The sequence below is a fragment of the Necator americanus genome, chromosome V, assembly GCF_031761385.1.
Source record: "Necator americanus strain Aroian chromosome V, whole genome shotgun sequence".
Taxonomy (NCBI): Eukaryota; Metazoa; Nematoda; class Chromadorea; order Rhabditida; family Ancylostomatidae; genus Necator; species Necator americanus.
The window spans coordinates 2,040,058-2,112,146 of record NC_087375.1 but is presented as its reverse complement, the minus strand read 5'-3'; the positions used below and the strand labels follow the sequence as shown (position 1 = coordinate 2,112,146).

The following is a 72,089-nucleotide window of genomic DNA, read 5'->3' as shown; positions in this document are numbered from 1 at the left end:
ATTATCACCAAAACGAACTTTACCTTGTGATGGAACAAATTTTTCGGCCACATATCGAAGTGTTTCACGTAGACGCGTATCCGTTTCTATTCCATATTTATAGCTCGAGATCGAGAAGCATAGAACAAAATAAACAATGAATCTAATGAAAAAGGACTTTATTAAGATCATGCAGCCACATTCATGCACTATTACAAGAAAAAAAAACGGTGAAAAACTATAGAAAGCAAAAAAGAAATGAGGTCCATGGAGTTTTTCAGATACTGTAAAGGGAATTTTGTGCACGTCCACATCGACGACACGTCGAATCTTCATGTAACAACACGTTTTATGCTGGCTGCATAGTAGGGTCAGAACGACATGGAGCACGTACGCAATTGCGTACGTGACTTCTCGCGAGGCGGCACGATAGGGCGCAGCGGTTAGGAGCGCACTGGAACCTTTGCCGGCACCATCCAACGCTGCAGTTTGCGACGATCCCATTGCTACCTCCACTGCGCCGTTTCAAGCGCGTACGTAAATGCACCGTGGTTCATGTCGTTTCGATCCGAGTATACATACGTCTCCGATACAAGGTTCACATTTACACTAACTGTGGTGAAAAAACTAGAATCCTTGAAAGTTTATGTGAAATAAATTGTAACAAAATTATATTTACAATTACCTCAGAATAGTACAAGTATTTTAGCACTATCTATCAATTTCATACTTGATTGATATGTAAACGAAGACAGAAAGAGAACCATTAACAATTTTAAGAGATTAACATCCATGATGATAACATGTACAGATATATTTCTAATCAAACACTAAATAGAGGATTTTTGCACAGAATCAGATGATGGACATATCAATTAACTTACAGTAATTGTAATTGTATTGTATTGTATTTTATGGTACAGGAATGTAAGTGGTTGATATCGACATCTTTGACTTATTGATTATACAGTATTCTTTTCTAAGCTAGTCAAAATGAAAATACATTTTGTAGTCATAAGATAAATTGAACATAACACAAGATTCAAATAGAGAAAGTGTTTGTTGTTCAGCTTTGTTTAAGCGCAGTATACCAAAAAAATCGATTATGTTCGATTTTCTCGTGGACAATATAGGATTCGAGGTTTAGGTCACGAATACAAGCGTTTTCAATCTCAATTCCTCCTTATTAGTCTAAAAAACGGCGTGAGAAACTTCTACGGCACTTTTTTACGCGACACTTTAGTACGCGCGTTGCGTCTGTGAGCTCGTTTCCCATGCCTTACCTCAGCACGAATAGGGGGAATTGAGCGTGAACTTGCTCGTAATCGTAATCTACTTCCCGAACTCTATATTTTCCATGAGCGATCACAACAATTCCTTGTTAATTTACCAATATACTGTCTTTAAATAAATTCAATTACAACGTATTTAGCAAATTCCAGAGAAAACATAGAAATATGACCAGAATACTCGAAGCAATGAGGGGAATGTACGCCACAATTAATGGAGAAAATGAACGGGATACTCATTAGTAATTATCATACAATAACTACCTACAATAAGCATGGATAAGTGCTGGACACATTGTACTTAGTGTGGGTAGCGTTAGAAAGAGCGGTAAATATGAATATACCTGTAAATTATACGTTACCCTGGTGGATTACAGTACTCTCCAGCAGAGTGGGAATAAATGGCAAATCTACATCTGCACTCAAAACGTCATGAGCTTAATGATCCCATAATACCCGCTGTTATTACATCGCTGTGTGTGTGTGTGTGTGTGTGGATCTTTCCTAGGTGTCCTTATCACAATTCGGATAACATTCGCCAACATCGGGCATGACGATGTAAGTCAAGAATTTCGCTTCGGGCGGATACGTGTTGCCAGAATATTTCTCAAAATTAGCCAGTTCTCGCCTGTAAAATAGAGCTGGTTTTGGTGATGGATCTCAAGAAAAAAAATCTCAAAAAATCTACAACAAGACTCTGGATCTCAAAAACTATCCATTACTTGATGACAGAATTATTGACGTGTTTCGTTGGGATCCATTCCCAACCGGACACTCCTTCACCACATTTGTTGGGATCAAGATTTTGTTTGAATGGACTCTCCCATCCCTGCTCCCCCACATTTTGAAGTTTCCATCCATGAAGCATGAAGTCGGCATCACACCATCTAAAAGAAAAAAAAAGATGAAGACCTATTAACTATTGCACCTAAAAACGAACACGTTTTCGAATTCATGAAGAAAAAAACTCACTTATCTGTCGTTATGAATCCATCCCGGACCCAACCGTGTGCTCGTCGGTAAATTCTCAGCTTCCCTGGCCATAGTCTTGTTGCTCCCAAAGCTTGCTTCACGCAAGATACGTAAGCCATGTACGTCTCGTATCCGGTCGCATTATGCCAGATTCTATCGCAATTTGTCGTTTCTTGCGACGCGTCTGGGATCACTGTTTTCAGGATGAGAAGCTGCAATAAAAATTACTTGAAGAGTATCAAAAAATATCATTTTGTCTTTATTCCCATACATTCATCGTAATCGACTTCATAGCAATTGTATTGACTTGACTTCAACGCCTCCAAAAATATTTTAATGAAGTATTTCGCTTTTTTTTTGGGAATATGGGGTTTTGATCCATGTGAGGTTTTCCAAATTTTCAAAAAATCTCTTAAATAGGGAGAGATATTGGTGGGAATTTTGTCTTTTCGTTTTAGATCCAGTCGATTAATCTTTCTGTATTTTTCTTTCTGTAACTTTTTTTTTGTATTTGCGTTGTATTTAAATACTGTTGAATATCTCATCTTACAACCGGTTGGAGCTTCTTCTCGCGTAGTTTCTAGGTGAAAAAAAGTGGAAAGTTTGATGTTTCATCCAGAAAAGTTTCATAATTTTGCTAAAAGGACCAGAAACTAAGATAGAGCTATGATTATCCTTTTTGGAAATATTTCAGGAGCTTTGTTCATTGGCCATTTAAATGAAAAAGAGTGAAGAATTGATTTCTAATTCTTGATTAACACCTAAAGAAAAATTTGAGAGATTTTTCTTCCTGTAACTATCCTTGAAATAGACATTAAACATTACTCTACCGCCCTAAATTTTCTGGAAGCAGCAGAACTTAAAGATCTATGAAGGATTGGTTCAATAAAACCTTTGTATGAAAAGAAATGTAACCTGTAGGACGCCGTTATCCGCACCGTTCCAGTTCTGAGGTTGAGTGAATTCCCAATCTCCCCATGTTTTCAGGAAATTTATTCCAAACTCGGTGTTTCTCACCTTGAAAAGTCAACAAATTATATTTAGCACAGATTTTTAGCACCTCATGTTAATCCTCACCAAGTAGTTTCCGCTTGCAATCTCCCAGTTGAAAAATCGTTCATAAAAAATCAAATCGACTCGATCATCAATCCATTCTTCAACACAATGATTCGGGTTTACAACACCTTTTAAAAATGGTAATTAGTATGTTTCTATAAAAACAAATCTTTGTTAAAATAACAAATAAACGCGATATGTAAAATTCGAATTATTCATTGATTTTTGAGAGGATTTTTTCCCATTATTTCTAAATGGCAAGCGTAAACTTTTTTTACTATGGTATCTCTCCGGAAAAATATCACTGAAAGATTTCGATTGATCCATCACTTTTTTCTTGAAAGAAAATGTCTGATCTATGTACATATTTAGCACTAGAACAATCATTTTCTTAAAATTTGGAAAAAAAAGATCACAATGTAGGTCGATAATGAATGACTAGCGAGTTGAAGGCTGTGGATGAAAAGAGAACAGTCCGCTCATCCTTCCAATATCGCTTGGAATTTTAGAAACGGGAATATTTCCCTTAAAATCCCAGCCACATGAAGGAGTTTGAAGTATAATATTAGAAGCACAAGATTATTCTCAATTTTAGTATTATGTATATATACATATTAGTATTAATATATATATACATATACATACATGTATTATTATGGTAGTTTTAATATTTTAATATTGTAACCTATAGTTCTGCAATCCTCCCAACCACTGACCTATTTGATTTGTTTTTTTTTTCCAATTCAAGATCTTAGAACTTTACAATAAACTATAATAGATATTTAACACGTATATTTGTTTACATACTGGCGTACACACCACTTACAAAATTTTGCAACTGCTTATATTTATTTATATATTTGCTTAAGTATGTATTTTTGAAAAGATACCTGTATCTGCATCCAGGACCAACATCCAATCTGTATCGGGCAAGTAGGCAGAGGCGGCACAATGCTTTTTGAAGAATAGCTGCAATATAACGGAACAATAAAACACGTCGAATAATCTGTCTAAGATGCAGAGGATGAACGAAATGTCCATGGAAAATTATTCCTGGGTAGTTTTTCTTCCAAAAAATTACATTAACATTTGGGAATTTCTTCTGCAACTGGAAATTAAGATTTCAGAGCGGCGCATGTTGGCTATTGTTTACATTATTCTAAATGAAAACAAAGTAAACACGTCGAATAATCTGTCTAAGATGCAGAGGATGAACGAAATGTCCATGGAAAATTATTCCTGGGTAGTTTTTCTTCCAAAAAATTACATTAACATTTGGGAATTTCTTCTGCAACTGGAAATTAAGATTTCAGAGCGGCGCATGTTGGCTATTGTTTACATTATTCTAAATGAAAACAAAGTAAACACGTCGAATAATCTGTCTAAGATGCAGAGGATGAACGAAATGTCCATGGAAAATTATTCCTGGGTAGTTTTTCTTCCAAAAAATTACATTAACATTTGGGAATTTTTTCTGCAACTGGAAATTAAGATTTCAGAGCGCCGCATGTTGGCTATTGTTTACATTATTCTAAATGAAAACAAAGTAAACACGTCGAATAATCTCTCCAAGATGCAGAGGATAAACGAAGTACACATGGAAAATCATTCCTGAGTAGTTTTTTTTCCAAGAAATTACATTAACATCTTTAGCGGGAAATTTTCTGGACAATCCTTCAGCAGAAAATACAATGTGTTCAAATTTTCACACAATTCTTGATACGAGAAAAGCGTGAACCACAATACGTTTGGAAGTTTGGCGTTACCCGGACTTTCAGACTTCGATCAAGCAAATTACGGCAAAAGATTTTTCCATGGACTCTAAGTTGTTTTTCATGAAATCCCAAAGTTTCAGGCCTTTACAAAACGGAACACATGAAAATAAAATACTAACCTGCTGATTTTTGGAGCATTTTTCTTTAACTCGAGCATCTTCGTTTAAATCTATCATCATAACCGTGTAATTCACTCCTTTCAGATAGCACTCAAGTGATTGTTGAGCGACACGATAGTGGCTAAAAGAGTGAAAGTAATATCCTAGAAGTACCAATCGAAACAGAATTTTGCCGCCATGGTTTCGAATGGTACACCTTTCTTGTAGTTAGAAAATTTTTCCTCCTGCCTATAGCTCCAAATATACTACTGAGATAGATTTCAACGTCAATTCTGTTCAGCGAAAAATTCATCGAGGGGACGTTTTTAGTCAATATGGACTGTTAATTAATATAATACTATGCTGAGGTCAAAAGCAGCAGTATAATGGAAGTAAAGGATGAAGAATAAGATGTCTGGTATTTTCGGATGCGCCTATGCGTTCACCTCAAATCAGAATAAGGAGCCTAAGGAACTCGTAAGCTATAGAACAACTTTCAGGGGCTAACTGATGTGTCAAGTCTGTGTTTTAATTCTCTTAGACGAGTCTGGTGCCAATCTATCTTCCCGGAGGTGTCAAAGAATTCGTTGGCACAAGGGAGGTTTCGAACCATAGATCGTGCAACCAAAGCTCTTACAAACTCCGCTATACCCAACCGAATAAAATCTAAGTGACAATTATACAAGTGCCTTAATTTTCGCAAACGATGTCATACTCATAGAGGCCTCAGATCAATAAGAAGTAAACATCAATAAGAATGTTCAACATTGAGAAAAAACATGAAATAATCTCAGTCATTCCTTGAGACCGATGGATGTCTCAGATTGTCCTGTCCTAGATTAAAGGCATAACCCTCACGAATCTAAGGTGGTACGGATTTCAGGTGGAGTATTCGTATACGGGATCGGAGATTATGGAGAGAGGGGTGATTCCGTCCATTTCTTCCCAATTGCCGTAAAAAACGGCCAGGAAGATGCGGCTCGTGCACAAGGCTGGCACGCTCCAATCGAACTCGCTGTGGAAAATAGCGCGCCGGAACGCCCGAAGACGTATCTTCCGGGCGGTTTTTTACGGTACTTAGGAAGAACCTTCACCCTTCTTTCCATAATCCTCATCTATTAAACTCTTCTTCCACTGCACTCTTCTACTTGCACTTACGTACATACTTCACGACTTCCAATACGGCTAACCATGGGTGCTATGCTACATCAGAATAAAATGCCTATTTTATTTCTATTTGGTCTTCCTTACATCTTTAGCAGCTTTGACCATAGCTTAATCATGTTCTGAGGCAAACTCAAACAAAAAAAAAAGAAGTCAAAACCGATTTCAAGTAGATACTAAGGAAAAATCATGCGTAAAAGTGGGTACAAAAACTGAAAATGTGAAATTCTTCGGAAAGAAGAAGCTAAATGGCAGTTTCTTCCTTTGATACGCATCAGTAAACTCCACAAGAAGTGTTTGTCAGAGTTGATGCTGACATTGAAACATTGTGAGACTCAGAAATATCCCTATTAATTCACTCTAGGAATTTAATGGTAAGAGAACCTCTTGAAATTTACAGCAACCCTTTTCCTACTCAATCACGTGTGAGGTTTTGATGACGTTTGAATCAGGAGTACGATTATTAGGAAAATATGGATGATAACCCAGTGCACGCATGGTTTGTACCAGAGCAAGTATAATATAGTATATTATACTTGTTTATACTTTTACTATATTGCAATGTTAATTTCCAACGCAATGAAATGTTAACTCCTAAAAATTTACGGAAGTTAGGAAGGCAGAAAGAAGATAGAAGGAAAATGATCGATTATTGTTATTATCGACTGTTGATTATTATCAAAAAAATTAAAATTATCGACAATTATTATTATTATCGACTGATTATTATCGACTCGGAGTGTTTTCAAAAAAAAGCTCTTAATTTATAACTCACTTTTCCATTGAACTTTTCACGTACGCCACAAATATTGAGACTTTGCCAAGCAAAGGACGACATGGTTCCATATTTTTTCTTGGCGGATAGTATGTACGGTTGCTAGAATGTAAATTTATCAATTCACAACAAGTAATACAATTCATAACAAATGAAGCCTACTGTTGGATTCGCCGCAAAGGTTCCCCAAATCCTTGAATTTGATTCTGAGCGAAATGTGGCTGAAAAGAATTATTAGTGGAATATTTATACTGTGAGTATTGAAGGAAGTGTTTCGAGGAGAAAATTACCTGAAAGAGCTCTTAGTTCTTGTATATTAAGTTCTAAACTCCGATAGTTCCAAATATTGATGGATGGAATCCTTTATTTCACATTAAATTTTCATTGTCACTGTTCTGCATATCGCAAAAGTATTTTTTTTCTGTCTGCAACGTTTTTAGATGGTGATTTTCACACCCACACTATCTATAAATATTTATGACGTCTTCAACTAGGATTTATTCCCGAATTTTAAACAGTGGAAGCTCCAAATCTCAACGGTTAGTAGTTTGTGGTTTGTAGCTGAAGAAATCCATTCTTTTTTTCTATTTTAACCATCTCACTTCGAAAAAAAAGGCCCTTCCTTAATCTGTCCAGGTTCCCATGTACGTGAGTCAATAAATATAGGAAAAGGTGAGTTCTTGAGAGAAGAAAAATTTTAATCGCATATAGCGAGTAGTACAGAACATAAATACAATATAAAATACAAATATATATATAATATAAATATAAATATAAAATATAAAATAATGAATACAAAATAATAAAATATAAAATATAAATATATGTATATATATATATATATATATAAAATGTTAAATATAAGATTTTTCTTCTCCTTGAAGAATTTAAGAATTGTGAAATTTTAAGATTTCGGCTTTATAGAAAAGCCTCTTTGCTATGAGAATAACAGCGTTACCTAGCAAAATTAAAATCCAAAAAAAAATTAAAAATGAAAACCTTCAAGAAAAAAAAAGCAAAAATGAAACAATTACCATGTCAACAACACGCATATAATGAATTGCTGCTGGTGATAGCCGTGGTAGGAATAGGATTATACCGGCGACAGCGCAAAGGAACAGGACAATCTGGGTCCAAAAGCGCCAAGAACGATATCGATACCAGTACATCCACACGACACCTAGAAAAACATTTTTTTCCATATTTTCTTCAGAAGATTTTATCGAGTTATAAATAGGTGTGCTTAGGGCTATGAGCAAAGAATGGAGAAACCACAGACGTTGGAGCTAATAGAGGTTTTTTTTCAAATTAGATGAAATCAGTTACTGAGAATATTTAAGGGTTAGGAACCCTGATACGAAAACTTTCAATAATACAAAAATTTTCAAATATTGAAATCAGTTAAAAGAACGGAATAGAATTGAATCATCACGAAAATAGAAACGACAACATAATCGGAAATCCAACTCGGCTCTGATCCAGGCTCAGTAAAACCTTACCAACTGGTAAACTACTAATACTGGAGCTAATATAGTATTTTTTATAGTATTTGGTAGTATTATAGTATAGTATATTATTATATATCTATAGTGTTATAGTATATACATATTATAATATAGTATTAGTTCCGCATGGTTAGAGAAAAAAATCACTCCGAATGGTCGCGCCGACTTCACTGATTTCTTTTATTATTATTATTATTATTATTATTATTATTATTATTATTATTACCATTATTTTATTTTATTTTATTTTTTATTTCTGTATATTTTAAATTGATTTTTGAGCACTTTCTTCCTAAGCTCATCATAGCCCTGTTAGTTGGGGTTAGCTGACTACGAGTGTAATATCTCCTTTTTCCGGAATATCGATTTTTCCACATCACTTTTCACTTTTACTATTCCGAGCTTAACAAAACTTCACCTACAGGGGTTCTCACATAATTGCGAAAATGGTAGGGAAAAAATACATTTTCTGAAAATTACTGTTGCTGATTAGTAGATCAAGGACGAAAAAATAAGCTCTGTCTCTCTCTTTTGAACATGATTGAAGAAATTCAATTAGTTTCATGCGTAGCGATTATTCCTGAGCAGAGCTGGATAGTATTTTCAATAATTTTGTTTCTCTCTCGATGAGGATTTGCTCATAGAGTTCTATGCGAGGTACGCCTAAACCAACGTAATCAATATAATCCCTCAGCGGATCTATATCCACACAGATTAATACCGAAGGTAGTCCATAATCTGGTCCAAAATCCAAACTGCCTGTGAAAAAAACAAGATCAAACTTTGTCTAGACAATCTATGAGATCTTTTTTGGAATTATCTATGAGATTTCTTTTTTGGAATTAGTATTGATCTATCCAGGTAGGGTCTGTGTTTTTTAAACGTTAGAACATACATAGGTACATACATTTGGTAATGCAATCGGTAAGAATTTCCGCAGTGATTGCACAATCGATGGATGGTTCAAAACTGCCCTAGTGCCAACCAGGCCATTTATCTTTAGGGGGTCGATAAATTGGTGCCAGTCTTGTTAGGGAGGATAAAAGCATTGACTTGATACATTAGGTAGTCCCGGGAAGTCATTGTAGGGCTGTAGACACTCGTTCGCAAGACTAAAACAATTCTGAATTGAAGTGAGCGTGTTGACACATCCCAGGGGGTTCACTAACGCCAGACTTATATTCCATAAGTCCATAGATCCATGGAAAATTCCTGCTTTTTATGAGGCGTAAAGAATAAAGTAGTTGGCGTTGATCAAGCCCGTTGACATGCTCCAGGGGCATGGATGTGTGGCTTCTGCAGTGACTAGAGGACAAGAGGTATCAAGTCGATGTATTTATTCACGAAGACAAATCTGGTACCATCCTACTTCGCCTCCGAGGAGTTAGAAGACTTCGGCTGCCTAAGAGCTGTGTCCAAGTGCCTACCGCGCAAATGCTGAAAGAGTAATGAGATTATGTACAGCAATTCCTGGAGAAAACGATGGAACTTTACAGTTGGGAGGAGATAATGGTTGCGCCACATCGCAAAGTAATCTTCCCCTTCTTGTTGTTACCATGCGATAATCGTCATGCACTATATTGGGCCAGCGAGGATCATACAATAGGATCCTCATTGCAGGTCTGACTCTACGAACAACTGCTCGTCGTTACGCGCTATTCTTGCTGTTCGGATGTTCCACACGGGATAAAACTATCTCGCCTTTCCAGAAAGAATTTCCTTCTTGCAAGAAATAAGAAAAGGAGGGGTCCAGAGACCACTGACTGGTACTCTTCCGTTTTTCGAAAAAGGCTGTAATGAACAGAATCGATGACTAAAATGATCGTCTCATTCGAACATTTCGAAGTGAATGAGGAGAGCTGAGAGCCCTAAAGACACCAAAACATGCCATGCTCCGGAAACCATGCAGCTGATATGCTTCGAAGACCCGTGGGACCACGAGAAGAAAAGAGCAGCACATTTTCCAGAGCTTGAGAGCCCGAAAAAAATTCAATACGCTCGTCCGAACATCGTGAAGCGTGGTCAGCCACTGCATCGAGAATGAAGATTGAGAAGGGCACTACCTATTTCTACTCTGGTCTGTGTTACAGCCATGGTAGCCTCCATTTTCAGCTATCGAGGGAAGATGGTCACTCAGAAGCCCTCTTTCTCAAAATCTGGCGTTCCAATCATTTCAGTTAAGAGTCGTACGGTATCCTTATCCCGACCAGATCCAAACTGATGAAGATCCTAGCGCCAGTCCTCATCATTGTCGAAATTCAACGCTAAAAACCAATGAAGTACTAGATATCATCCTATCTGGTTTCTGTTTGTCATCTACAAACTTTTTACGGGAATGATCCTGAATAAGGATCGAAAGAAAAAGGGTTGAGAAACAGTTATGCGATCAAGCTTGATTTCGAGGAAGATTTGGTACGACTGAAAACACAAGTACTAATTCAATTTTATTTTTTTCTATTTTATTTATTTACTTATTTATTACATTGGTGCTCATGTGTGTATACCAAGAATGGCAGTCCTAAGACAACAAGCTCGAGGATCTAAAATCTAAAAGCGTTGTGAGGTGAGAATAAAATCTTCCTTCTTACCCAAATATTGCTGTCCTAAATGATGTTTTCTGTTTCAAAACTCGTGGAAGTATCCGGACGGTACGGGATGCCGCTATATTACAGTTGATTTAACATAGAGGAAGCTTCCGAAGTCAAAACAGAAGCGATCACGTAGATTTCGAAAAACTAAGGTGATTTCTCCCTACTTCTTAAGTAAACTAAACTGATTCTCCAGAACTTATTTCCTTCTTATGAATCAGTCATATAATTGTTCCCGCTTGATTGTTCTGATGTAGAGATTATTTTAACTGGACCTGACTAGTTGCGCCTTTTCATCCACTATTAAAATGTGTTAAAAAGGGACGTTCTTTTCGTATCGTAAATGGCAATGGTTCAGAGCACATCGAATGCTCTTTTCTGCCCTACCTCTGTTACATAATTCGGTACCTAGCTCCTCATCCGACTTTCTCGTCCTCTTTCACTTCGCTTCTCTGCAGTATCAGAAACAAGCATCTTTCGGTGAACGTAAAACTCTCGGCCATGCTCGTGCTATTGTGAACATGCGCGATGGGATGATCATATTTATTGTCGATGTTGGCCAAAGGATGGAGATTTTGGAACTTTGCATTTGAAACCTTGCAGTTTTTGAGAAAATGCTGGAATTTTTGAGGAACTAGTTGAGTGAGCGTTGCTCAAATCTCGAATTTCCAAACCGTTTGAATTTTGGCACTCGTGTATTCGGTTACAGGAAACTTGTGTCAAATAAACCGCAAAATCAAAACTATGGATTCAGCGCCAGATCATTTTCAAGATGTTAAAGGCATCACCCCGCGAATCTGAGGATCTGTTAAGGATTCCAGGTGGAGCATTCGTATATGGAATCGTAGATTATGGCGAGAAGGGTGATCCCGCCCATTTCTTCCTGATTGCCGTAAAAAACGGCCCGGACGATACGGCTTCGGGCGTTCCGGCGCGCTATTTTCTATAATGAGCTCGATTAGAGCGCGCCAGCCTTTTGCACGCGCCGCATCTTCCGGGCCGTTTTTTACGGAAATTAGGAAGAAATGGACGGAATCACATCCTTCTCCATAATCTACTATCCCGTATAGGAATACTCCACCTGAAATCCGTACCACCTCAGATTCGTGGTGTGATGCCCTTAACGGCGGTGTATTAAGACTCCACGGATTCTCGTTCAGCACACAATCGCATATATCAACAACGCTGAGCTTACTGGAATGTTGGAACATACGTATGGATCCTCTGAATGAGTGGGTGTAGCACGCGGGAGGTTCCGCTGCGTCTACACGATCAGGGGCATATGATTCGGAACCACACCAGGCCAACTAAGTCTGGTGGCTGCTCGAGCGAATCGACGAACAACGGGAGCACAGGTGGCACAGGTGACAAGTGAGTGAGTGTTGTCTGTGTTTAAAGAGCTCATTATTGACTTCTAGAATTCTTTAAATGGAATTCGGCTTTTCTCCTCTGTAGAAGTTCGGAGGTATGACGAAAAATCGTGAGAGAATACATGCTGTCAGCTTTTGGTAAGATACCTTTATGGACAACATCGACGACGATTATGATCGGGTTGTGAAACGTTTTCAGGACAGTAAGAGGAAAGCGAAGTTTCAAAACCAGTGAGGAACGCCTGTCTCCAGAAATTCTAGAGCTAATACTTCAGCATGGAGCTTCACGAGCCGCAAGCAACCACGAACTCAATTTCGATCTCGCGAGACGTTGCAGAGGAGCGATGAAAGAAGAACTCGGATGCGGGAAGAGCAGCAGTGTTTGCTGAAGCAGAAAGAGAGGTAAGAGCATTCGTCACTCTCGTCGGAACTTCGCTAATAGTAAAACAAAAGTGACTGCTCTACGGGACCCAGATGGAATACGACAACTACTTAGACTCCTACTTTCTTCGACATCCACATTCGGTAGCCTTCCCACCATCTGAGAGAAAATGGACATGTCATTCCAGAGGTCCTCCTTCCGAAGTCCGTCATTCCATCATGTTCGCGCCTATCGTCAGTTTTTGTCAACACACTGATGAGGCTTTTCACTCGTTATCTGTCTGTCGCCTACAAGTTCTTCACATGAGTAATCCTAAACAAGACTGAAAGAATATCAGATAAAAGAGAGGCAGGCCTCAAGAGGGGTATAGAATGGATGACCACATACAAAGCGTTCCAAAGTTCATACAAGTATAGCGAGAGTACAAGAAGCGAATGCGTATCACTTTTATCGAAATGAAGAAAGTTAAGAAGGGAACGTTCATGGAAGCCTTGGACAACCAAGGCGTCCCTACTCCATACATAAGGATACTTTGTGAGCTATATAGAGTCTCCACGACCAAAATGTCTTCATTCTTCACAATAACATCACAATCGATGTGAAAAGGGGAATTCGACAAGGTGGGACAATCTCACACAAAATATTTAGTCCCGCTCTGGAGAAGACGATGCGACGAATGGAATGGAAGTGGAAGTAGACGGCCGACAGTTACACCATCTTTGTTTCCGTGATGGCGTCTTTCTGATAACATCAAGAATGAATCAGACGGAGCGAATGCTGGTGGAATTTGATGAAATTCGTAAAAGGATCGGTTTTCAGCTGAAGCTAGACAGGGCAATGTTTTTTGCAAGTGAAATAAGGATTTCAAATCCGACTCTACGTGATCGATCGAAAATCAGAGAAGCCGACTCTATCTCAAAGAAAGTGAAATCCGGTGGGGCGGACACGTGATGCATTTCAACCACAATCGCCGGACCATAGCTGTGAACGACTAGATACCACGCGATACCAAACTCCTTACAGGAAGACCGATGACCTGATGGTTAGACTTCTTCACAAAGTCGTTTAAAGAAAGGATATGATGCTCTTCAAGTCTCTCATGCGGAAAGAAACCCCAGGGCAACCCTTGGGCACGATCGAAACAAATGGAAGTATTACTGGTGCCCATTTGAGCAAAGTTACGAACAAAGGGAGCACAGGTGAGTGTCAGGTGAGTGTTGGGAGTGTTCAAAGTGTTCATAATTAACTTTTGGGTCTTTTTTTTTAATCTCGACCCCCCCGTTTCGCCCCGTGCAATCAATAAGCCTGGAGGTATGACGCAAGATTGTGGGCGAAAACATTTTCAAACCAACCAAGCAAAATAAAATAACATTTGTTCATCTTCAGCTAAGTTTTTACAAGACCGCATACACGTTCATTTCACTTCGCCGATCTCTAATTGAAATCGAACGCGTTGACGCATTTCAAATAGAAAAATAGAAAAAGAAAACAAATTTCTTTACGAAGACCTTTTCAAACTTTGTCCTGAATGCAGTTATAGCCTTTAACGAGACAAACAAGAGTTTTTAGGGTTCCATAATTATATATTTTTTTGGTGGTAAACGTAGCATCCTATCCATCCTGTTTCTACTCACAGAATCCCATCGAAACGAATTATTTGAGCTCTTTGAGAGATTCTGCGAGAAACAGAAATAAACTAATAATCGGCTTAGGAGGATTTTTCTTCCACGTTCTCTGAAACTAGCTTAAAATATGGAAATGGAAATATTTGAAGATGCATGAGAGTAATTGTTATAAGATCAATGTTTTGAAATGTCAATTGAATTGCATTATTAGAGTTTCTTCTCACATTGTAGAACTTTGAAAAATTAAGAGTTGGAGGTAGAGATTTACCTTTAGAACATTTAGAATTTAGAATTGCTAGAAAATACAATACATTTTCAAACCAATAATCAAAAAGAAAATTTAATGAAAGGGTTTTTTGTGGTAAAAAAGGTCAAGAAAATGAGGAAGATCATCAATAAATTCCAAAAGATGGAAGCAAGTGCAGCAGTCACAGAAATTAAGGCAACAAATGTGGGCAACGCTTTCCCATTAATTGTAACTTGTATCAAAAGAGCTGTATTTCTATAGAACTGGTCACACAATACATTTTCAAACCACTAATATTAAAAAGCCAAAAAATAACGCTCGAATGTTTCCACCTTTTGCGGCGATGGTGAAAATGAAAATCGTACAAAATTTTATGGTAATGAGTGTAACAGGTGTGCAGAGTGTTCATAATAAAGATTGTTCTATTAATGGATAAACAGGAGTCAAAAGCCTATCCTCAGGAAGAGGAAATAAATAAAAAACAATCCTACTTTTCAAATTGCGAGTTCTTGAAAAAAAAACATTTTTTTCTATAGCATATGACAGAAAATCACCTATTCTATTTAAAATATTTTTGCGAGTTCGCTGTCACTCACTCAGAAAGAGGTATGAATGCTTTAGTGATCATTTCGTGGACTTCTTTCGTGGACATTTCGGAAACGAACCATTTCTCACATGTTATCTTTGAACCGCTTATTGATCACGATAATTTTGATTTATTCTTCCTATAATAGCACTAGAAACGTGCTCGCCATCTTAAGGTATCCATATTTTTCTAAGTGAGAGGTTGTCGAAATCAAATAATACTGGTCATACGCCATATATAGTTTTGCCATGCGATCATTTCGATTTTCTGATAAAATCCTATCGTTTCATTCATTTCTTTTCAAAAGAAATAATATCTTGAGTAATTGGACTTCAAAGCCTTAAATTACATATGCTAACCGGTATATCCACCGTGCTACTCACTGATGTACTGAAAGATCATCACAAAAAATACTGTAACTATCCAGACTTTTCAAAATATAAATTACAAACATGGTTGCGAAAATATTTGTCACTCGTTTCAAAATACGGAGCTGCATAATTAACTGTTTCCCATAGATTAGGTCTTCCCGAAAGTAAGGAAGAAATACTGTGTCATAAAAGTCTCTGGCATATAAATCCACTTGGGATGGATGTGCCAGCGTGTTTTACTGGGATTCGTTATGGTGCTGTAAGTTGTGGTTTTGAAACGCTTGTTAGCGCCTCTACAATGACAAGCCAGGATTAATCAGAATCAGTCAAAAATTGATGGTTTTTTCTTTTCAGGACGCACATGAGCATTTGTCGTGTTTGCGAATAACATAAAAAAAACGCAAACGGTAATTTATTCGTTGTTAGCTGCTTAATACTACTTTTAATGTCGTACTGTACTTACAGATTAAAGATTAAACAAATTAACACAATATTCCCATGCTAGGCGAAATAAATCGAGATTAATAACGATTTGGGCAGAATTCCATAATCACTATTGTTTTAGAGGATAAAGTGTTTGGCGTTAATCGTTACTGTTATCCGCTTGGGATGCGCCACCACGTTAACGTCAATTCAAAATCGCTTGAGATTCACGAAATCGGCCTATACGATGACATGCGGTGGCCAGCCGATGTGCCCAGTCAGTGTTTTTATCCTCCCAGACAAGTCTGCTACGAATTTATCGACCCCGGAGAGATGAAAGGCTTGGTGAGCACTGGGGCGGCTTCAAACCTCCGATCGATCGTGCAATTACAGCGGAACCTCTAACCGACTACGCTACACTCGACCTTGGTTGATTTGCAGCCACAAATCATGTGTGAGAGATACATACTAGAGCCAGATGAACACGGTGGGACCGGGCACATTTATTCAAATCTGAATACTCTCAGTAAGTATTCTTACAAAAAATCAATTGTTCGAATATTAAAAATACCTTGAGTGTTTTTTTCGAATCCTGAAATTCGGTTCTAGTTGCGGTTATACTTGAGCGCTGATTAATTTTATGGCACTGTCACACTGTCCTGTTTCATGGCTAATACATGCATTTCTTGACGATGGGGTTTTGAGATTGATGTGTGTCGATGAATTTGTCCTAGCATCAGTTCGATATCAATTTTTTTTTCTCTCACCTACCTAAACGAGCAGAACACTGTAAGCGGATGTATAGCGTGCTATTAATAGGTTTCACTGTGACTGCGTGCGTGATCGAATGTTCAAAAAAAAAACGAAAGCAGAAGCGTTTCATTTCAAAATCTTTCAAAATTTCAAAAAAAAAAAACTTTTCCATTCTAACCTTTTTACTTCTCATTCAAAATCCGTTCCATTTGTACGGATAGTACGGCTAGGAATGGCAGAAATCGAATAACGTTAGGAAAAAAAACGAGCAAGTTTTTCTCGTAACGAATATCCCTTATTTATCTAGTAATCAAATTAATTCAGTAACGAGCTAGTAATTTTAAAAGCAAAATAATTTTATTTCTTGTAGACATTTTATTAGGTGCCGTATGAATACATGTTTGTAACAGTTGGATGGATAGTTTGTGAGGCAATTACAGAGATTTCCAAACACCTTTTTCCTTTTTTTTCCAAACATAAAGACTTTAGGTGGATTTTCTCCTGGAAAGCTTAGCATATTACGATGCTTTATTACCATGCATCTGTTAAAGGTGGCAACAGGGAAAAATGTGGAACTTTTTGCTCAGAAGAGCTCTGATAGGTAACAAAAAGAATAAAATCATACAAGAAAAATTCTTCATGTCAGTATTCCACAAATACGTGGATGCTTTTCGATTCTTCCTTGATATGATGGAATTTAGTACCGCCTCATGTGCATTATTAACACGATAAATAGACTTTAGGTGGGAAATTATCCTTAGTCTCAAACGCCTCTAAATTCTCATAATTTTCTCACGCGAATATATTGTGCACTCTGTATTGAACACCTATGCCCTTTCCAGATTAAAGACAGCGCATCAGAAATTTTTTCCTACGATGTACGTTAGAACATCTACACTGTTAACGCTTCGGTCCCCTCAGCAGCCTGTTCATTAATTTTACTTGAAAAGGCTGGTGAGAAGACCTCACTGATCTTCAACTGCTCCGTCATTGACGCAACGCGTGCACAGAAGTGGGGCGTCTTCACGTGCCTCGTAGGAACAAACACTAATTCCCACGCCGTTTTGCATGACGATTAGTGGACCGTGGAGAGGCTTAAACTCATAATCTACACCTTGAACTGTATACTTTTCCATAATTTTTCTAACTACGTCAGTTTCATGATACGCGGCTCTGTTAATTGTGGCCTATGTTGACCCTTCTATTTCGGAAGCAGCTCTCCAATATTCCGTAGCGTTGACAACGTCCTCGCAAATGAAATATTCAAGCGCTATTCCGGTCAGAGATGCAAGCGCTACACATTCGTATTTACAAATTCTGTGAATAAAGATAAACGATAAAGCACACAGCGTTGATGAGTCCTTATTGGATTGTGCCCACGCATTCGACCTCAATTCAGAATCGTTTGAGAATTATGAATGTGGGTGCAGCCTTTGAATAACCTCGAAAGGGAGGGGGAAACCGCTTCCCGCTTCTTAAAAGTCTTGTTACACAAGGAGATAATGAAGAGTGTATGATAGGTTCTGCTTTTGTTTTCTATTTCTCTTTTTAATCCATTTTTTGGCCTCATTCCATGATGAAACAGTCTACATTTTCAAAACAATTGTCAAACATATGTCAAATCAGTGTCCTCTAACCTCACAGACAAGTACGATACCAAATTATCGACCTAGAAAGTATGGATAAATATGATGAATGAGAATGAAAATGCAGGTGAAAAAATCATTTGTGAAATTCTTAGTTGGCACTAAGAAGATTCAAAACCATCGGTCCTGCAGTCATCGCTGAACCTCTTACCATCTGCGCTAAACCAACCCTCATGTGAATATAGTTGTCATAAAGGTAGATATGACGATAGAAACATCAAGGAAATTCATTCCTTGAACTCCTTAACAGGGTATTTTTTGCATCTGTATGTATATGTCGCGTGGAACTCACTAAACTCTTGTGGGAGGGAATCCTTGTTTTTTTTTTCAAATTCTGATTCACGATAAGTTGACGTCTTCCTATACAACGAATAAAAGAACACATCAAATGTACACTACAGACAAGGAGAATCATGGACGTTGAACTATTACGCCATGGTTGCCTTTCTTGTTGAATAGTCGAATAAATTAGGAAATGAACGTGACTGAATTCAATCGGAAATAAAGCGAAATAAAAAAGAATAAAGTATGAAATCATACCTTCACGGCATTTATCCATGACGATCCTTTTGCTACGGGATTGCACGTACTTCCCCTGGAATAAATGCAAATATTTCAATAAAATTCTCCATGTTCTCCTCTGAAAAGCGATTTCGAAAGGGTTAACGTGCAATTAATGCGACAAAGACGACATAATTTTGTTGTCATCGAGGAAAAGGATCGGTTAATCGGTTTAATCGGGTCAAAATAAAGAAGGATTCACCGAGGAGTAATTTCAAGACATATATTTCAAAGCGAACCCTGTTTTAGCAGTTAATAACCAAATATATATAGTATTTGATGAACCAAAAGTCGCTCTGTTTGGATCTCTTTAAAATTTTTTGGCATAAGATTGCTCATAGTCATACTTGCTAGAGTCCAGATCAATCATCATTATTTATTTATTATTTATTTATTTATTTATTATGCACAGTGACGCACAGAAAATGATGTGGCTAGGACAGATACAAAACAATTACAATTAATACTTGGTGGAAAAAAAAAACAGAAAAAAGAGGAAGAAACGAGCAGAGATCAGTTCCATGTATGATTCCGGCCTAATAATTTAATAATTTATATTAGTAATTTAGTATTAATAATCATACTATACTATTTTAATATTTGATTTGTTCTTCACACATCTCGATAAAAGTACCAAGAAACTATTACAAAATCAGCATGCCATTTTTAGAACAATAATTTTAAAAAATCTGGAATTATGAGGTTGCCAGAAAAAATTATAATACGCCAAAATATAAAATAGGCATTGAGATTTTTAATTAAAAATTCTGTTGGTCCGTTAAAAATTTGGAAGAATTCTATATTCGCAAAAACAACAGAAAATGATTTGGACGATCCAAATAGATTTTAGGTTTTAGAAAGAGTAGTTTTACGTAATGAATAGGTTTTATTACGTGAAACTACTCTTCGCGCATCTCTTTTTTTTTTATGTGTGAAAAACCACCACAAAACAATCTTTATAGGGTGTAAACCTAAAAAGATGCAGAGAAAAATGAGCGTACGCCGATGTAGTTGAAAACGTTTACGCGAGAGCGCGTAATGATCACAAGGAGTCAACGAGGAGTTTAAATCCTACGATTTCATAGCATCTGCGAAGGTCATACGAGTCGACAACAGTCGGATTATAAGTGGTTAAGTGTGACGGCCGGTACGTATTTATGTCCCTCAATCCTTACTGACCTGCAGATTCCTTTTGCGTATATGTAGACACCGAGTTGTGGACCTCTGGATGAACTGCCGGCTAATCTATTATGTAAATTTCGTGAACATTTAAAAAGGTGACCAAGGGTTACTCGTGTCTCTCTCTAGAAATAGAAACTAGTTAACAAAATCAGTTAGTAGTGGTAAAAATAACAATAATAATAGTAATAATAACAATAGTAATAATAATAGTAATAATAACAATAGTAATAATAATAGTGATAATAATAGTAATAATAACAATAGTAATAGTAGTAATAGTGATAATGATAATAAAAATAGTAATAATAATAATAATAGTAATAGTAATAATACTGATACTAATAGTAATAGTAATACTAATACTACTAATAATAATAATAATACTGGTAATAATAATAATAATAGTAATAATAATAATAATAATAATAATAATAATAATAATAATAATAATAATAATAATAATAACGCAAAGGAATCAAATTAAATCCATCAAAGCTTTATGAAATATTTACAGGTTTTTTTAAAGCTTATTGTTGCGGTTCCCAAAATAGTCATATGTTGCGTACGAACACTAAAATTAAAATTTAAAATTGAATTTTAAAAAAATTAACTAAATTACAACTTTAATTGACGACAGGATAAGGTACCTTACTTATTTTCCAGTCGAGTACAAAAATCACTGCAAAGAATTTCAATATCCATGAATTATATAGCTTGTATTGAATCCAATTGAATCCATGAATTTATGAGTTTGGATAGCACAAATGACATTAGAATTAGGAAAAGAAAAATCTATTAGTAGAAATCAGTAAATATTTCACGATAGAAACTATTATAGTACCATATCAAACATGAAACTGACGTGAAAGGATAAGGATAGAGATAAATTGACCGTTAATAATCAATCAATTAATCAATTAATTGGGATGCGCCAACACGATCACTTCAAATTCACTTTGATATTTACTAACGCCACTCAGTGTTTATATCCTCCTAAACATGCCTTATACCAAGTTATCGATCCCGAAGCGATCAAAAGATTGGTTGACACTAGGTCGAATTCGATCTACCGATCGATTATGCAGTCACAGCGGAACCTTCTACCGACTCCACCACACCCGTAAACTGAGATGAAAACGAGGAGAAAAAAAAAATAGCGCAATCGGAATAATCCAGAGTTTCAAGATTTTTGAGTATTAACAAAGAACGTAGGATACAAACACACCACGAAAAGACATTTAAAAGAACATTATTGAAAATTTCGAAAATAAAATCAATATGAGATGTCTTTTTGTACAAAAGGCATAGTTTTTCTCAGAATTATTTATTTAATCACAATAGAAATAAAATTTTGAAGATATGTCGGTCATCTACAAACGCATGGAAGCTTATGGAGAAAAAAAATATGGTTACTAAGAACTCCTGTAAAGTTCAGGATAGTTAATACAAAACAAAAAAAACTTGTAAAAATTCGGCTATAAAGTTAAAGCGAAGAACAGAATGTTAGGAAAAACAAACCATCCATAAACCATCAAATGAAGTCCTCGAAATCAGGGAAACATATTTTATGAGGTTATTCTGTTCCAGTGAGATTTTTTAAAAATGTTTCTGGAAATAAATGTAGGCTCTCTCATCACTGCTCTTACTACAAAGCACTGTGAAAGGTTTAATCAGTTATTGTAGCGCGCAATATTTCCATTTTTTAATACAAAATTTATTTAATATAATTTAAATTCTTCAATCTAATATAAATCCCCTATCGTTAGGTCACACTGAGCGACGTTCCACAATTTTTACTGTTTCTCCAAAATCGATGACTAATTATGTTTTAGCAAAATAGAAGCGAGAAACCTGTACTAAAATGATGGACATTAATTTCTGGATAACTCATGCAAAACATATTTAGTCACTTTTTAATTGGTATTACAATGGACAAGCACATTTGAATTTTTTTTTACTCAATAATTAAATTTTTCTGCAGTTCAAGACAGAGAATGATCAAGTGGCCGATCCATACGTCCGAGAAACTGCAATGCGTATGTTCAGTCAAAAATCTTTTGATCTCTGCGATATGTTCCCTTTGTGGTTCCGGCAAATACACAGCAGATCCACAATCGGGGGACAATCCCTCAAAGGCAGTACACTACGAAATTGACAATGTCAGGATCTTTCCACGAAATGATAGGATGAGAGGTGTAGATCACCAGCATAAGCGGCGTGCGAAACAAACTTATCGATCAAATTCTCCTACTCAACAACGTGTCACGTATGCGAACACAGGGATACGCGCTTTTCCGGATTTTAGCAGATCGGCTTTTAGGTTAATTACGAGCATGACAATCACTTAGGTGGGAAAACTAGCTCTAAGAAAGCCTTAAAAAAATCCATCAATTTTTGATTAATTGCCGGGAATGGGTAGAATAAAAAGGATCAATAGGCTGCTGACACTGCCTCTCGCTCGCAGACATGGCACGTATCCCTGCTCTCACATACGGGATACGTTGTTAGGTGTCTTGTAGGAGAATCCGATATACAAGGCCGGTTTCCACGACAAGTTTCTTGAACAATTAGGGGGAATTGATCGTGATCACATCCATAGTAGTGATCTACACCCTTGACTTTTTTCCGTGTAGAGATTGTCAATTGTGTGATACGCTGCCTTCGCAACATCGCCCTCGATGGTGGCCTTCGAGGAGATGAAAACCACACAATAATGCACAAAAAATAAAAAATAATAATAATAAATCAAGAAGTTTTAGCCTAGTGGTCTCCAACTACATGGTAACAAAGTGTTTGAATACAAAGTTAGAATATTTCTAAACAGAAATTGTTAGATAGATAGATCTTTGGTGTAATGTAGGATGAAAACTAGCGATGTCTACTTTCAAAAAATTCTAGAGGGCTGAACAGCAGCACATGGAGTGGATAAACAGTGAAATATGTCAAAAAAAAACCGCCAAAATCAATAAAAGCTGTCAAGAAATGAGAACACTTGACCGGTGTGAACTAGTACCGATGGATATGGATTTGTGACCGAAGCATCTATTGGAATTATGGAAAGATAGCGGCAAAATCATAACATTCACAAAAATCACAACATCAATAATGTTTAATGGGAAATTGCCAATCAACAATCCAATCCAACCGATAGGTATGAAGTTCTGAGGACAACAGCCCAAGGATGGTGAATCCATCCAAAGCAGTACCTCCAAACATTCGATTCAACTACTTCAATAGTAATGGTTACTTTTTAGAAGATATAAACTCAGGATTCAAGCTGTGAATTAAAAAATTCAAGTAAAAAGTAAAGTAAAGTAATTTAAGTAAGTAAAATTAAAAAATTCAAGTAAAAAGTAAAGTAAAGTAATTTAAGTAAGTAAAAAAGAATTTAAAAACTTATTGTAAAAACTGGTGAAAAAGTGCGAGAAGTAAGTAAAAAATATATCTAAAAAGTAAGAGAGGAAGAGAAGAGAAGAATATTAATTAGGAAAAAAAGGTTACTTTTCCTTTTTGAGAGTCAGAATTGAGAAGGAACACAACTTCTGTATAGCGAAATATAGGAAGATTCTGTCACGAAATAAAAAAAAATGCTGGTGAATGCTAAAATAAATCAAATTTATACAAATAACGGCGACGATTCGTTCCGAACGTGGCGATTATGAAAACCAGTGATTGCCGCCCGTCAATACGGCGGTCAAAACACGAATGGTAAGTAGATCATCGCTCATCCGGTAACCAAATCCCAGCTCAAATATTTTCCTTTTAATTCAAAAAAATCTATGTATGAGCTGTGTTAGTGATTCAAGAAATATGAGTAAGCTGGGAGATGATTTCCGGATGCGTAGTGATCTACCATTCCACATTTTGACCGTCGTATTGACGGCGACAGTAACTGGTTTTTTAATCGCCATGCTCGAAGCGAATCTACGCCGTTATTTGAGGGAATTTGATTTATTTTGGCATTCAGCCGGATTTTTTCATGGATGAACTTTCAATGAATTTCACCAGAGAACAATGATCACTATAGCGCAGGCAGACCTTTAAAATATTTAATATTATTGGAAAAATACGAGACGAACACAGACGAAAAACCAGTTTGTGGAATTCCTATTAACAATTAGTTCACATTCAGCAATTAATAATATTTTCAACGGGTAATAAATAATTTTGTGGGTAGTCTGGATGTTCTGGATGATCGCAATTGCATCATCAAAAAAAATCAAAAGTAAGCTGTCAAGAAAAAAAATGTAGACTATTTTTTCAGTGGGGTTCCTAATGAATATAGATGTGTAGATTTATGTACAATGCAATAGAAAACGTAGAAAATAAATGAATTAAGATAGTGAAGAAGAATAAAATAATAAATTATATGACAAATGATAAGAAAAAATAACAAAATATATGTACCATTATTTTATTTGCACAATATGCACTATTATTTTGTTTGTTATAGATTTATTTCTATTGTCGCCAGTCTTCACAGATGGAATAAAGGAAAATCATTGGAATCCTGAAAAGTCATCGTAGCCATCTTTTAAAGCCACAAAACGATGATGATTTTGGGATCTCTCCAGAAAAGGTAGGGTGAGAGGTGTAGATTACGAATATGAGCGTAACAACTTTCATTTACCCATAATCGTCCTGAAAAATGATGTGGCAAACAACTTTTTGTTTGTACGTTTTTTCCGACGTGACACGCTATAATGACAGCCTATCAATTGGTTTCACTTGAATAAATCCCTAAGGGAAACTGATCGATTGTCGTGACCGCTTTCTGGCAGACGCTTGCGTTGTAATGTGTCTCGTAGGAAAAAACGTTTGAAAAAAAGGCTGTGGTTTTTTACGCCGCTTTTTTTTTTTAGAAAGTTTAGTGGAAATTGAACGTGTTCATGCTCATATTCGTAATCAACACCTTTAACCCCGTTTTCCCTGGGGAAATCCAAACAATCACATGTGAATCACGTGAATCAATCAGAAATATTACTAAGCCTGCGACAAATGTCAGGTATTGACAAAAGTGTCCCGGCGCTCGAGACAGAATACAGGTACCGTAGAATCGCTGATTCTTCGACAGAAGCGATTTTACTGTAGTAATAGTAATAGTAACTGTAGTTTTACTGTAGTGAAGATGATAAAAAAAACTTAGCATCCTAAACTCACAATTCTAGAGAAAGATAAAATAAATTTGAAAGACAAAATATTGGTCAAATTATCAGTTCTTATACCTTAAGCTTTGCAATTAAAAATTCTTTTTTCTCAAGTAGAACTCAATCTGTCCTTCGTTTCTTTTTGTTTCCAATAGGTTGATTCCAACCAAAATCCGAGTTCCCCATAACAGATCCATTCTAGCAGAATTTGTCTAAGTTTATCAGACTGTGAGCACATAGGGAGGAATAAATTATAGAAAATATTTATATATTCCAAATGTTCCCGTGTCTTAAAACCTCAGAATACTTCTTTCTATTTCTTCTAATTGTGTGCCTACGAGATTTTTTTAAAAGGATGGGACCTTCATTTTCCTGACGTTTCGGGTTTTCGCCGGTTTCACGGGCCTAAATAGAGATTTATGGGAACAATCCTACACTTATTCAGTCACGTGCCATACTATCCTTGATCAATGTTTCAATAATTGTCCAAGGAAATGAAATATATAAAAATAATAATCGATTACACTATATAATGTCTTATAAAATCAGAGAAATGGGAAAAAATGGGAGAAAGAGCAATGGGTGGGACCCATGTTTGAGCATTAGCTTCGAATATTCGAATATCGAGTTTAAGAACAGAAAAAGTGTTCGAACAAATGGGATCCATTGTCCCTTTGAATCGCTACTGTAAAGAACAAAGACACTCATACTCTATTTTTTTTCTTATAATACATTTTTTTAAAATATAATAATAAAGTGGATTTAATATCATTACCTTGTGAGCAGCTGGGCGGTTGCGAAGAAAGCAGCATATGAAAACTATATGGAAGTAAAAGTTGTCAATAACTTTAATAACAATCAATTCTGACTCCATGCTATGTTTACAATTGAAGATTACACTATAAAGAACAGGTAAGTAAATAAGTATGAATAAAAGTAAAAGAAAGAAAAATAAAAGCTAGTACAATAAATAAAAGGAGCAAAACTTTTCCTTTCACTTTCTAAGACAGCCAGATCAGTTGATCCTTCCTAAACTTGTGAGGAAAAAAATGTTCAAGTTGAACTTACAGTGACTTTTACCAATACATTCTGATAAATTTGCGTGTAACAATAGAAAAAACAAATAAAGAAAAAGAAAAAGGTGAAACGACGGAGACGATGAAGAATTTCTTTAACTGCGCTCAACATTAAACGGAAATTTCGAGGTCGACGAAAGTGAAATCAGTCATTTGCCGCATTACGCACATGAAAATCTGGATTAGAAGACGTTTCAATGAAAATTACCCCAGGATTGATGAATTTTGAATGGACAACGGAACTTCTAATCTATTGAAGAAATCTACAACACGGTTTAAACAGTTTATATCACTAAAATGTTTGTTACAAGTGAGTTGTTTATCAAACAAACGATTCATTTGTCCCATATATAAGTGATCTTCTTGACCTACATTCAGGATAAGGAGAAAACTAGAGAAGGATGCGAAGAATGTAGCTAACATGCGACATTTTCAATCAAAATAGAAAAAGAACCAGTTTTGCTGTGTAGTGAAAGACGCGACCGGACAGTTTTTTGTTCGTCTGTGAAAGCTGGGAAGATTTTCGTAGAATTAAACGTTTCTCGATTTTGCGAGCAATATTTTTTTCGTACAAGTTTTTTTTTTACAAAAACCCAATTTTTCAGCTAAACTGTACATCCTTATTTGCTATGGATTGCGCTGAATCTAAGAATTACTCTGGATCTGCTAGGCTGAGAAGTTAAGAAAAATTAGTGGTAATATACTTAGTTTCTCCCACTTCCTTTTCACTTCCCTTTTTTTCATTTTCTATTTCCATACCTAAAAATAGAAACAGAATTGAATATCAGTAGTGAAATTTTATACATCAATTGAAAAAAAGAGGACGAAATCGAGGAGAAAGAGGAGGAAAAAATTGGAGGAAAAATCAAATAACGTATTTTAAAGAAAACCAATAAAAAATCTGGAATACGACCATTTTTCTGGGATCGAGGGAAACCGAGGACCGAGAAAAGAAATCTCGATGTTTGAAAGAAGAATTTCTCAAAATGACTGAGAAGGAAAATTTTTTAGAATGGGGGAATGAAGGAAATTGAGTTTGAAAAAAAAACCGCCTTATAACCGACGCTCCTTCAAAACATGAGTTAACACGTCAACGAGTCGAGGTTGAACATGATTTTCCATGTCTGTGGTTGTTGTTTTTTCTTCGCACTCATTCCATATTTTTCATACTTTGCCTTGTCAATTTTTCTTTTTCGTCCCCACAGACATGACGGCTGTTCTCGGAAAATTCTGGAAGATCGAGTAAAGCTCCCTCGAGACGCTTCACTTCGCATTTTTTGCTGGGTGAACGAAGGCCTGACTGCACTGACGAAAGTGCTTTGAAACTATGCGATTATTCCATGATTCAGTGGATTTTTAAACGGAATGTAATACAAAGTAAATCGCTTGTAGTACTTTCTTTCTTTGTCAGGTGTTTTTTTTTCTAAATGATAATGGGACCTAATCAGTATCTTTGTCAGGTGTTTTTTAATGGTAATGGAACTCAATCCGAATTTTTGACAGGTTTTTTTTAATAGTAATAAGGCCTAATCGGTATCTTTGTCAGGTATTTTTTTTTACTATGATGGGACCTAATCAATATTTTTGTCAGCTGTTTTTTATGGTAATAGGACCTAATCAACAATCGTAATACAAGTGCTTTTGCGACAGGAAAAAATTCAAAACTCTCGTAAAAACAAAGAAAAATGTGTCCTAACTGAACAAAAGAAAAAATATTCCTCATGGATATCTTTAGAAATACATTAAAAATCTAATTTATACATATTAATGATTAGTTCTCTTTTAAAAGGAAACTTAGAGCTGGAACATTTTAAAAAATCAATAAAATGAAACATGAAACAACTGGCCATTGCACAAATATTGAAAATCCAACCAAAATCAAAAACAGAAAAACGGAAAAAGAAAATCAAAATTTTTTTTTAACTTTAACCGTTTCAGGATCCACTATATAGACCTTGGCATGTTAACTAAAATGTTTCGTGAAAGTCATGTAAGGAAAAAGAGAAACCCACGATTATTCTGATTGTTCTCCTGTCGGAGGACGTATGTACTTTTAGATCATCATGGAGAACTGCTCGAGAAAGTATCGTAGCCGGCCACTGTTCGCACTTTGTGCTACCAGAATTTGATTTCTGAGAAAAAAAAATCAAGGTCAGCGGTTTTGCCGAGGACATAGATTTTATCCATCTATTCTACAGAATGTACTGGATAACATATAGATCCAATAATCTCCTGTAATAATCTTTAGCCGGAGTTATGTGATAAGACCTACACACATGTTTTGCCATTTACTGGTACCATTTAAAAAAAAATAATTAATTGAAATATGTTCTAAATTAGAATTTGAGTTCGTAGTAACACCTTCTGTCAGTTGATAATTTTCGATATCTGATACCTTCAGCTAAGGTTTTTAGTGAAGGCGTCAAAAAAGGACACATAAGTAATTAGGTCTCTCATAGAACTCATAAAAATTCGAAGTCAAAATTCAGAAAAGTCAAATTAGTCAAATTTGCTAAAAAAAAAATTCCGGAGAGTTCTTAAAATCAATATCAGAAAGGATTTCTTTCAAAATAGAAAATTCTGCAAACTTTTGGGGAATAGTTTACATGTGTCGTTTCGTGGAAATGTTGTTTTGCTGTCCATCGCAATCCACGATTATGAATTCTTGCGTGTGAGAGTCGGTAACAGAAGACATTTTAAGTTTATTCCGTAAATTTGTACACGCATTCCGTTGACTTTACAAAAAAAAAGTCCAATCATAAGAAAAAGATTTCAATGAAAATAAAAACATCACTTCAGGTAGACATGGATTCTCAAAGAAATCTAGGACACAAACATCTGCTCCAAGATTAAACTTGGCAAATTACGCTGTTTCTTGGAATACAACATTGGATTGTAGACAAACAAAATTTCGAACAATTAACATCGAAACTTTTGACAAAGCCCTGATAAGAAAACGCGGTATTTTTATATTTTATATATTACAAACTACAAAAAAAACTATTGCTACAAATCCAACTTTGCTGTCACCGCTTTGAGGAATGCTTATGCTTAAACCGATATCGATGTGGTCGAGACCTTTCCTTACTCGTTGACGATAACCCGTTGTCGACCCGGCGATTAGGAAAAGAACTGCGCTTTGTGTTTGGGACCTCCGCCTCTCCTCGCCTCTTCAGCGGCCCTCTTGACGACGAATGCCGTCGTTTAGTCGACTCCGCTTGGTTTGAGCTACCCTGACCCACTTCTGAAGCGTTCGGAATCAAGGAACTTGGAGCGGGCGCAGTAGGAGTCGGATGTAACAGACTTCCAAACTGCAAAATATTCTGATTTATCGCCGTTACCGATGGATTACTCAGGAATTGTGGTGTCATTTGGAACAACGGAGGAGAAAATGTTATACTGCCGAGTTGAGCCTGGACAGGAGATCCAAAAGATGGTGCCAGTCCTAAAGGTAATGGACCATAGGAGGGCACGGCAGGCAGGGTGCCCAACACGTGAGGTATGTGTGGGCCCAGTACAGATGCACCAGCTTGAATAGGTTGTTGTATGATTGCACTTTGAAGTGATGAAGCTGCTGCGAACTGCCTGTACGAAGCTGCCACCGACTTTAACATTTGTTTGACTAGTGGAGACGCTTCCCTTAATTGTTGTTGTGAGGAGGACAGTGAAGCGTTCTCGCTTTGAAGTAATCCTGGAGGATGACCAAGCCCAAAAGGTGGTAAGATAGTAGGAGCTCCGGAACCAATCAAAGGAGGAGGTCGAGGGCGGTCTTCTTTCTTCGGGAAGTACGTCGACGGCCGTTGTTGAGCTTCTTGAAGCTTCTGAAAAAAAAAATGATTCGTTGTTGATTGTCAGCAAAATCAGCAAAATTCTTCAAAATGTCAAATTAAGCAAAATAAATTCACCTTCATGAACGCATTAGCTGCATTTTTTACATTGTTTTTTGATAGTGAAGAAAACATCTCCTTGTACTCTTCCAGCGCTTTTTTGGCTGCATCCATTTGAGCAAGGTGGACAGTGCAAGCTTCACCAACCGCAAGACGCATATTCCTGAAATAAAGCTGAGTAGCGTTAAACCATAGTAGCCCCACGTTAAACAACTTTTAAACCTGAAATAAACTGCTACACGGTAGTGACGTGCATTCGTCGATCCTTCTATGCCAATAGTCCTATATTCAGGCATATCAGGAACAGAGCTATCGCTAGAATCGATATCTCGCAATGCAAGGCAACACTGCTGTAGCTGAGACTTGGAATCGTTCCACTTTTTCGATTCGATGAAGTGCTTTAAAAAAAAAGTTAATTGGTCGTAAATTGTCACTTAAAACGTTACAGTCGCTCTATAAAGCTGCGCATTAAAACTAAGGAAGTGAAAATTATAGTTGTTCTTGATATAAGATAAATTGTACACTATTAATGTGATTACTTCACCATTATGTGTACATAGCAGCAATTTTCCCAACATCTTTTAACCTCACTTTTGCCAACATCTTTAAACATCAGTTTTCGGGGAAAAAGGAAAGAAAAGATATGACCTTCAAAGCACATACCTTAAGACGCGGAAGAAAACATATATAGATGAAGACTCGACAGTAATCCCATCCACGATCAACGAAAATGGCACCAATTAGAGCTGAATCGGGATAAATTAGCACATTTATAGGGTGATCAGCTGGATCTTCACCTCAACAGACCTTCAACGAGATCAGCCTTGTCCTTGAGACTAAGTTCAGCCATACGAGACCCACTTCCAGGTGGTTCAATGATGAAGTAGTGTAGGCCAAGGTCTTCACAAATTTGAGACTGGAACCTTTGGAAGATTATCAGTCTTCTACTGGACAACAGTAATTGAAATTGAAGTGCAATTTGAAGTAATAAAAATAGAATGTTTTTCAAAGTAGTTCGTTAATAAATAAATAAATAAATAAATAAATAATTAGCAAGTAGTAGAATATTTCGATAACTCTACCTGAGTTTCGTTGCAAACCAAACACGTCCTAAGAAGCGAAAGGTGTCCTTCATGATGATTAGGAAAGTGATGGTAGAGATAATCAGATATTATTAACTGCAGCACCGCGTCACCAAGCCATTCCAGGCGTTGATTGTTACCGCTGAAAAAAAGCGAGCCTCAGGGCATCTGTTAACCACCTAAAGATCTATCTCTAGAATAAGCGGAACCCGGTGAAAGGTTCACAGGTCTAAGTTCCTCGAAACATCGACTATTATAAAAAATTAAAGCGTTAACACTTAGAGAGCATTAACACCTACCAAGTGAGGGTATTGTAGGGAACATTTCTGCGAGTTAGCGCTTTAGCCAGTAACCGAATATTTTGAAATTTGAAACCAAGCGTGTTCTCCAGATTGGTCAATTCTTTCAACTCCTCGGTGCTGTCAATAAGCATTCGGTCACCATTTGGTTGTTCTATCTAAACAAATATAACAAATAGAGATTTATGAGATTGAGCCGAGAAATCCAACACCAACAAATCAAATTCCATACTTTTAAGAGATGATCGGGAACATTAAGCCATTGATTTCTCACTGTATTGTCATCTCCAAACATTGCATCAGCAAAAATGCTAAAAAAAAGCATGCAGTAAAAGTATCAAATCAAATGAAAGAAAGTCACTTGATGACTTAAAGAGAAAAAAAATAGGATGGCGAGAGTTACCGATCACATTCCTCTATTCCAGCATCAAGATATATAGCAGCAAGAACAGCTTCAAACGTATTCGCTAAAGATTTCCGAAAATCTTCCTCATCGCATAAATCTATCCCATGTGCATACATCATCCAGTCACCGAGTCGTAATTTCTAACAAAAAAATTACTTTTAAATGTATTTAACTAATACAGAAAGTAAAAACACTTTAATAAGTAACCTTTCCTAAAGCAGCAAGATTTCTGTTCTGTACAAGAGCACTTCTATAAGTGGCGAGCCCTCCCTCTTCTTGATGGGGCAAAATAAAAAATAATCGACTTGAAACCACCTGAACGATATCGCACTGTTGAAAATAGAAATAAGAAATAAGAAGAATAGAAAAATAAATGAGAAAATAGGCAAACATTTTATTATTATTATTTATTACTAATATTACATTACTTATTATTAACATTATTATCAAGGAGAAAGGGATTCGACGGATTGGTCTCCCATCACCCTAATCCTGATGATATTCCTCATGGAGAATGAACGGGAGGCCACATTACTTCGATTTCATGTTTGGATTATGGTTTTTTTTTCTTTTGGAAATTATGTTCGCCTTGTGGCTTCAGATTCTTTTAGAGGCTCAATTGATAACTGATTGTTGCATCCAGAACCCAATAAAAATTAACAAACAGCATCGTCATTAGCAGTTACGAAGCAGCAAAAAAAGGGAGAAAGCACATTCGGTTAATGGTAATTTCAAAAATGTATCATTATATGTTCGTGCTAATGACTGGGTTATCATTAGTTTTTATTTAAGAATTGAGAAGCCTACTGATTTAACTATTCTACGTCCTGAATCTGTAGACTTTGAATGGAAAACTCAGCTGGAATTACCCAGAGTAAATTCAGTGTACAAGAAGAAACCTTACCAATTCAACAACGGCATCTCCAAGATATTCGAGTCTTTCATTGTGGGCAACCTTAGACAAGCCAGCACTACTAGATCCAGACTGCGCCATTATATGCATCAAATTACGGAAACCTTCAAAGGAGTACTTCAATGAGTACGACAACGATAAAAAGGAGGTGAATTAGTAATGGTTCACCTTTCTTCTTCTCATTATTCTCAGTGAATGGCGTATATCTTCGAAAAGAGCAGTTTGTCAAAGTTGTCTTCACGTGGTCAACATTGGTTCCTCAAATAGAATAGTTTTGAAAAAAAAACCTTTTTTCCCTATTCTTATTTTTCTTCTTTTCAAGTAGTTTTCGATAAAAGTAACACAATTTAGTAGTGTTGTAGGAAGGGTTAATCACTGAGCAAAGCCGAGTGTATTAGTATGACACTCAAACACATACAATTTGGGTTGTCCCACACGTTTCTTTCCAGCTTTTTCGGCATTTTTATTCCCAAGAATAAAGTCTGGACATTCTCTACTATGTGGTATGATACCGAAGAACAGTGTATAACGAAGTGATGCGTTACGCGATGCACAACATTTCCCATAAATGCAAATGTCTTAAAACCAAATAACTGCTCAAAAGAACTTGGCTAATGATTTGAAACGATTTAAGAAGTGCTTACCGAAATCATTTTTGTAGGATGGGTGTGTGAATGCTAACTCTATAAGTGTGCGGTTAGAAAAACTATAGCCGATGATCTTCTCGAACTCCTGAAGAAAAACAATTGTACGGATGTACCTCTGCGAGTTGAAAAAAAAAAGATTTTACTTACAAGAAGCGACCAGTGGAACCGAGCGTGTTTCACTGAGAGAATCAATAAAAGAACATGTGCTGTTATATCAGCATATAATCCGGTACCAAAGAACCCATTACAGGGAATGATCCTTGTGGCATTCAGTGTTGTAGACCTAAAAAGTACGAAACGCTATGCACTGAGCATACCTGCATTAAAGCACTGCAAACCTCTTTTCATCGAAGACATACGCACTGACCGCAACACATTCATCCCCAAAGGACCGTAAATTTATGGTTGAGTCAAAACTATTCGAAGCTCGGTGCAGTTGTGTAAGCAGCTGCGCTTGCAGCGAGGCGCTGAAGTCAACCGCAGCTATCGAGGCGGGACCACAGCGGTGTCGTGTCGTTCCCGTGCACAACTTTATTCGATGCAACGACGGGATCTTCCTACTCTTCAAACAAGAACTAGCGAGGGTCTCCGATCGCAAAGCCTCCTACGCTTCGAATGCAGCTGCTCACGAAACTACACTTCAGGTCGTTCCAATATTAAATACTATACACAGTTTCGGAAGAACCATCATAATTTTTTTCTGACTCTTATGACATACGCTCGCTTGCTAATAAAAACTTTCTCCCTTCAGTCCACACTTTGTGTTTACCCTTTTGTAGTTTCTTGTCTACCCTTTTGTAGTTTTCTGACTCAAAAAAAGTAAAAGAAAAAATAATAGACCCACTAACCTTTGCTGCTTGAGTTCATTGATGCGTTTTAAAAGAACATTGATATCTTCTATCTGTTCTGGATGTGAATTCCCAGGATTACTGTTGGACTGTATATGACGCAATTTACCAAGACGACGCTGTGCTTCAACTAGTTCTGGATTTTTGAGGTTAGCGTACGCAATAGGTCTGTAAAAATTTGAATATAACGGAAAGGACACATGAAGAAAAACATACGGCGAAGTCTTGTGCTCGATCCCAAAACCAGAATTGTCCGGCAATCTTTTGATGTTGTCGACACGAATTGTTGATGGTCTCTAAAAATTCAATCAACTTATTAAAGATGCAAAACATTGGATCCTAGACAAATTTCATAAGACAGCTAGATGTGAAAAAGGCTACAAAAGTAATGCAATCTATAATAATATCCATAGTAGGACCATTCGGATATATTCCTCCCATTAAAGACAGCATATCACGAAACTGACGTGGTACGGAAACCCAAAGGAAAATGTAGAATTCGGGTCGTAGATTATGGAAACGGACGTGGCCCTGCTTAATTCTTCCTGGTGTTCCTAAAAATTGCTTGGGAACCGTTTTAGTCCCTACGAGGTACGTTAGAACGTGCACGCCTATGCTTCTGGTTGGGTGACGCGTCGCAGTCGACTTCGTAGGAAAGAACGACGTCTTCCACGCTGTTTTTTTACGATTAGAGGAAGCTGAACTGAGTCAAGCTTGTTTCGCTAATCTACAACCGAAACTCTGCGTTTTATTTAGGGTTTCCATTCTATGTCAATTTCATGAAACGCTGCCTTTAAGCTCAGCGAGAACGCTAGAGTTTGATGAAGTCCTCAATCGTTTGAAGGATTGTGGATTCAAATGCAGAAACATGTTACGATCTGCTCACTGCAATTTTTCCTGGATTTCTCATTACCCAATAAAAGCAAGAAATTGTGCTGTTGTCAACTAGTCCAAGAAGGCGTATGCATGTCACAACAAATCGCATCTTAAAGTACCTTTCGTGGATTTGTGGATAGTTGGAATTTCTTAGGCAACAAGGTCCGCAACATATCAGCATCCGTAGAGCGTTCAAAATGCGCAATTTCTTCTTCTGTCAACAGAGGTTTGAACGAACCGCAAAGATAACGAATCACCTCTCCCATTGGCAATAGTTTACGGGAGTCACCTGAAGTCAATATGATTTAATGACGCACCAGAGGAGCTCTTAGAAGCTCTACGACAATTTTTCAGTTTTGTGATTTCCAAAATCCTTTAACAAAAAAACAAAGAAAAACAAACCTCGTTCGCAAATGAAACGAGGCATGACGTGATAGATCGGACACCCGTCTTGGACGCCAAATGCACGCAAAGATTCGTCGTATAATTCCAGCAAATCCACAAAGAGATATTGATGAAACAGGTCGAGTTCTTCAACGGTAAAACACTAAAATAAGCAAAAAGTGAAAAAAAAAACAAATTCAAAGAATCTATAGGAGCGTACTTCAATCATAGGGGCCTTCTCAAAATGGAATTCGTATTCATTTGTCCACCGTGATACCGGCATACTGGGCAGCACTCCAGGAAGCTCGCGGTGGAGGAAGATCTAAGCGGGAGAATTGCAAAAAATGATTCTGAAGCATTTTATAAAGAGAAGGTGAGACAATAAAAGTAAGTGCAAGGGAAAAAACATTCATAAGGTCAAAAGTAGCGGATTTCATTAGATAAAACCTTCAATTAGGTGTTAAATATGACAAAAATGTGCGCCAAAAACTCACAGATAACCCTTGGAAGATATAAGACTCTCCACCGAAACTTATTCGAGTCCGGGTCCCCTCACCCAGTGGAGCGGATGGTCTTTTAACAACTAATACATAATGGTGCAGTCTGTCGGCATTACTGAAAAGCTAGTGCTGCAGTCAATGATTTAAAAAATGATAAAAATCAGAGCTCTCATAGAAGTAAAGAATGAAATATGGAAATTACTAGTGTAAAAGAATTTCAGTGCAACTGGTTCTCAAGAAATGAGAAAGCAAGGATGTTTTCCAGTTAAAATGCACACAGTAATCGTGTTCTGCGTAAAATTACATCTTTTTCGTTGTAGGAAAGAGAAAGCAGCCACCTTACAGAGAGGACAACAAGCGTTCAACGGCGAAGGTTCCACTAAGGGTACGGAACACCCCATTCCAGCTAACTGTTTGATTTTTTCAATTTTAACCTTAAATCTTTGGATCTAAGAATTTTCTTGGAGATTAAATTCTTCCCCAACCTATCCCAGTAAATCCACACATTCAGATAAAATTCGTAATAGAATTAGCGTTCATTAGCTGATATGCGGACAACAATACATAGCAAGTTGTATTAACATTGCACAACCACCAACACCAACACCAAACCTCACTTTCTATTTTGAATACACTGCGGTATTCGCGATTCTCCTGGAAACACACTGTGACGTAAGCCGTTCTGCCTAGCTGAAGCAGAACACCGACATGAAAGCCCGTATGCACCCTGTAGAAGGATAAATCAAAAATAGGTATGATTTCATCGACAGATGAAAGTGGAACTTACTACTTCGGGTTCATTAAAGCATATATCCTCACATAATGCAGCTCGACTCCTATATTTTCTGTCAAACTGCAAGAATAACGGTAAGGTGCGAATAGAAGTAGTTGTACATAGTATTTAGCAGGATAGGTACCTCTTTCCTCAAAAGGTACGAGCTTCGTTGTCTAGTGTTCATCTTCTCAACATCGCTGTTATTGTCTGAGTCATCATAATCGTAAGCGTCGTCCTCGTCGCTGTTACTGTCACCACTGCCATCAGTTTCTGAGAGATCTTTGTCGGTGGAGGTACTCTCGTCGTCAGAAGTAGAATCACTGTCGTCAGATGACGAAGCAGACGCCGACTCGGAGCTGCTGTTCGCTGCGCTTTGCGCACCTGAAAGTGAGCTCTGCAAACATGAAAGAAATCGCTAGAACACTGAGCAGAATCTCTTGGATTTCTCCAACACCAAGTAGCAGCAGAGTGTTTCATCTTTCCCACAAATATTCACTACATGTGTCGGGTAACCAATTAAGTTTTGCAAAGACGAATTCTTGGTGGTATCTACACCATGAGTGCTGTTCTGATGAAATCGAGAAGAACAGGAATGACTGTCTGTATGAGGGTGATCACAATCCCCATGCATCACAATCCGACATGCAACTGCGATTGTGGAACACTATATCATGGTGAAGGAGTACTGAGTACAACCCGAAAAATTATAGACTACAATTATTATTAATTACAATTACGATACATTAATTACAATTATATGCCCAGAGATGTAAGTATCTTTTCAGTAAATTAAAAAAATAGGAGCAGAAAGACTATCCCTCAGTACCAGAACTAAATTCTCGGGAAGATATGAGCAAAGATTAAAAAACTCACATCTCCAACATGAGTGCATTAAAATCTTCTCAGGAGCTTCAAGCTTGGGTCTTTCTTTTTTCATCCGCTGCACATTTTTTAAAATGGCTTTGAAATTGTCTAGAATTTCTTTTCCTGTGGATGACTGCTTGCTGCCGTTCTCATCCTCAAACAAGCAGATATTAAATCATGGCATACATACCTAACTTAAGAACACTGTTATGTCCTATACAAAAGCATGCAGGTTCGAAAAAAAAAGATGTGAACGACTAGAATTGGAAAACTAACCTTTTCATAGTGCTCAGAATCAACAGTTTCCACAAGCACAGTCAACTCAGGTATTTTAACATTGTCTGGGTCAACCCTAGCTTTCTATTAAAAAAAAAACTAATTGTCCATTTTTCCACAAAAAAAGAAGAACTTGCCTCCTCATTCATTAACCTTCTGAGCACTTCCTGATCCAGTAACAAATCATCACCTTAATGATTAAAGTAATTTACTATCAAATGATTTAAAAGAAATAACTTGGGAAGAATTTGGAAAGAATCGTGAAGTGTAACAGAAACGAATATGATCCCTAAGGAATGTGGAAAAAGAAAATATGACTCTAAAAATGGATATCTTCCCCGAACACGATTAGAGAAGTAAGTCATTCACAGATTTTTCCCCTCACAACAATAACGTCTGTTTGCATAGACAAGGACATCACTGGTTTTAAAAGAGCCACAAAACCTCGCAAGATCCTGCTGACTTTCTAGGCTAAATTTGATTTTTTATTCCTTCTAAGATTATGATGGGGATCCTTTAGGATTTTGTTACAAATTCTCGACAACTCTACCATCTGCGCAGTTGAGGAAAGAGTTGTGAGTGTTTGTTTCTAATTTAAGTGTACTTGAAAATAAAGAGGTTTGGAAAAATAGAAATATGAACGGGAATAAAACAAAATTAGCAGACGGTGAAAACTTGAACAAATATAATCTCTCAACAAATACCTTTCCACTCATCCTTTTCTTCATTACTTTCAATCACTTCCCCGTCTTCAAGGTCACTGCTATCATCGGATAGAACGTCTTCCACATCGGATAAGTCCAAGTCAGACACGGAAGACAACGTCTCACTATCGCTCTGGATTTCATCAACGTTTCAACAACAAAGAATGAACAACATAGGACTCAACAAGCCGTAGAAATCGACAAATCTACCATCTAGAACCAAATCAGAACCTACAACTGAGTCATATTCGATTAGTTGCTCCCGAGAGCATCCTACTTTCGGCATCCAGTCCTTCCCTATAGCGGATAGCTTTAATTAACAACGAATACGTGGTCAGCAATCACTTCGAACACTTTCGCACGGAGTACAAACGTCAAGTAGATGCTTCTTTCTTTTACTACACACAATGTCATATAACTACGCACAAGCGAAATACGGTAGGCCTTAAAAATGTTGAAGGAGCGACGCAATATGGCAGAAACGTGCTCTGAGCTGTCTCCACATTTTTTTCGGGAATTCTCGCGTTTCTTTTAAATTTCGTAGCTTTTTGCCCTTTCCATCTGTATATTTGTGCATAATGTGTGCATTTCCTGGGGCAAACCGAGCCCTCCATCTCTTCGGAGTCGATTGGTAAAAATTGATACCAGCCTTGTGTGGGAGGATGAAAACACTGATTTGGGACATCGGCTAGCCCTCGCAAGTCATTTTAAGGCTGTACGCGTGTTCATAAACCTCAAATGGAGTCTGAGTTGAAGTCGAACGCGTGGGCGCATCCCCATAGGAATTGATCAACGCCGTGCACTTTATTGGTGCACTAGTAGGTCCGCATGGTTTTAGAAAAGTCGCTTTCCATTACTTTTATCTTTTGGTACCTCTGTGGGGACCCCTCAAAAATATTATTTCGCCAGGATTTTATTTTCGTTCCTTTTCTTTCCTTTGTTTGCATTTTTCGTTTTCGAACTTGGTTTTGCAAAAATGTCTCATGTCCACATCTTTTCATTAAAAAATGCCAAGACCTCAAAGGCATCGCAGCAGATTCGTGGTGTGATGCCTTTGTTTCGATAAGGATAGGAATCCTGGAATATGCCCTTAGCGTTCGCCGTTTTTCAATCCTAGGCCTGCGAAGTTGTACGAAATTTGATTCTGATGGTCAAAACTCACTCGGTAAGCTCAACTGAGTTTGAGAAGCAGTGATTTGGTGACAATTTTCCAGGATTTTGATTGGCAAACTTCATAGGAATTGAAACATATAGATTATAACCATAATGTAGCTCGTAGTAATTTGCAAGTGCTCTCTTCTTGACATTTTGAACTGAATTTATGTTTTCTTGTTTTGCCAACGAGGTTTTTGTGAAAATTCATTTATGGCCTAAAATTGCGATAACTTCGTCTGTATCAAAGGTGTGAGGATGGTTTTCGGAGATTTTTGATGCTACGGATACCCCATCATTCACTTCTTTCTGCTTGCTAAACCTCGATATCGTTCTAAATGCACCACACAAGAACTGCAGGAAGAAAACAAACTGACCAGTTTCATCGAATAGCGGGATTGGTGAACCACCGCCTTCTTACAGACTGTCACCCAAGGCGAATGAGATCTGCGTAAATTACAGTGTCCTTAAAGGCTGGGGTCTAAATAACGTTAAATGCATCACCCCAGGAATCTGAGGTGGTGCAGATTTCACGGTGGAGTATTCGTATACGGGATAGTAGATTATGGAGAGGGGGTGATCCCGTCCATTTCTTCCTAATTGCCATAAAAAACGTCCCGGAAGATGCGGCGCCGCACAAAGCTCCAGTCGAACTCCCTGTGGAAAACAGTGCGCCAGATTGCCCGAAGCCGTATCTTCCGAGTCGTTTTTTACGGAAATTATCAAGAAATTGACGGAATCACCCCCCTCTCCCTAATCTACGATCCCGTAAACGAATACTCCACCTGAAATCCGTACCACCTCAGATTCGTGGAGTGATGCCTTTAAGGAACTGCATGTGGGACAATTTTATAGTTCACAGCGTATCGCGAATGCTATAAAGCTATAAGTAATAGGTAAGCACTCATCTTTCCTATGTTTTTTTTTTACGTACCAGGTCAGTGTTTTTATCCTCCCCGACAACTCTGGTACGAATTTGCCGACCTCGAAGGGATGAGAGGGCCTGGTGGCCACAGAGAGGGTTTCGAACCATCGATCGATAACGCAGTCACATTGGCACCTGTTACCGACTGCGCTACACCCGTTCCGTCATAAGTGATTGCTGCATACTATTATAGTACATGTCTTTATCGATATGAAGTATTCCATAGCTCGTTAGTTGGGAATTACTGCTTTTTATATCACTCTTCATATAAGTAGCACATATAGAGATGCCAACGGCTATGAAATTTGAGAAAAAAAAAATAGGACTTAAGAAAAACACAAGACTATTTATGCAAAAAGCTCAAGGAAAAAATACTTCTCAGCAGTGAGAAGCGTATCAACAAAATGAACAAAAATGAAATGAACACGAAGAACATGATGATCGATTACAAAAATATACATCCATACTTAATACCAACTCGTATGCATATAGCCAGCACTGCTATTGACCCAATAACTCTTGGAATTTGAGCACACTGTCACTCGGACTTGTAGTCTTTTGAGGTACAATCAGAGATTTTGGGATTTTGAGGAGTGTGTCTAATTTAAGGGAGCAAGAAATTGCATCTAGTCAGCTCGTCTTTCGATAATTAAAGGAATTCCTTGACTTGGCCTCAGAATAAGTTCGGGTAGTCCACGATTCTGTTCGAATGTCATTGTCGCTCGGAAACGGTATCGACGAACCAGTCGAGCTAACATCACCTTCTCCTCCAGTACAGCAAATTTTTGACCTAGAAACAATAAGCTTAGATTTAAAAAAACTGTGTAAATAAGCAAATAGTATATCAATAATGAATTGAAACTAACTACAGAACATCGGACAGCTATTTTTGTATCAAAATTAAGGGATTAATTCTTTTTAGACAGAAGCACAACATCAGGTGTTTTTGATAATAAAAAAACTATAAAATTCGCTACCGTATTACATTACCTATTACCGCTACCATATTATTATCAAACTACGAGTCGGATGACCTCTGACTCGAACTTCACCTTCCATCTTTTAACACTTACTGAAGTTCTCAAAATATTATATCAAAAGATAAAAAATATCAAAAAAAAATCAACACTCAAAGAGCTTTTTTCAATAAAAGCAAGATATGTAATCCACCACCACAACTGTATACAATGAATTTTTCACCATACCATGTCCTAGAAAGGAGAAACAGGACCATTTCTAGAGATAGAAGATCACAGATAGTATAGTATAGTGCGAAAATTATGATAGGCATAGGAAAAAGGAAAACTACCTATGCAATTTCGTGGACCAGCCGACCAGGGAATGAACGCGTAAGAACTGCGTCTCGAACATTCGTCGATATCGAAGTGATCAGGATAGAAATCTCGTGGACGAGAGAAATACTGTAATTTGCAATTTTGTGTAATGCATGATGGAACCAAGTTGTTTTCTTCTCCAGACCAACTCTTGTCTGGAATGCACAACATTCCTACCTATAGGTAACTTTTCATATTATCCGTTAGGAGTTGCTAAAGCTACTAGTGTAGGATTATTCTTTATCTCCCGATATCAGTGTTACGTGTGTGGATGAATGACTCATCAATCATAGATTATAAAGTGCATGATTGTTCAAACAAAGGACAAATCTTTTTCTTTTTTCCTCTTGAATTATTTTGAAACTACTAGGTTAACGCATAAGTAATGGCGTTTTTCAATTCACGGTTTAATTTAATTTTTTTGATTTTAACTCGCGTGTAAAAAAGGGTTTAGCGTTATCTAAAATTTTATTTGAAAGGACATTTTTTTCCCTAGAAGATGGTATTCTGGTTTTTTTTATGTCGATTTAATTTTTGTCAATTTTTAGATCAATATCGTATTATAGAACAAGTTACTACTAAATGATAGGTATTTGAAGCATATGTGATGGAATCCGTTTTGGAAGGTACTTCCTCAAAATGGAGTTATTTACTTCTTCCACCTCCAATGATCCGAAAGAACGATTTAGAAGTAGATGATCTTTGACTCCTTGGTCGTAGTGGCCAAAGAAGGGGAACGTAATACGCAAAACGTAAGCTATTCGCCGAGTAGAGACCGTATGTACGTAACTTTTAGCATCCAAAGTGGTTTTAAATCTGTTCCGCACATTCTGACAAGGTCACCACGGATAAATGATCATGGAATAGTATTACCTATATGGAGAACTTGTAGAAAATACGAAACAGCTTTGGTATTTCTCAAAAATTTTGAACTCCCAATGATAACTCCCAATGTGGTTCTTGTCATTCTAACTTGATATAAAAGGGTATAAAGTCGACTCCAGAATGATGAAAAGCTTAGTTGATACTGCGGCGATTTCGAACCATTGATCGATCCCCGTACAGTCACAGCAGCACCTCTTACCGATTGCGCTACAGCCTCTCCCACAAAAGTAGCAAGGTTATCTCATCTATTAGGTACAAATGTATTCTTTGCTTAACAATCGATCGTTACTATTGACAACATAAACAGATCTTGAATCTTGGAAAAAAGAACTGCTTCAACAACCGCCTCACCTTTGGGTCTCGATGAGTTCCGAATGGTACGACCATTGCTGTTACACCGGCGGGAACGGTTTCTCCACCTTAAAAAAAGAAGTTTTGACAGGATCTAAGACTGTCTGATCACAATCTTTTAAAATTTAATAGTTTTGCAAATCATCCAATTGTTTGTATAATTAAAAAAAAGAGTTTATTCTCAAGAAACAGTTAACAAATTCGTTATTCGTTTGTTGTTCGGTAGCTCGGTTTTATAGTTTCCTCGAAGGCGATGCGATTACGCGACTATGTTTGCAGCAAATTTAAATAAGTGAAAAAAATAAGTGATTTTCAACTCCTTTCTTTTTGAAAAATAAAAACGGGACAAAAAATAAAACGAAATGGAACAGAACAGAAAATAAATAAATAGATTAAAAAAACTGCAGATGTGGCGAATGGAAATAAATAAATGATAATAATTTCCAAGAAATAAGCAAAAAAATAAAGAACTTTTAAGTCCTCTCTTCTTGAAAAATAAAAACAAAACAAAAAGTAAACTAAAGTAAATAAATAACAAAAAAAGCTAAGGACACAAACCAGATATGAATGTTGCAGATAACCTTCAAAGTGCCATTTCTAGTACAACTTTTATATGATCATCCATAGAAAGTGGTATGGGAAGTGGGAACTGAACTTACAAATTTCCACATCGTTGTGTAGGCGTCGAGCAATCATTGGAACTGGTGGAAATACGCGAAGAGCCTCCTTAAGCACCTTTCTCAGTTTGTTTCAACCGTCTCAAGTCTTCCAACGTGAGATCGCGATCATTCGGACCTGAAACCCAACGCTTTTGAGGAGCAGGAACAAGAAACGAGATCCAAAGATTATGGAAATTTCCCAAGACAAATTCAGAGTCTTTTATCCTTCGTTTTTATTTATTCGTTTTTTTTCGTTTTCTAAGGATAATCTTATTTTTGCTTGTTAAGGAAAACCTTACTTTTTTTAGGATCTAGAAGAGATTTGAGGGATTTATCTGCAGGATTTCAAAGTTTTTGGATACCAGAATTTGTAGGAAAAGGTCCAGAAATGGCCGCATGTACTCGTTACTTTTGTTGCTTTGGACTGACTCCGAAAATAATGAATTTTCCAAGCGATAGATTTTATGGGACATACGAGTGTAGAAATTTACAAAAAGGAAAATGTCTTAAAGTCGGAAACATAAGGATATTTTTAGAATGGTGCTTAGTGAAATATTTTAGCACTAATTAGTTGTAGAAATACATAAAAGAGGGCTGACCAATCACTTCCTTAACTTCCTCGAAGAGTCTCTCTTGTTCATCTGGATAATTTCCAAGACAGAAAAGCGCGTATCCTAGAGCACTTGAAACGGTGTCGTGACCTTAAACCTCATATAAAACTACATGAGTCATGAAAACTACATGAAAACCGCTAGGAATTTCCAAAAATCCTTCAAAAAAACACCTTCGAACATAAAAGTATCCACTTCTTCTCGGATATCGTTGTCCGTTAACGAGTTAGCTTCTTGCATTTCCAGGAGAAGATCAAGGAAAGCCGGTTTCTTCGCTGGATCTCGTGGTTTCATCCCGAACAATTTCTTTCTTTCGGCAATAACCTGGAAGAGGTTTTTCTTTTTTTTTTCGAGTGGGTAGGTTGTGAAAAACAGAAACGAAGAGATACTTTGCGAGAAAAACCCTGGACAATCGTCAACGCTTTGTCGAGTCTGATCGCTTTTCCCGAAAGTTGCCAAAGCGCGGTTGGCCATAGCCAAGGTAATCGTTCTCGGTCCCACAGCAGTTGACAAACGTCCTTAACCGAACGGACATATTCCTTGTTTTCACCCAATTGTGCTCGAATATTCACTCCCATTGCGGATTCTGGAACATTTTCCCGGATTTCTTCAACCTAGTTTCTACCATTTTTTTAGATACGGTATGGAATGAGGTCGGAACGCAATCCTTACCACATATAACATCCAATGTGCACAGTTTTATGAGTGGAAAAACGTCAGCACAGCAGCCTGTGTCAGAAAATTTCGAGAATTGTTCGAGAAGAATTGCAGCTTCCTGAAATTGAAATATCCTGGCTGAACAAGGTTTAATACAAAGAACTATTGAAGTAAAATAAAGGAATGTCATTTTTACTCTCGTCAGTTCCGAATTTTCGGTAAAGGCAGCATTTGTCTGCAAGATCTTGAGATTTTTGTGGAAAACAAAATGCGTAACAAAAGATCCAGAAATGCCCGTATGTACACATGGGAGTCATGGGAGAATTGACGTGGTGGTAGGAAAGCGCAGGTAAAACGTAGAGTTGGGACTTACAATTTCTAGAGTTTCGGAGTTACGACGATTTCAACTGCTGCTACGTGGCAGCCTTGCGCAAGCGCCGCATCCAAGTGCGAGCTGTCGAAGATCAATGAGTTCCCTTTGCCTGCTTTTGCTTCAAGTAAAACCAATGACTAAAGGTTGCTGAGTGGGCGGAAACGTGTGTAAGTGTGCGCGTCCTAACGTGTGTCGTAGGAAATAAAGCAGTTCCCACCCCGTTTTTTTTTGGACCAGTAAAGGGAATAGAGCGGAACCATGGACGTTTTGGGAATCTAAAACCCGAACTACATGTTTTTCTTGAGGTTTCCGCACCACGTCAATTTCCTGATACGCTGCCTTTAATTGAAGGATCATAATTATTCTGCTGGGAATTACCGATTGCGCTACGTATGCTACAAAGGGTTATACCCTATAGTTATACCCTTTTGTACATAAAAAATTGTAATGGAAATATTAGCGTTTCACTTACATAGTCATTCTTTGCAAATATTATTATTATTAATTTATAAAGATCGGCACCATTGATTAGATATTCATTAATGCGTTCTTTTTGTTGGTTTCATTTTCTTCATGGTTTTGTCGTGATTTGCTTCCCTGATTGCATGTTTTGGTCTTATTACGACGACTACACTTTGATCGTTTGTTCATGATCATGTCCTTGAGGCGTATAAATAAAGAAATAAAAATGGAAAAAATAAGCTGTTCACCTTGTTAAATATTGGCATAAAATCATTGAGAATAGAGAAATGAAAAGCTGGTGTAAGCATCTTTCTCCTCGTTCGCCAACGATCTCCGTTACTAGAAATATACGGCTAGGATATCTCATTAGACACGGTAGCGTATACCCGTAATTAAACCTTGTAAGAAGTCCTTTTCCGAGCCATTCTTGGAGTCTCGTATAACCTTCTGCAGGTTTCGATATTTCCTTGCTATTTTCCAGAATCGCCTGAAAAAATGAAAGAAAAAAATGAGAAAGAGGATAAACTTCACAGTGCTTAAAGTTCTTTGAGTTTTCCTTTTTTATTTTTTTACTTCTTTTGACTACTTTTTGCGTAAACACAAAGTGCTTCAAGAACTCTGAGTTTTTGAATTATATTATTTTTGTTATTATTATTTTTTACATTTATTTTGAATTAGTTTACGAGTTTTTATACAGCAGTCCTCACAATTAAAATATACAGTTTGATTAATTGTATTAATTTAGTTCATTTATTTAGTTTTTATTTTCCATTGAAGAATAACAGCACGATTAGCGGGTACTGTAATTCAATTGTACCTTAGCAGCATCTGCTCTACAGATGAACACGACAGGAATTGGCCCAAGCCACATCCTGAAGACACCATTCCCATTGAGACCAGAGGAAAATTTTTCGAAAATCTCCTCCATGAGGTATGTGAATTCTTAAGAGAAAAGTTACTTGTACGTGTGGAATGAAGAATCTAATAACTAAATAAAAAAGTAAATGAACAAATAAACAAATAAATAAAAGGAAATTTGAACTGTAAAGAAGATGTCTTCTAAAAAAAAACTAACTGTAACTGTCGAAACTGAATTGATAAGCGCATCCGACCAACGGAAACGCCTTAGGGCCTGGGAAACGATCGACCAACTCAATCACACGTAACCTCTTCTTGATCCATTCTATGAGAAATGGGACCCATATTAGAAAGTATGAGAATCCCATAGAAACAACAGCTAAGGCAATAATAGCCATTCTGTAAATTTAAAATTCAATTATTACTTGTAGTACAGTGTACCTGTAAATTTTTCTGGTTAAAGAAGTAGAAAGTTCTTCTGTGCTACTCAAAATGTAAATAAACAAGTAATAGCAACAATGAAAGAATAAAGAACCACTAATAACAACAACAATAAACAAATAAACAATGATTATCTGCACATGATGCAGTTTACTTGAAAAGGTCCTTGAACGAACGCCTGTTTAAACGCGCATTCCGGGGAAACGTTCGGTGTTTGGTTCCTTACACTGATAGGAAAGCTTCAAAACGTAATTTTTAAGACAATAAAGAAACTAAAATAAAAATAATAAGAAAAATATAAGGAAAATTCCCTTAGAATTAAAGTAACTAATTCGTAGCAACTGATAAAACTACTCTTGTTATTGAAGCGAGTAATGTAATTCCCTTTACGTGATTTCATATGAATTCTAAAAGTGTAAAGAGTTGTGTCGTTGTGCAAATTGAGACATCCCGTTCTCAGATTTATGAACTGTGTTCTCGTTTTCACTTTATTACTGCGAAACACGTCCAGAACCTCCACTAAAAAGATCCCATTTTCTGGAAACGGAATCAAACTCTCCATTTAAGTAGAGACCTACTCACGAAATTAAAGCGAAATTCTCGAATTCTTTCGGAATTTGTTTTGATCCATTGACCATTCAGTGCAAAAAAGGAGCTCTTCTTTTTTTTATTTGAAAGTGGACGTGAACTTACTGTAATATGATGAAGATCCTTAAGGTTTAAACGTTTAATTAGCAGCGTTTTTAACAAAAGAACCGGTTTTTCGGCGATAGAAAGCATTCAAACAGTCGTAGATAAATCTTAGTCGTTGAAAAACGACACCAATATACATTACAGCTGCAAATTTCATAAACAATAAATAAAAACTCCGAGATGAGCTCATTTTTCTTTCAAACTCCACTTGGATTTGAGAGGTTTTCATGAGCCATGGATAAAAATTCGTTTCTATTCTGGGACACCATGAAATCTTCACGAAAATCTGTGTGGACTTTGCTTAGTGACCTTGCGAAGGTTCATGTGACAGACGAAATCATTAATCACAAAGAATCGTGCTTACACAAATAATACCATTGTTTACTACATATTATATTGTATTATATTGTTATAAGTATTATTAGAATAATTATAATATAATTAAAATGCTATTATCAACTTGTGCAGGTAGAAATTCTCTTAGTTCCACCTTCCACAAGAATGTTCTTAGTTATTAATTAATTTATTTATTATTATTATTAAATTACTTTATATTGTAGTGTTACTATTACATTATATAATTATATGTATTATCATATTATATCACATTATATTACTATTGTTATCTTCTAGAATTTTCTTTCTATTTCTATTTCTTTTCTTTTTAATTTTTATTAGTTTCACCTCTTACACGACAATTATTTATTACTATTATTATTATTATTATTATTATTATTATTACAATTATTATTACATTATTATTACACTATTTCACTTGTGCGAAAATAATTTCCACTATGAATAAGGTTGAAAAAAATATTTTTTCCAACTTTGTTGTATCACACATATTTTCTCTTTTCTTAATCCTAAAGAGACTAGATATAGCTTGGAAGGTGGTTAAAAGAGTTAAGTTTTTTTTATTCACAAGGTTTGTATAAAAAACTAATGACAAAGAATCAGAACAGAATAGTTCTTAAAATTAATTTTTTTCTACATATTTTACTAGTATGTCTGAATTAGTTTTGCAGAAGAGAAAAGTCCACGTTACGCCAAGACGGGACCGTTTATGTACGCGTAAAAAAAAGGAGTAGAAGAGAAGTAGAAGCTAGAAGAAAAAAAAAAGAAAAGGTAAAAAAGAAAAAGAAGCTCCGCAGCGGCTCCGCATCCAAACAGCTGTGCTAAAACTGAACTGGGCGTGATTTAATCACGAGTTTTAGTAGACATTCTCGATGTTCTAAGGTGTAATGTCATTCACCGAACTTGCGAACGAATCGTATTTTCTAATTAGTGTTATTGTGTTGTGTTCAATGATTACGGTCTACGCGACGAGTCAGCCAGAATAGCACCTTACGGTTCACAACGAATTGGATCCAGTAATGAAGGTTTGATCACATCAATGGAAAATGAAATGAATGGTTTTGTTGTGTGGTTCTAAAGCCTTTTCCCCAACAAATAACGAAGGAACATGAGAAATAATGAAGATACATATAAAAGATACGTATAAATATAAAAGCATACAGTAAAAATTAATATTATGGAATATTATAAAGATATATATCTATGAAAGACCACTTCAAAAAATACTTATTTATTGTACTCACTTTCTTTCACTCACTCTATCCTTAAAATTTGTAATTAGAGGAGAGAACTATACAGAAATGTGTGAAAAAATAATAATATAAATAATATATTTTCATTCTTATACTTTTAAATGTTATTATTTACCGTAATGTATGTAGCGTAGTCGGTAAGCACTTCTGCTATGACTGCTCGAAGGTTTCCACTAATAATTCGTGAATCCATTCAAGTGCTCACAAAACCTTTGATCCCTCCGGAATCGATAAACTGGTACCAGACCAGTCTGGGAGGAAAAAAAAACACTGACTTGACATAGACACATCGGCTAGCCACCGCAAGTCATTGTATAGGCCAGTTCTGAATTCTGAAGTGAACATGGTGGCGTAGGTCCCAAGCGGATTGATTAACGCCAGACCCTTTATTTTAATGCTAATTTATTCGACACATCACCTTTTGAAAACCTATCCAGGTAGATCCTCCTTTATTTCTTTTTCTTTCACTCTTTCTATCCTTGAAATTTGTATTTAAAGGAGAGAACTATCCAGAAATGTGTGAAGAATAATAGTATCAACAACATAGTCTCACTGTCAGCGATTCAGTAGTAATTGAGGATTGATTGACGCCAGAAACTTTATCCTTTAACTTTTTATCCTTATCCAGAATTCGTATTTGAGATTTTTTTTTTGTGACTGTAAACCCTTCACCAACATATAGAAAGACACACTTGATTCCTGAGTCTTTGTCTTTGTTCACAAAAAAAAAACCTACCTTTTTTGAAAAAAAAAGAAAAGATTTCAAAAACCTTTTTTTTGTTGTTCATTTTTCGAAATTATTCAGAATTTTCCACAATTCGATGTTTCCTTCATGAGTCGTCTAGAATTTCCCTTTAATCTCATCTCACTCAATTCCAGTGATGTACTTCTTTGGTTCTGGAAAATTTTCTTCTAATAATGGACATTTCACTAATCCCATAAAAAATTTATATAAGTGATTATTATGTAAATAAAAGTATTTCAGAAAAGATATAATGAAGATATAGTGAAGATGTAATGATATATAATAAATAAAAGTATAGATAAAAGATATAACGATTATTTTAAATGATCATCCGCAATTATTTGGTTTAGTCATCAGTGCAGCTAAAGGACAACACTGAAGTTTCTGTCTAAGAAATGGTGCGGGTAAACATGCATTCCGGGTTCTTATCTGAGCGTTTTAAGGAGATAAGGAGCAGCATCCTGAAAACGGAGGGCATTGTTCAGCAGATTAGCGAACAGATGGGACGGGTGTAGCACAGTCGGTAAGTGGTTCGGGAGTGACGGCACAATCGATCGATGGTTCGGAATCGCCCAATTGCCAACCAAGACTTTCACCCTTCTGGCCCCGATAAATTGGTACCAGACTTGTCTGGGAGGATAAAAAACATTGACTCGATATATCGGCTTTCTCTTCAACAGCTAGCGCTATGGGTTTCATGAAGTGTCATATTTATTTATTTTTCATATTTATTTATTTATTTGTTTACTTATCTGAGAACACCCATGGCTTTGCCATAAAACAAAAACAGGAAAGAATAGAAGTCACCAGATATTCGCCAAAATGTCATACATTAGAGCGTCATATGACTGACTTGACCACCAGGAATTTCCCGTTTTTGAGACGTGTGAAGCAAAGGTAGAGGTTAGGCAAATTAAAGGCAGCATACCACGAATCTGGAGTGGTACGGATTTCAGGTGGTTTACTGTATTAGTTTGTAAGGATTGTGCTCAGTTTAAACATGGATGGTGAGAAATTTAGGATCAAATGGGGTGGAAGCAACTTCGACACGGTCGTACTGCTAGTTATTCAATTATAACTTCGACACCTTTATTGTGCTCATAATTTTTATGCCATAGGTATGGAAATGTGTTAATGGCTTGGGGATAATAAAAATTTCTGAAAAACGTCACTTCTTTGCTAGAATTCAATAACGAAATATTTATTTCACTAGGTGAAAGGTGAATTGTGTCTGGCGTTAATCAATCCGTTTAGATTTCCTTACTATGTTCACTTCAATTCAAGATCGTTTGAGATTCACCATCGCCTACCTGACTTGAAGCGGTGAGTCAAAGTGTCAAATCAGTGTTTTTATCCTCCCAGACAAGTCTGTCTGACCAATTTATCAATCCCGAAGGGATGAAAGGCTTTATTGGCACGAGGGCAGATTCGAACCATCGACAATGAAGTCAAAGCGGAACCGCTTACCAATTGCGCAATACGCTCCCCTCAATTTCACTATATTTCCTTTTTCCTTCTTTTATATTTCCTTCCTTCTAAAAACGCAGATTGATGAAATTTTTGAATGGGATTTTTTCGTTTTTCTACTGAAACGCTTAGTTGGATTATATAAAACAAAATAAATAAAAATTACAATTTAATGATGGTTGGATATGTTTAACTTCTCTCCTACTACTGAATGCTATTATCCTTGCTATTATCCTTAAATTTACTTATTCCCTCTATTTTATTACGCTAGAGCTAAGAATGAAATTGTGCATGCACTATAAGACCGTACGATGTTTGATCGCTACAAATCACAACCAATTCCAGAATGTTATGGACGAAAAATCAACGCGCTACGGTTTGACGTAGGTAGCGTAACGCATGTCAGGCAGTGTCCTGGTTATCACCAGCACTTATCTACGAAGCATTTATCTACAGCCACTACAAAAGGCTTCGGGCGTAGTTCAACGCCGTTGTGGTGCCGCATTCAACAACGCTATGGTACGTTTTTCACTGTGCGCACTATCTTCTCGTTAAAAAATTTGAAAAAAAATTTCAAAATTTTCTCGGTGAAATCTAGTGAAATTTAAGAGGTTCCTCGTGTTTACTGCACTCGTGCTGGCTACGGTCTCGGCCGTCTACATTCCACCTTCAAGTTAGTTGAAAAAGAGAACGTGGCTAGAAATAATCTTAAAATTACTTCCACAATTTATGGACTGTTCCAGAGAGAGTAATGAGGGAGGCGGAGCTGCTCAGCGGTCTTGATCTGGTCGAATACGTGAATAAAGCTCAGAATTTATTCCAGGTAAATGAATTTTTCTCAAATATGGTAGCAGTCCTCGGGTTAAATCCTAAATTTCCTTTTAGGCGAAGCTGTCACCTCGCTTTGCTCAATATCCAGATGCTATCAAGAGCCGTCTTATGGGATCGAAGCATGTGGCGGTTCCGGAGGAGTTCAGAGTAGGTCCCATATCGCAGTTATGTCTCGGATAGATTCATGATCCATAAATTAATTCGATAGGTGAACGAGAAAACCCACGACGATATTGAAGACGCTGCTATTCCTGACTCATTTGATGCTCGTACCAACTGGCCTCAATGTCCCTCAATCCTCTCAATTCGTGATCAGTCATCTTGCGGTAAGGACTTTCGAAAGAGACCTGGACCCTAAAATTGCCTAGACCCTAAAATTCAAGGGCCGATTTTTTCCAGGATCCTGCTGGGCGTTCGGAGCCGCCGAGGCGATGACCGACCGTATTTGCATCGCTTCGAACGGGAAAGAACAGTTCACCATGTCAGCTGATGATATTCTTTCGTGCTGTGGAAATGTTTGCGGAAATGGGTGAGTTGAGTTGATCCTAGCTTCACTAGGATTTATTTAGGTACATTCCTGATCCAGGCAGAGTCTGGAAGTTCACTGGAATCTTCTTCCAGCCTTCTTTTTATGAGATATTTTCAGATTGTAAATTTTTCTGGAGTAAAAATTAGTAGAAAAGATTAGAGAACGTTCAAATGACTGAGCAGATAATTTTTGGTGTATCAGGCGCTGTTACGTCTAAATTACTCAGTAATATATTACCTGGAAAAAGAAAAAAAGAGATTTAGGAAGATTTCTCCACCAATTTAATACCTCGAATGCAAAATGAGCTCTTGCCAAGGGAATTCTGGCAGAATCACTCGAGAATTCCAGTTTTCAGCTCTTTTCCCCTGAGCTGCTGAACGATGTTCAATTTTTCGCCACAAAATGTTGACCAATGCTCAATTTGTATTTATTTATTTATTCACATACACCAATGGTGCACCAGAAAAGAAAGATAAAAAAGTAGAACACACTCTGTTTGGGTCAGAGAATCTTACGAACAAAAAAAAATTACAAACTAAAAAATGTATATAAAATATCTAAAACTTGTTGTAAATTGAATGAATTTAAGTTTTGAAAATTAATTAAATCAAAAATTAAACCAACTAAAAATTATTGATTGAGAAATCAATTTACAATTAGTTTAAAATTAAAAATTATTAAAAAATAAAAAATCAATTTACAATTTGGTTGAAAAACTAAATTAATTAAAAAATATCAGTTAAAAAATTAATCAAATAAAATGTTATATTTAATACTTATTTACTGTTTATTTAATATTTACTGTTTTTTTTTTGACGTCCTCAGAGTTATTACTATAAAATTGCATTAGAATCACCTTTTCCAAGTGCATTGACCTCGTACTCTTTGTAAAAAAAGAAAAAAACTTAATATTTTTTTCCAGTTGTGAGGGTGGATACCCGATCCAAGCATGGAAATTCTGGGTGAAACACGGTGTTGTAACTGGCAGCAACTATACCATGAAGGTACCTAAATCACGATTTATTTTCATTTTGTAAATTTTTAGAAAGAGTAGAAATTACCGGAGAAGAATGAGAGAACGCTCCAATAACTGAGTAGATAATATTTTAATACTTTTTTTTTGATCCCATTACTTTATAGACCGGCTGCAAGCCCTACCCCTATGCCCCATGCGAACACCACGACAACGCTACCCGTTATCAGGTGGGAAAAATCAGACCAGGATGGCTCTGATCCATTTAAATGTTCAAATTTTAGCCTTGCCCATCTCAAATCTATCCTACCAACAAATGTGAGCAGACATGCCAGAGTGGATACCCGACTACGTACGCCAACGACAAACACTTCGGTAAGTTTCGGATAAATAACGAAATCCTGGGTGTGGAAGCTTAAAGGCAGCGTATCACGAGTTTGACGTGGTACGGAACCCAAAGCAAAAGGGAAGTAGGTTTTGGAAGCCAGCAAGTTTTCGATCAACTTCCCCTGATCTTCGTAAAAATAACGTGGAAAACGGGGATTTTTCCTACGAAATCGGTTGCAACACGCCAGCTGCACGCACCACATCCAAGTGCGAGCGGTCGATGACCACTGATGTCTCCTCACCAGCCTATTAAAGTGTAATAAATGAATAGGCTGCTGAGGGACCGGAACGTGTACATATAAGCGCGCATTCTAACGTGCCTCGTAGGAAATAAAACGATTCCCACGCTGTTGTTTTTTACGACGAATAGGGAAAGAAGAGTTCCTCATTCTACTATCCAACTACTATTACTACTTTTTGCTATGGATTCTGCACCGTGTCAAAATCGCGACTCCCTGCCTTTAAGAACGACGGTAAATTTCGCATCATGCGCATGATGGGCGACTTCCAAGTAACGTAGCTCGATGAAACCGGGGTCATATATAGGAAGGACTGTTACAGTATAACACTGAAGTTGACTGAAAGAAATACGCATTGAGACGTATAGAAATGAAATTTTTATTCAAAGACAATAATTTCACTGGAATCACCACAATTTATGATGGTCCCCTGGACATTACAAAAGTTAGGACATGGTCCTTGGGTACTGTATGTGATCACCACGGGCGCGAAGGAAACATACTCTGCTCCCCTACTGGCCATAAAGATGATAACGGGGTTCTTGCGTGGATGGACGCTACAGTACATAGTCGCGCGATATTCACGTGACCTCACACCATGTGACGCCACGTGAGCACTTTCTGTGCAGGACCGACGAGATCTCAGGCAAAATTCCCCCGGTACTTCCATTTATTTCCATCGTTTAGTTGTTTATAACAACGTTATGTTACTTTACCTATCTCGTCCTTAAATTTTCCACACCATTTTGAATTTTTTTTTTGTACTTTGATTTTGTAGCGCTGATGGCGGGCTCTAGTCGGTAGCTGGTTGTTATCAAAAATTTTAGATAATAGTGTAAATAGGCATAAATGGTGAGCGCGGCTCTTAGCACGAATTCCTGAGATAAGAAAAACGATCACGATAACACGGATCACATTGTTCAGGAGCAACCGCGTATGCAGTTTCGAGGAAGGTCACTGATATCCAGAAGGAAATTATGACTAATGGACCAGTTGAGGTGTCCTATACCGTATACGAGGACTTTGAGCATTACACTGGTGGAATTTACGTTGTAAGCAGATTTATTTGCTATATTTCTACTTTTTCCTACGAGAGGTGGAGGTTTCCTACGTATTTTTAACTCATTGTATAGGATAACATCCGTTCCAAAACCTCAATGATTAGGAATTCCAGTAAAATGCGTTTGTGGGTCCCAAATGGATTTATACGCCTAGGAATTTAAAAAATTATAAAATAGTTAAAAAAAAAATCCCCTTCTTATCCTTAGAGATTGCTTGTATGGTTAGAATCGTGAAGTCCAACGCCGGCGTAGGTCCCGCATAGAATTTAGCGTGAAACACTAACATTTACGTGTCAGAACTTCTAAACTCCTCCAACTAGCACCTCCTACCCTTACTTTTCGAGTTTTTTTTTCTCCACTTCTACCGTAGGATATGCTACGCGTATTCCATTCGTGACCCGCTTACAGCACACTGCCGGAAAACAACTCGGAGGTCATGCGGTGAAGATGATCGGATGGGGAACTGAGAACGGTACACCGTACTGGATTTGCGCTAACTCATGGAACTCCGATTGGGGAGAGAACGGTTCGTTTTTTTTCGGAAGAGATTTTTCGTCACGTTCTCGAATTAATTTAAATTTTATCCGTTTCTCTTTAGGATTCTTCCGAATCATTCGTGGACTCGATGAATGTGGTATCGAATCTGGTGTGGTTGCTGGAGAACCTAAACTTTAAGCATACCATTTAATTCGATTGTATAGTTATACATAAAGAGCATAGCACTGCGTAAAAAATAGAACACAAAAGATGATTTAGTTGATTTTTCGAAAAAAATAGAAATCAGAAAAAAAAGAAACTAGAAATTTACAATAAAACACCGGTGCTGAAGTCAAAGAGTCAAATTCTTAGGTCATGTGGGTCACATAGATACGTATAGAGCTAAGAGTTCAAGTTAGAACATCATTTCAAACGAAATAGGAAGAGAGGGCTACATACAACGCGTGCCCCAAACCACACCACATGGGTCCCATCCATGAAAAAATGTTCTGATGCTCACAACTTGCAAAAAGAAAACGAAAAAAAGAAGCAGAGGTTCTGTTAAAGGAAGCAAAAGTATGTAAAGGATAAAGGATAAAGGATAGAGTGTCTGACGTTAATCAATCCGCTTGGGACCCACCACCACGTTCACTTCAATTCAGAATCGTTTGAGGCTTACGAACGTGTAACTGCCCCCGTACAATGACTTACGGCGGCTAGCCGATGTGTCAAGTCAGTGCTTTTATCCTCCCAGACAAGTCTGGTAGACAATTTATCGACTCCGGAAGGATGATGAGCTTGGTTGGCACTAGGGCGGATTCGAACCTCCGACCTCGATCGTGCAGGAAGTGGAACCTCTAACCGCTACGCTACACCAGCCCTAGCAAAAGTATGTATATGTACTAAAGTTTTTTTGATCTACTTATATTCTTCAATGAGGCAACAAATGGGATCTCTTAATAATTTACCAATCTTTAAGATTCGGTTATTCATATTTAAAATGCTACTAAAGGAAATTATGTATGGCGGACCATATTCTAACAATTCAGATCCACTAACTCATTCAGTTATTGGAGAAATTCGTAGGGATATGCGTTCAAATTCCTACTATTTATCTTTACGAAGACGAGACGGTCATAAACAATCAAAAAAGGTTAAGGGTGCTCAGGGAATATTACTAGCATCATTTCCAGAAGAAAATGTGAATGCTGACGTTTTAAAAGCGTAGTGGTCAGCAAAAAAAACACACACATTGAATCGGCTTGAAAAAAAATTTATTGTTGAGTGAATCATTCGTATTTACACATTTTCAAATTTCCATTAAAAAGTTTTCTATTAAGAATAAGTCTTCTACCGCCTAACTCTACTCAATTAATTTACAGGAAAATTAGATTAGAAAAATTACTATCATAATAAATAATCACTTCAAAAAAATGAATGAAGTGCTAATTATCACAGCTACAACACTTTTTTTTGTAGTAGTCTCTACCCGAATTGATCTACAATACTGGAAGATTTGTTTTTTTTTAACTAGTGGCTACATCGAATTACTTCTTCACTGGTGATGGATCTGGACAAAAAATCACTGTAGTTGTGAAATGTGTGGGAAAAATTGCGATTGTTGATGTTGCTCGTAAATAAATGAGGAAAAAATAAATATATAGTCAAAATTCTGTGTAAGGGAGATTTTTTGAAGATGAAATTAATGTTATATTGACTATACTAGTTGTCAATGCTGTTCTCATACCTCATTTGTTAAATATTTCGCTGTTAAATGGGAAGTTACGATCGACTGATCCTTGTCCTGAGTGTTTCTAAACTCAGACTCACTGATTCTTTTTCTTTTCAAAAAAAAATATAGCGTCCATTAATCCCGTGATGATGTACGGGAATTTCAAAATTTATGATGGATCCAAACACGATCCATCACCTTCTCCCGCCCGTTCCAATCACAAAAACTCTTTAATTCCAAGCTAAACAACATAATCGAACTAAAATCATAATCATTGAACTGTGAGAAGTCGAACGAGAAAATAAATGGTGGCCACTTGAACGACCAGCTGAAGAAATGAGAACATTGCGTAGGACACGAGAAGATACTGCAGCAGCAGTAGAAAATCGCCAGGCAACGAACTGAGATCCTGAAATGTAGCGGATTTATTTGCTTCGGGTTTCAACATGGCAACTTTTTTAACAACAAGAATTTGTTAATAAAAAAAATGTTTTTTTTTTCTTAACGAGTTCTCGATAGTAAATTATTACTCCAACATTTATTTTATCTTTTTCAATATATTATTAAATGTATTCTTTGTTACATATATATTTATTAATTTATTGCTATTTTTCCAGTATTATTTTGATTATTCCCTTTTCTGCTGAAGAGATCGTCGACATTCTTTAAACCAAAATTGATTAATTTTAATTTCCTAAATTTCTAAGTGTCTCACAGCTGCTTCTTTCCGCACACTATTAGTTTATGTCCCCTTATTTGGAAAAAAATTAATAAAATTTCTTTAGTGGTGTGTTGTCTTTAAATAAATAAAGAAATACTTCTATTACTACTGGTATTTTTATGTCTTTTTAAGTTCTCGTACTCCTTCTTACTCACTTAATTGTATTATTTCTAGTAAAAATTATTCCACAGATTTTAACGATTTTATTTTGTGCACGCAACTGCAGACAGAAAGATCTCGAAAAAAAAAGTCTGGAAAAATTGAATCTATTCGATTTCCATAGAAAATTATTTTTGTGAAAAAGTTCGGTCTTGATTTCTTTTTAGCTATTAATTGTCTTCAAGATACACATCCGAAATTGAGCAAATTTGCCTCTTCTTCTTGGGACCCGGAAAGGAATGAGAGAATGAGGAGCGAGAAGCCGGCTATTGTTCCCACACATGGGAACAGGTTAGGAAAATGAAGTCGAGTTAGGAATAAGAACTGGGAAAAAATTAGAAAAAAAATTAGAACTGGATTTCTCTTCAAAGCACACATTTTTTTAGAACCTCAAAATCAGCAAATAATGTTTCCATCATCTTTCTTCATTCATCAGCAGAAAAAACCCTGCAATTTTTCGCCTCGTGTAAAATTTCAAGCAAATATTTTCGGCTCACTTTGGTTGGAAAAGATGCTGGTCCAGCGAAGATGGGCCATTCATGTATCTAATTATGCATCTATTCAAATAAATTTTGATTCACCCTCGTAGAAGCTCCCCACATAATTCGGATGCACGGTCCCCTCTTCCGCGAGACTAGTTCTATTCCTTAGGACTACGATTAATCGTAGGATTAATCCGTTGGCTACCATAACCGTAAGAAAATCGTCACTAACCGAAAACTAAGGCGATAATCCCCTTAACCGCTCGCAATAAACATTATGAGAATTGTTTTCAGCGCACCACAACGATCAGGATTGTCGGGAGATTTTGACAGTTCCAGAAGTTACAGAGTTATTAGGTGGTTGAGCGGAGCTTCTACTGTAATTGTCTAATTGTCGGACGGGTCTGTGGTGGTGGTGGTCGGACGACGACGGACGGGCGAGCGGTCATAACAAGCGTTCTGGTTTCAGTCACAAGAAGAAAAAGGAGTAAGTAGTCAGAAAAAAAAAGAGACATTGTCCATGAATACTGGAAAAGATGACCTTAAAAGAAGAAACGAGGTCGAAACGTTGGTAATTGTTGAGAAGTTGCTTTACTTTGGACCATTTACGAGCAACAAAAAATTCGTGTCATTAAACTCTCAGCATTCTTAATGACTTTAAGGATTTTCCTGGAAAAATTCTCTGCCTAGATAGAAAATAAAAGAAAAAATAAAACGTACCTGAATGCCTAACGGCCATCTGGAACCCATAGAAGAAAGCAGTCGTAAGAGTTTATGATGTGTTTCCGAGCGAATCATACCCATGCTCATATCCACAGTAACCTAATACAAGCTGTTTACATCATATACTTGTTTGTTATTTGTTTTTATTTATATTATTGATGGTTGAATGCCTATAAAAATGGGACTTAAGTGGATTTGTGGTGTATTTCCAGAAAACTATCACTCTATCCTCTAAAACCTTCCGCTAAGACAGCCAAACTCGAAAAGTTCCTTCAAAACAACGTGAATTTTTATTAAACCCTAAAAAATGACATTTATTTCACCTCATAAGACGTTTTTATTATTATTTCTCTTTCAGTTCCTAGGATTTTTAATTTTGAAAAAAAAAACCAAATTTCACGTAGAATGCATGCGGAAAAAGGCAAATCACATTAGATTTGTACGGAAAATCTTTGAGAGAATGTTTTCCGGCAGAATTGCTATCCGGGATCTCAAGAAACGGATAACTAAGAGGATATAGTAATTTTCTCCACCAAAATCCTCGGAAAGCCCTTCTATTGGAATCGATGTGATCTCAGGATTAAAATGGACAAATTTCCTCGGATTCCCTTACAAAATGACATCGTCATCCCTTTTCCTTACTGGGCTGTGTTGAACAAAATATTATTAACGAAAAAAGTGGAAAAGATCACAACATATTTAAATAATAAATAAAAATAAATTTAAAAAATAAATAATAAAAAATAACTAAAATAAATAAATAATAAATAATAAAATAAATATAAAAGTAATAATATGATAGATATAAAATATAGAAGAAAAAATAAATGTTCTGTAAAAATATTCTTGTATTAACTCGAAAATCCTTTAAAAAACCCCAGGAAACAGAATTTTTTTATTCACCTGTTTCATGTACGTCCGATCGGATGCACGAGCAACTTCTACTGCATCTACAGCTGCTGAAATAATGGTTTTTATAAGAGCGATTGGTTGGTAGCTGCCACTAAATCCACGAAGAACAGCTACAGTAACCACTGAACATGTTCAACCGCGGCCGCTGCGGGTGCTTTCGTGGCTAAGGTGAGCGTGTCTGCGCTTCTTCGATGCACTTTTCTGCTTTAATATGTTTTTTGGAGCATACAAAGCTGATTCCTCCGTTTTTTCCTTCCGACGCGTCGCGTCCTCAAGCGTGCGTGCCCGCGTCAGCACGGTTGAACGTGTCTGGTGACGACTATAGCTTTGAATAAGCTAGTGAAATCTGCTTACAGGTAATGAAAGCTGCTTGTTTTGGGAACACAAAATTAGGGATGACAGTTGCTAGAAGAAGAATGACAACGGATTTTGAAAGGACGCTTGACGGTGACAAAGCAGTGGTGAGCGATAGGAATCCCAAAATCAAAGTGAACAACGGGAAAGACAGTTGGCAGATCTGAAAATTGGAAAAAAAAATTATGACAAAATTCTCGCACAGGTACAAGAACCGCCGCAGCCACGAACCATTTCTATGATGGTCCCTGCAGATTGTACAAACGTCCATAATAACACAATCCTCGATACATCAGATACCAACAACACACCGGCTATAAAAATCTGGAAAAAAGCTCTAATTATTTTTCTGGAAATAATTGACTCCTAGAAAACTCCCAGAAAATAAAACCTGAATGTACGCCATCACTCGGATGTAGTACAGCGAGTGCTGATAGGTTTTCAGCCGGCGATCGTAATCCCTGGATTGTGACTTGTAGTCTCGATAGTAATCCGAGTATTCCTCGTCGAAATGCCGTCTTGGAATCACGTAGGCTGCTCTGAATGGAAATTTGAATCCAGGGAAATGTTGGTTTTCAAGCAAGTACGGTAGTAAAGTTCTTTAGTTGTTTGGTCAATTAGTCGTACATAGGTTCTAGAATGATGTTGACCCTTCCTAATTCCTATTTCCAGGAAAAAAATTCCTCTGCCTGCAAAAGCAAAAAAAATTAGAAGCACTCAACACCACTAATCCCATGCTCATCCTCACTACCTTAGAAATTTCCAAACGAATTCTTCTGAGGCATGCATTATAGGACGGTTAGAGTAGTCCCCAAACACATTCAGCCGAGCTAACGCAGCGCATCCGCGACGCACTTTAACCTCAAACAGTTTCTAGCTACTGTTTTATTCCTCTCGGATAGAGACAGAAAAGACAAAATCGAAGCGACCCATGAAATCATCCTCTCGGCAGGCCTCGTCATCCTACAGAAAGCATTCAAACTATAGTCAAAGTCAAAGAATAACACATCAGTTTTACTCTTTTTTGAAAAAAAAATTATTAAAAAAAAATAATTTGGGAGTATTTTTGATTACCCTGCCACGTATTTACGAGTATGTACTATGTAAACAGAGCATTTTTTCAGAAAATTTTCTGTTGCGGCCACATATCACTTCAAAATACGAAATCTGTTTTAAAAAAATTGTAAACACATAAATAAACGTGTACAATAAATAAAAAACGATTAAAAAATTGAATAAGTTTTGTTTTGTGGTGTCCGCACATTTAATGGTGGACGGAATTATCGATACTGGGGATTTCCCACAGTAAAAGATGTTCTTCACTACGATGATTGCAAGTTACAGAGGTGAATATCTCGTATAAATCCAGAGATCAGACATTTCAAGAGCGTCCAGAAGTGCCAATTTATGCGATAAACAACAATTTTTTTCAACATAATCAACTATTACAAAATATATTAATACTGAAAATATTCCTTAACTATTCTGTCCAAGTTTTCAATTGCGATATTTTACAGTAATATTATATTATATTTGCTAATTTTTTTTTTGACATTCCAGTATTTAACAATGTGAAATTGTTAAATATTTCAATGTTTTGTATGTTAAATTATGGAGTACACCTCAAATACCACTGGACAATAGATCTTATCCGTAAATGAAAAAATTTAAATTTTTACGGATGTACAATAGTTAGTTGCTTTGTCAGAGCACATTTTCAAGGATTTTTTTAAAATGTGAAATGTTAAAATTAACTATTCTGTAGCTCTTAATCCATCCTATTTTTTGTGGAACTGTTTCAAATTTCTGTATGATCCTTAAAAATCAAGTCCCCTATTATCCGCTACTAGAGAGGACACAAATTTCTCAGAACGTTTTCTTTTTGCTCACACACTCATAAAGAGTTAACGACTCCGACTAGCAGTTAAATTCTCCTAACTGAACTCTCACTAACTCAATGATGAGCTCAGAGCACATTTTCAAGGATGCTTTTACACGCGACGTTGAAATATCAAACTTTTTAGTAGTAAAAAAAGTAAAAAGTAGTAGTAAAGACTGCTATGAGTGTCGTGAATTTTCTTGAGCTGGCGAAAAATTTTGATAATTTTTTTTGTTGCTAATGCAACCAAATTTATAGAAGCTGAGTGAAAATTTCGTTGAATTTTAGAATTTTTATTATTTATATTCACACTACAATTATTATTTATGTCTATTTTCCACTATTTATAATTATTTAATACACTTACACCATTAATTCAAGTAAGTGATACATATTAATTTTTTATTATTTATCTCCATTAAATATGAACTACAGAGACACAGATACAATAACACGTTGATCCCCTACACTGAAATATATTGATTTTTGTAGGTCAAACAGTTCGAGAGCTATTCTAAGGATAAGAAAATCAAAAGAAATGCTATATCACGTATTATATTCTCTGTATCACGTTACTTGATGTATGCGCCGATGTATCGGCCGGAATCATACAAAAATAATGTGGAGAAAAAAAGGAAGAAAAATATGAAAATGAATTCCAACCAATGCATCAAAACATGTTGATTTATCCTTTTTAATGATCCTAATATCATTTTAAGGAGGAAAATATGAAAAATTTAACTACTGAAGGTCTCTCATATAGATTCTTTAGAATACTGAAAACATTTTTTATGTAGCATTTCAGTAAAAATCAACAAGTAAAACAACAATCCTCTGATATAAACAATTGACGGCAAAAATATTTAATAAATGATAGTTTAAAAGGTATTCATAAAATAATTTAGTTTTTTTAATTTTTGAGATATTAATGCCCATGTTTTCGTACTAACATCGGCTATTTTCTGGATTCTAAATCCTACACGAGAAAGAAGTATTTATAAGTAAATAAATTTTAACCGATCAAGAAGTTTTTTCTCTTTTTAGCGTAGAAACGTTTTTAGTGCTTAGATAATGAGTTATTTTTAAATGATGTACAGGCCAACTACTCGAAGAAGATGCTGCGGTAGAACTGCTGAATCTTCCCGAAAATGATCCCTTTCGAGGACGATTTGATCCTCATTAAATACAGAAAATTCGTCAGAAAAAGAGAAAGAAAAAAAATAAAAAAATAGAAGGAAAATTGGATTCTATATCGCACTCGAAAAAAAAAAAAAAATATTATTTGTTTTATTTCGATTCGTTTCTGGCCGCCTATTTCATTGATCTGGACTATGGATAGGATTTTACGCGAGAAATAAATAAAAGTATATTTGAAATTAAGAAAAAACGAACGAACCTGTGATGTGGTACAGTAATGTATGGATACCGCCCATATTGGTGGTAGTATTGACCATGACAATCATCGTCCATTAGCTCAAGGAACCGTTGGTTCCTCGGTACAGTCTCCTCCTCGTACGGCGTGGACGAGGTGAATTCTTTCACGTCCTCACAAATCTTACAGTAATACAGGTCCTGGTAGGTGTAGATCTGAGCGGAATCATGTGCATACATCGCATTCACATAGATATACGATAGAAAATCCAGAGGAAGAGAAGATCCGACCCACACATACAGGAGAAATGTGAATGAATGGTGAACGAACGGGAACGTCGGTTGAGAAGAAGATTTTCTCAAGGAAAAACATTTAGCGAGAGGGGAAAAAAAGAAGCCGTTTCCAGAGAATTACGGAGATCGCAGTCGTCGTCGTCATCGAAGAAGAAGAACATTTATGCGTTCGTTAGCCATCACGAGGTTACGCGCGATTATTTTGACATCGCTATGGTTGCTACACGTTTACGAACCGCAATTTCATATCAAATGAATGGAAAAAAATTAAAACGCACAGAAAATACCGTAATCAACATCTCAACTGTTAGTTTTTGGGGGGGGGTAAATTGCTTGAAATGTGAAGAAATACTAACAGAAAACTGAAAATCCTGTAATTCCAGACGGTTCTCGAAGTAAAATTAAAAGCATAGATCGAAATTCACCAGCTTCTTTACCTCTTTTAAGAGAACAAGCTAAATGACTACCATTTTCTCTTCCAAAAACTGGCTCATTTTCTCTTTTCTCTTTTTCTTCTCCCTTTCTCTTTCTCTTTCAATTTTTTTCAAGTGATTCACGCTCAAAACAACAGAATGAAGTCTGATGAGAAAAGTTTGTGGTACTCAGAAAATAAGTACTTAAGTTCCTAACGATTGCTTGACAAAATCGTTAAAAAAAGTTTAGAAAACTTTTTAAAAAATCTCTGTTTAAATGAATTGAGTAATGTGAAAAATATAAAAAAAAATTAAAAAATAAATTAAATAAAATGAATACTTTCTTTACTATGAACAAGCAAAAAAATAGAGCCTGAAAAGGAAAGAAAATGAGGAAATAGAAACTGGAATGGAGTAAATTAATGTGATCCTTCAGAGGCTAAGAGTAGAAAAATAAAATTTAAAGTCTTTTGAAGCATTGAGAAACACTCTGAGACGAACTGAATGGATAAAAATTTGTGTGATTCACTAGAATCAGGGTCCCATAGAGTAATAGTGGTCCGGTGAGGTTATTAGGCTGGCAAAGAAGAAGAGGAAGAAGAAGAAGATCATACGGGAAATCAGTCGTCATCGTTTTCCTTACTAAATTCTGGAAAAATATGGACTAAAATTAAAGAAATACGGAATTATGAACTGAAAAAAGCGAATTAATGTAATTTTTTAGTGGCTAAAAGAAAAATAAGGTTGAAATTTTCTTGAAGCATCGAGCAAAACCTTGAGAAGAATTGAGTGCATTAAAATTTGTGCGATTCACTAGAATCAGGGTCCCATAGAGTAATAGTGGTCCGGTACCGGTATTGTGAGGTTAATAGGCTGGCAAAGAAGAAGCAGAAGAAGATCATATGGGAAATCCGTCGCCATCGTCGTGGTCGTCACCGCTACGTAACTAACCGTAACATGAACTATCTGTACGAAATACACACAGTCGCAGTCGAACCATACGCCAAACAGCCACGGTCAAGAAACCTTGAAAAAGAGGAAGATCGGCACCAGATAAAAAAAAGACCGAGGATCTAGGCCATGTGGTGTATGTGTGTGTGCGTTTGTGGGTGTATGGATGAAGAGTTTGAATTAGGAGTGGAGTGGAGGTCTCAACTTACAATGATAAATCTTCCAATATTTATTTACTTGTTATTTAATTTGTTTATTATTATTTGATATTTATTACTTATGTTTGTATTTATACATTTATTTTTTAAAATTTCTTATTGTTATCATTTATTAATAGCAAAATATAAGAAAATATATCAAAAAAATATTACATAATTTTATAATATTTCTTGGTATATTTTTCTTATATTTTACTATTATTAATATTTATTTTTTATATACATATTTATATATATTTTATATTTGAGTTTTATTATATTTATTTTCATTCATAATTATTTCTTATTTATTTATTTATTTATTTATTACGTTCAATCACTTGCCAAAAAAAAGAACAAAAACAAAACTAACACAGTAAATACATTAAAAAAATTAAAATAAACAAAATAAAATAAATATAAAAATGAGAGCTAAAAGAATCCAGCGAGGTGAAAATATCCTTTATATAATTTATACATAGGTAGTAAAATCATTGGGAACTTATATTTATTACATAACAAAGTAAAAACAGTACATTTTAAAGAAACATACTGCAACGAATGCACTTCGTTGCAGAAGAATCCACTGAGAAATGAACAAAATCCAAGTTGTCGATATTTGGAATTTTTATATTTATTTCTATATTTGGAATTTTGGGTTTTTGGAATAACCAAGCAAGATTCACCAGTTAGAAGAAAAGTTGTTTGGCGATTGGAGTGGAAACGGGTAAATGTGAATATTTTAGAGCAGGTCATAAAAGAATAAGAAGTAAAATGCGTAATAAATGTAATATCTCGGGAAACATTTCGATAATACAAGACTTACACTAAATCCCGTTCAGACGGGCGACAGGAGTCTAAGGGAATAGAGGAACACACAAAGACAATAAATAAAACCTATAAGATCCTGATTTTTCCTCCCGGAGAGTGAAAAAAAGAATCCTATGGAAGATAAAAACATGAAAAAAGTATACTACTAACACATTTAGTGAATTACTTATTCCAGAGAGAAAAGAAAATGGATTCTAAAATTTCTGAAAAAGAAGAAAGGCATATTCTGAATGTTATCCGCTACGAAAAGGACTGCGCCCAGGTTCCAATTTTTTTAAAATTTTCTAACCCGGAAAAAAGCGTTTCATTTTTTTCTGGTACTCCTATGTACTAGTGTATGTGAATAAATAAATAAATAAATAAATAAATAAACAAATAAATAAAAGACCACAAAAGCTCGGTATAAGAAGCTACAACTACCTCAAAAGAGCACTTACAAGTACAATGAAGCAATATTCTCTTCTCCCTATCCTTGAAATCTTAGACATTACACAGCTTATAAACAACTTCAAAAAATAAATAAATAAACAAATTTCAACGTTCAACGTTTCAACGTTCTTGACGTAGTTGTTGAACAGTTTCAATGCTAACAACTACTACAAGTGAAGTTTTTACCTGAAACTGCAGCACTGACCACGATTAATCTATTCCTGTAATTGACTCCATGACCTCTTCGAAATCTACAGCCATGTTTTTCGGATTTCGTTCTCAAGGACTTGAACATTCGTCGTAGAGAATGAGGAGGTATTAGACTCCTTTAAAAGGGACCATAGGATGAAACGAAGAGATCTTATTTGCATTAAATGCAATTAAATATCATTTATTAAACATTTATTTGTATTCATTCCTCGCCTCTTACTCTGGGCACGCCTTTGAGCGTAATAAATAAATAAATAAATAATAAATAGCCAATTCTTTATTTTAAAAAATCCCAAACTTCCGCAAAAATATCGACTGGGATATGAGATTTTTCCAACGAGACTCATAACTACACCGTTTACCCTATTTATTTCCTTTTTTTCCATTTTTCCTAGGAAAGTCAACGAATTTGACCTATTTCTATCCTCCACTGCTCGGTGGTCCGGGGTTCTAAGCAAAAGTATTTTTCGAGGGCACGAAACCGAGCATTCCAGGAAATAAATTATATTGGAAACATTCTCACTCATATTATATTTGATATATTATTATATATAATTTTATATTATACCGTATCCAGTTATTTCAAACATGAAATACATGGTATGGTGAATGTGATGTTTATTTTTTCAAAAAAAAAAAATGCAGAAAAAATCAATAACTAACAATATGTGACGTTTTTGTCGAGTACCGACATCTACTTCCCATCTATTATATTATTATTTATCATATTATATTTTACCGTATCCGGTTATTTCAAATTTTTCCATGTTTGTTTTGCTTTTAAGGGTGAAGAAATTTACTTAACGTTTTGTACTTCTTGGGTAAAAGGATTAAAAGGATTGTCGTAAGGATTAAAAGAAGGATTTTGGATGGATACTTCAACCCAAAACCCTTCTTTTAATCCTTACGACAAGACCTGGGCCTGGTCTTCTAATAAAAACTCGACGTGTTGTTTAACTCACTGATCCCTACCCTTATGGAGGGCGTGCACAGAAAAAAAAAAACCACTAAGGACATATTCGATGGATTTATGACTGATTTTTTTCCGAATGTTTGATTGGTGGTCTTCAGGGTCATATTGATTCATAGAGCCGGCCAATTAAGTAAATCATGTTCAACGATCGTATGAGAAATCAAACGAGCACGATATACAGAACCAAAGACTCATTTCTTAGCTTTGCTTGAGGGCACCATAACCGAAACGGACAATATTGGATCTGTGTAGGAAAATATAGAATTTCAGGTGTAGATCAGGAGTATGAGCGTGGTCCCACACAATTTCCCCCATCCCCGTGAAAAACAGCGTAAGAAACATCATTTTTTGCTACGAGGTTGCTAAGGACGCGCCGCATCTACTCGCGAGCGGTCGGAAATCAATGAGGTATTCTCAGCACTCTATTCAAGTATAACCAATGAATAAGCTGCTGAGAGAAATCTGAGCGTGGACAAGAGTGGCGCGTTCAACCGTACCTCGTAGGAACTAAATCGGTTCTCACGCCGTTTTTCAGGACAGTTAATGGGAATTGAGTGGAGCCACGCTTATTCTAAACTTTATATTTATCTACAGGGACCCCGACATGGTCAGTTCTTTTGATATGCTGCTTTTAAATGAAGCGTTCAGTGTGATCTATGAAAAAGAAATAATTAAAAATTAAAAAAAAAAATTAAGAATTAAACAAGTTAAGAATTGCATTAGAAAATTGTGATTTGTTCTGCCCCACTTTGTTGCGCCTTCATCTCAGTCGCAAAGTGTCATTTGTTGCTTCGTCGGGTGAATTGATCCCTCTACATCTTTTCCTCCTTTGATTCCTGGATTTGTGCAAAGGTTTTTTTTTCAATTAAGTGAGAACTTACCACTGGAATTTCCATTAAGTATTGTCTTTAACAGCACCGCATATTGAGAGGATAGTATATATTCCAAAATTCACAATACACAATATAATTGACGCCTAATTCCCTTACAAGGTCGTTGTAAAGGCGGGATTTGTTTTGAAGAAGTATGGATGGAAGTATTTTAGTTATTAAGAGATATTCTTTCCAAGGGTTTTCATACAACTTTGGATGGGGTTTGCTCCGGAATCCTTTGACTTATTCCCCCCTTAGGTAAAATGTAGTCCGGACACTCAACCGTGTCCTTATTCCTGGACGTGATTAACTAAGTTAGTCGAAGCCTAAAAACCTAAGCATCAGTCTTAGAGGATCTATGAAATGGAGACTAAAGCTGCTAAAATAAAAAAAAGAGGAAGATTCCAGAAATAAGAGCGAGGATCTACATAGGGGATCTTTTTTCGCCCGGCTTTAGAGGTCAGTTTTCATCTTTCTTTGGAACTCCAACACAGAGGCGTCTCTTGAAACTCGAGTGCCTTACAACTAAATTTCCCTCCTCCCAAATTTCTAAACAGTTCCTGCTTATTTTAGTTCTAAATTTCGATCGTATGCACCTCAAAATCGATTCCAATCCAAATCCGCACCATATGAACACTAAACGTTGCAGAAAAAGGCGAAAGTTCCTACGAATGAGGTGTTCTCGATGTCTAACACAGAAAGTTCGCTTTGTTCCATTAATGTGTGTGCCATCATAATACATACACGTGAATCGCGCAAGCGTTCATTGATTCCCGATCCTTCTTTTACCGAATCGACGTAATGCGCAGTTTTTCTGTCGAAAACGAGAACGTGTACGGATGCTGGTTCATATCAAAATCAGAATATCCCGAAATAGACGATATTGGGATCACTCCGGGAGAAGATAGAGCTAAGGATGTGAGTTACAAGTGTGGTTACGCCTAGTTCCCTCTAATAGTTCTAAAAAATAGCGTGGGAAACAGCCTTCCGTTACGATTTTCCCTACGAAGCACCTCATAACGCTCCACCTTTGTACACATGCAGTGTCAGCAAGCAGACCGAAATCAGTGAGTCCTTCTCAGCTGCCTCTATTCAACTGAAACCAATCAGAAGGCTGCCACGAGGACCAGCGCGCATACGAAGGCGGCGCGTAGCGAGATGCCTCGTAGGAAAAATTGTAACGGAGAGCCATTTCCCATGCCGTTTTTCGAGGCGATTAGGGGGAATTCAGCCTGGTCACTCTCATACTATACACCCTTAACTTCACCTTCTCCGGGAAAGATCTGAACATCATAAATTTTGTAGTAGGCTACCTTTAGTTTTTGATTTTTTTCTAAGAATTTTAACCAAAAGTTGGTGTAGCGAACTTTTGAGAAGTTCCATTGGGCCTGCACAGCTGATTGTTCGAAACCTTTTTAGGACAACTTTGCCCTTCATCCTTCCAAGGTCGATAAATTGACGCTAAATTTGTCTGAGAGCGATTAAAAAAAAACATCGACTTTGATACATCGGCTACGTCGTAAATCATTTTATAGGTCACATACGTCATTTATCATAAACCTTGAACGATTCTAAATTTATTATTATTTTTTATTTGCTTTGCTGTTATATTATGATAGCACCATTAAAATGTTCTCCACTCGCTATGAGACCTTTCTGACGTGACGTGGCGGACTCATATCCAGCAACTTTCTCAGCTTCATCCGTTAAATGTGAACAGCAGTAGCAAAAATCCGAATAATCTCCTTCAAAATTCATAGTAGGAGCAAAAATTCATCCTTTGGAAAAAAAATGAAAAAAAAAGGTTTACACATAAGATTTGCAGCGCGCAATCA

General features: G+C 36.5%; 5 protein-coding genes across 7 annotated transcripts; 1 reads left to right on the top strand and 4 right to left on the bottom strand.

The window, feature by feature from the left end:
* Positions 1 to 1,772: 1,772 nt before the first annotated feature.
* On the bottom strand, positions 1,773 to 19,163 carry RB195_012697 (uncharacterized protein; the record flags this gene model as incomplete). 2 transcript variants are annotated; one of them, XM_064202194.1, is made up of 11 exons in its annotated part: positions 1,773 to 1,896; positions 1,991 to 2,155; positions 2,241 to 2,452; positions 3,156 to 3,257; positions 3,318 to 3,424; positions 4,187 to 4,265; positions 5,191 to 5,311; positions 7,109 to 7,210; positions 7,271 to 7,329; positions 8,143 to 8,288; positions 19,145 to 19,163. In XM_064202194.1, the coding sequence occupies 11 exons, from the start codon at positions 19,161 to 19,163 to the stop codon at positions 1,773 to 1,775; spliced, it is 1,236 nt and encodes a 411-aa protein (XP_064058074.1). The 2 variants fall into 2 exon arrangements, with proteins under 2 accessions (XP_064058074.1, XP_064058075.1); XM_064202193.1 differs by lacking the exon at positions 19,145 to 19,163 and adding an exon at positions 10,677 to 10,719.
* A 10,433-nt stretch (positions 19,164 to 29,596) lies between these two features.
* On the bottom strand, positions 29,597 to 39,317 carry RB195_012696 (uncharacterized protein; the record flags this gene model as incomplete). Its single annotated transcript, XM_064202192.1, has 28 exons — positions 29,597 to 30,391; positions 30,476 to 30,620; positions 30,680 to 30,855; positions 31,121 to 31,203; positions 31,265 to 31,373; positions 31,540 to 31,681; positions 31,839 to 31,996; positions 32,071 to 32,149; positions 32,242 to 32,384; positions 32,452 to 32,559; positions 33,149 to 33,261; positions 33,326 to 33,415; positions 33,802 to 33,889; positions 33,952 to 34,087; positions 34,653 to 34,820; positions 34,869 to 34,948; positions 35,648 to 35,817; positions 35,931 to 36,075; positions 36,133 to 36,234; positions 36,407 to 36,527; positions 37,030 to 37,139; positions 37,200 to 37,265; positions 37,330 to 37,568; positions 38,061 to 38,205; positions 38,328 to 38,411; positions 38,465 to 38,517; positions 39,032 to 39,164; positions 39,267 to 39,317. The coding sequence occupies 28 exons, from the start codon at positions 39,315 to 39,317 to the stop codon at positions 29,597 to 29,599; spliced, it is 4,032 nt and encodes a 1,343-aa protein (XP_064058073.1).
* A 2,417-nt stretch (positions 39,318 to 41,734) lies between these two features.
* Positions 41,735 to 48,377, bottom strand: RB195_012695 (uncharacterized protein; the record flags this gene model as incomplete). Of its 2 annotated transcripts, XM_064202190.1 has the most annotated exons (13): positions 41,735 to 41,898; positions 42,418 to 42,529; positions 43,679 to 43,746; positions 44,414 to 44,473; positions 44,937 to 45,038; positions 45,122 to 45,272; positions 45,338 to 45,534; positions 45,621 to 45,723; positions 46,689 to 46,779; positions 46,839 to 46,927; positions 47,258 to 47,382; positions 47,516 to 47,697; positions 48,322 to 48,377. In XM_064202190.1, the coding sequence occupies 13 exons, from the start codon at positions 48,375 to 48,377 to the stop codon at positions 41,735 to 41,737; spliced, it is 1,500 nt and encodes a 499-aa protein (XP_064058071.1). The 2 variants fall into 2 exon arrangements, with proteins under 2 accessions (XP_064058071.1, XP_064058072.1); XM_064202191.1 differs by lacking the exons at positions 45,621 to 45,723; positions 46,689 to 46,779; positions 46,839 to 46,927; ... (1 more) ...; positions 47,516 to 47,697; positions 48,322 to 48,377 and having other exon boundaries at positions 45,338 to 45,526.
* Positions 48,378 to 52,653: 4,276 nt separating this feature from the next.
* RB195_012694 (uncharacterized protein) lies at positions 52,654 to 56,949 on the top strand (the record flags this gene model as incomplete). Its single annotated transcript, XM_064202189.1, has 12 exons — positions 52,654 to 52,773; positions 52,864 to 52,927; positions 52,998 to 53,077; positions 53,140 to 53,232; positions 53,294 to 53,411; positions 53,485 to 53,614; positions 54,537 to 54,618; positions 54,755 to 54,817; positions 54,872 to 54,962; positions 56,138 to 56,265; positions 56,683 to 56,800; positions 56,873 to 56,949. The coding sequence occupies 12 exons, from the start codon at positions 52,654 to 52,656 to the stop codon at positions 56,947 to 56,949; spliced, it is 1,164 nt and encodes a 387-aa protein (XP_064058070.1).
* A 1,805-nt stretch (positions 56,950 to 58,754) lies between these two features.
* Positions 58,755 to 65,324, bottom strand: RB195_012693 (uncharacterized protein; the record flags this gene model as incomplete). Its single annotated transcript, XM_064202188.1, has 7 exons — positions 58,755 to 58,892; positions 60,566 to 60,667; positions 61,472 to 61,527; positions 61,835 to 61,997; positions 62,066 to 62,158; positions 62,226 to 62,373; positions 65,110 to 65,324. 7 exons carry the CDS (start codon positions 65,322 to 65,324, stop codon positions 58,755 to 58,757), a joined length of 915 nt encoding a protein of 304 aa, XP_064058069.1.
* Positions 65,325 to 72,089: the final 6,765 nt, after the last annotated feature.